The following is a 50897-nucleotide window of genomic DNA, read 5'->3' on the forward strand; positions in this document are numbered from 1 at the left end:
GAGGAAACTGTAAGTAACGATGCTGCTGCCTGCGCTGGTGTCTCCTCGGCTGCCGCTTTGGCGTCTGCCTGCCCGACCTCCCCTGGCACTTGTGACAGAAGCTGTAGGAGTCCGAGCTTGCCACTTAGGCAAAGAATGGATTTGCCCCTGTGACCTCAGTGCAGCTCCTGTATGCCTGTAAAACTATGATCCACCCCAGCCACGTCTTTCTTTGTAGAGTAAGGATTATATACTGCCCTTGGCTCTTACGATAGAAACATTACACTGAACTTGTTCCTCTTTACTGAAGGTATGCTCAAAAAATTGATGTCTTTTCTCCCCTTTGAGGATTTCTGCAAAGGGGTGGTAATATATTGTCGGTTTTATTTGAAATTTGTTTTTTGCAGAAGATAATTTGCTAAAGAGATTCTTTACTGGAAAGACAGGGAATCAGTTTTTTCCGTGTCACTAAATACTTTCCACAAGTGTTGCGTATTGCTCAAGATGGACTTAAACTGGCCCTTGAGGAATAACATGTTGAAATTAAAATGTTGGGATGATATTGTGAAATGTCCTGAACAGGAGATAGTCCCATGAGATTACTTGATTTGAATGTTTATCTGTCCTTACTGAAAGAAGAAAGAAGCTGCATCTGCTTTAAGCAACTCAGTGGTTTTAACTTGTTACTGGTTTGAAGTTTCCATTGTTGTTGTTTTTTTCTTTTGCAGATAACATTGTGATACAAGACATATTTATTGAAATATATTTTCTGGAATGAAGTAGACAAGCAACATAGAAAAGGTGCAACTATTTATAAGTAATGACAGTTCATTTATCTTTAGACGCGTATTTGTTTTTTGTGATTAACCCAAAAAGTCTTTGGTGGAAGCAAAGAAACAAATACCTTTATTTGTATAGACCTAAACTCTGCTGGAGGATAAATCATGCCGTTCACCTGAGAGTTTTTCATACAAGTGAGCCTCGGTGTAAATGGGCCAGAAGCAGAACATTTTGGTATAACAAATACATTTACAGCCATGACTTTTTATACTCCAGAGTTTCTAAACTTTTAACTTCTTCTTCCAAAGGACTTACAAAAGTGAACAATCGCATGTCACGAATTAAGAATACTATAGAATCTGTTTCAAAGGCAGTGTCTGGCACTCACAGTGAACTGATTTCTCGGATAGCTCGATTAAAGTCACACTCGGGTACTCTGGGAAAAGCAAATAAAAGTAGTGCAGATGCAAGTAGCATCAATGCAAATCTAGAAAATGATAAACAAGTCACAGATGCCAGAACTCAGGAGGATTGCAACACAGGCCCACCTGCAAAGAAATCCACTTGTGCAAGTGAAAGCCCGGAGTCTATGTTAGTAAGCTCAAGTGGTGCTGATCAGGATTCTCGGAAAGATTCAGCATTTACTGAAAACCAGCTTTTTCATATAAGCTACTTTTCTACAAATTTTGGAGAGACTTACAACTTTGTAGCTGATCATATCAACTCATACTTTAGTAAGAATTCTGTTATGGATCAAGAGAAAAAAAAGAATGCTTTATTACAGGACTCTAAAAGTGAACAGAGGAGTAAGCTTGATTCATCAGAAAATACTGCAGCAAGAGAAGAAAAGACAGTGGATTCAGCAGCTGCTTTTACTCCTCAAGCAGAGACTCTGGGTGCTGAAAAAGCAAATACTGCTCTTCCAGTTTCCACTAAAAAAAGTATTGCAAACTTTCTTTCGTATCCCAGTAACAGTGTACAAGCTTTTGTAGACAGTTACATTGGTGGGTTGGTTCCGAAATTGAGATCTGAAACAAAAGTTGTTTCACAAGAAAAGAGTAAACAGCCAGAACAAGAAGTGTCTGAGAAGGATGAGGAGGACAAAGCAAAAGAGGCTAAGACTGCTGAAGAGAAGGAAAAGCATCTGTCTCTTCAGAGAGAAAAGGTGAGTCTTTGTTCAGTGTTATTTCTTTATATATTTTTTCTATGTAGATGCGTATTTTATACAAGTGTATATATACTATATGTGTGTACATACCTATATGTAAACTTACATATACGTATATATACTTATGAACATAAATAAGTGTGTAACAATGTGCATATTTACATATATAAAAACTATTATAAACTTATATACACATACTTATGTAAGCTGTATGTAAACTTACATTATATATAATTGAGGACTTATATGTATGTATAGATGCATGGTAATGTGTATATACTTTTTATATAAGTACATATATGTATATTTTGGTTTTTATAAAAAGTGTTTATGTGTATGGTGTTTACATAACTTTGGTTCATATATATGTAGAGAGAGAGTGCATAAATATAGTTAGATTTAGTTGATTTTGTTGTTGTAGTTACAGTAATCTTACACTTCTTCATGGTCCAAATACTATGATTTCAGAGTTGCCCTGAAAATTTATCTGAGTATGTGCTGACATGTTTGTTTGATATATTGGTGCTGTGAATCACCTTTATTTATCTTGTAAATAAAGACTCAAAAAGTTATCTGTTTACATTTAAGCAATGTTTACTTGGAGCCTGTAGCAGATCTGTAGTACAACGTGCTGTCCCTTACTTCGGAGAAATCTTAAAATAACAGTTTAGAGTTAGTGTTGACAAATTTTACACATTTCTGAAAATAGGTTTATGTTATTTTTATAACTTTATCTTTTTTTAGATCATTGCAAGAGTGAGTATTGATAACAGGACTCGAGCTTTAGTTCAAGCCCTACGAAGATCCTCTAATCGAAGAGTCTGTATCAGCAGGGTTGAAGAACTGACCTATCATCTTCTAGAATTTCCAGAGAGCAGAGGAGTTGCGATTAAGGTGCAGATAGTCTTTATGCTTAGACAAAAAAAATAAATATCTGCCAGTTGGTTGACACAGAATAACATAAAACTTTCTTCTGTTCTTTTGTGGGCTAGTAATATTTTCTATTTGCAAAGATTGTAGTGTGAATGCCTCTTAGAGCTGTTTTTTTAGCTGGTTCAAGCAGATTTGTATGCAAACTATCCGTAGTTCAGCTACAGGCTTTTAAGATTGTAACTTTTAATTTAGAAGCCTACAGCATTGTCACGTGGGTAAATGTAGCTTATTCTAGTGGTGGATGAAGGTCGTACGCTGTGTCCTCTGTAGCAATTGACCAGATAGGAATGTACAGTACGGTCGATCTGCCTACGCACAGCAGTGTTTATGCTTGTTTGCATGCTTCCTTCGAAGAGACGTGACAAGAGTGAAGTATAACCATCAAATAAGTTCACGTACTCTAATCCTACTCGTTCTCTTTCCTGCAGTGAGGGGACAGGAGGTGGGTGGTAGGTTATTGTATCAGTAGGAGCCAAATCACAGCATTTGTCAGTCTCATGCTTTTTTCCGCAAGATATGCAGATGTGTGTCATAGATTGTAAAATTGCTGGAAAAGAGATCTTTGGGAATGGTGTGCAGGCCATTGAGCTCTTTAGCCTTTAGCTACACTTGATGTGCTGTGTGTTTGAATTTGTATTTGGCCAATGCGATGTTAAAGTCAATAAAACAAAACTGCTGTTAAATACAGGTTTTCTAGCTGTTTGAAAGATTTACATTTCACCTTGACTGTTCAATATTGATAGGTAGTTACTTTAGCAGTGAGGTGTGTATGACGTAATATTGGAGTAAGTTCTTACCCTTTGTACAGATGGGTAAATTTAAAGAAGTTTTCCTCTGAGTTTAACTAATATCATAATTTTTTGTTTAAATGCCAGACTTGAAAATTTAGGCCTGGCTTTTTTTGGTATGAACATGTAGTTAGAATGAAAAATCTTTGTATTTATCAATAGGAAAAATTAATCCCGTGCCTACTACGACTGAGACAGGCAAATGACGAAAGTCTTCAGGCTGCTGTTAGAGAGACTTTAGCGATAATTGGATATACAGACCCTGTGAAAGGCTGGGGAATTCGAGTCCTCACTATTGATGGAGGAGGAACAAGGTAAAAGCTCTGTTGTTTTCTTTATATGCTTGTAGCCTTTTTCATACTGTAACTGGAAATAAAATTTTAGTTACTCTTTAATAAGTTTGGGTCCAAAGATGCAATTTAGGATATACAGTTCTGTTGCAATTGACTATCCAATCTGAGTATTCAAGTGGTGAGTATTATTCTTGCATGCAATTGTGCTTAAATTTTCATGCATTAGTAGTCCTATGGCACTGAAATTACTTTTTTACCCATTTAAAGTTAGTTACACGTATAAGTGCTTGGATTGGCTCTTTCTTCTTTTGGAAGTAAATTGAGTAGTTATTTGAGTTAGTCCACTCAGAGGTTTTATCTCAGAAATACAAAATTAGTGTGGAATGCTAGAGTTAGTTTATATTCTTATTGTTGTGTTGTCTTGTACTTTTATGGAGAGTGGTCTGCGTTAGCAGGACTGGTCTCATACGAAGGAATGAATAGGCTAGTGGTGAAAGCTATTCCATCTGTGACATTGATTTATATTTCTACAACTAATGCTTTTTTCCCCTCTTTAATTTATGCACCACGTGTCCTTAGCTACATGTGCTCTAGTTCTGTGTGAATTTATGCACCTACAGTTTGTAAAGTGCAGTAGCAGAAGCCTGTTGATTAAAATCAAAGTCTGATATTTACTAGAAGCTGTGTTTTCAGGCATATTTCAAAATCTTGTTGGCAAATATTTACAGATTCACAAAGCTTTATGGGTACAAAGTGAAGTATGAAATCATTGCAGAAATACAGTTTCACGAACTATTTGTTTTCCCATGATATTTCTTTACTTGCATTTCAAAATCGGTTATCTTCAGTAAGGAGTGAGTGTATGTCACAACTTCAACATCTGTGTTTCCAAAAGTTTGTGGTGAACCATAAAGATTTTTCAAAGTAGAAAGAAAGATGCTTCACAGATAACTGCTTGATGTCTATATTTATAAATAAAGTGTGTTAATTTTTCTGTTAGATTTCTAGGGGAGTGACATTATAAGCCACCTTACATTTAGAAAGCAGCATCTACGTCTGCAAGACTAAGTGAAAAAAGTTCAGAGGATAAGCCTAAGTGCTAACTAGTGGCTTTTGTGCCACATAATTGGTAGTGTTCAGCTGATTATAGTTTTGGCCTGGATTGACTGCTGCTTTTCAGCACAATGCAGGGCAGATTAGGGGGCAGCATGCAGGAGATGCCATTCTTAGCAGAATGTGTTGAGATGGTCCTTGGTTTGATGCTGCTTTTGCTAGACACAGTTCTCCAGTTCTACAGCAGCAGAGTTAGCACCTCTGCGTGCCACATGCTTTGCTTCATGCTATAGAATTATGAGGCTTATGGTCTGGAATGCATCTCTCTCATCATTTCAGACACATTAAATTGAGGCAAGAAAACAAAAGATAGAAAAATATTATGCCCCAAGGGGCGTTATGTAGCCCTGTTAAGATCAAACTTTAAGCACTGTGTTCTGTGGATGCAGCTAAAATCTGTCCTTAGTCTACATATGCAGATGATCTTCCCTGAGCCTTTGCTACAAGTATGGCTGTTGCTGTTAAGTACTGGTTTAGTGTGCCTGGGTACATAATTTATATTTATTATTCATTGTTCTAATTGTTCTGTTACTTTTTAATTTCCTGAAATATTCAGGATTCTTACTGTTGTAGTTATTCAGCTGTAACTAGTTATAATTAAGCAAAGGTGGGCTTAGTTAGAGCTATGTAAGATAAAACTACCTTTATATGTGAAGGGGATTTTTGTGTTTCAGGGGTTTAGTTGCACTTCAGACTCTACGGAAACTAGAAGAACTAACTGGAAAACCGGTTCATCAACTTTTTGACTACATCTGTGGTGTAAGCACAGGTAATGGTTATGCTGTGAGTTGGAATTTTGCTATCAGTGTAGTATAAGAACATCGGAAAAAAAATTTAGATTTTGCAGAACTTGACAGTTTTGGACGTTGAGTGTAAGTTGGGAAAGTACCAACTCTTATTTCTAAGGTCTTTTTTCTTCCGAGTAAGAACTTTGAGTCATTCGTAATACACTTGTAACTTCAAGCTGATTTATAATTTTTTTCAATGAATGTGATACCTTCATTTTGCACACAGATACAAATATCTTGCATGTTTATGAGGCTTCACAGACAGCTAAGGTAATGTCCCTCAGGGCCTGGTACTTGGCCGGTAGTGTATTGTGTCTTTATAAATGCCTGGCACAGAAGGACAGAGTGTTCCTGTAGCAAGATCTTGGATGATCTAAATTAGAGGAAGTGGTCAGTTCGGGGATGCTCTCTGTTCAGATTGGCTTGTAGAGGCTTGAGAAATGGCCAGGAACCACCTCAGGTTCAACAAAGCCACATACAAAGCCATTCATCGAGGTGGGCTGAGTGGGTAGAAACCAGTTCTGCAGAAAAAGACTGGATCTTCTTGGAACAAGCTGAAAGTGAATCATCGGTGTACCCTTGCAGCAAAAGAAAGCTGGCCACATATTGGCTTCTATGCACAAGAACATATCCGATAGATTAAAGGTCTCTTTTTGACCGCTCTGTGTCTCGGGCTCCTTGGTAAACTCTTGATCTGTTGAGTATGTTCTTGTACCTAACGAGTCTGGCAGAGGGCTAGCTAGATGATCAGGAGACTGGAGGTCATGACATGTCAAGAGATTTCAATAACTGGGTTTGTTCAGCCTTAAGGAAAGAAAACCAAAGGAAGGCCTTATTGCTGTTTCAACTAATGGGAAAATATAGATAAGATGGAGCTAGGCTCTTCTTGAAGATTCACAGTGATAAGAGAAAAGCCAACAGACAAGCTGAAATATGGGAAGTTACAATTAAATATAAGGAAGGATGTTTTTCTTGCAAGGGTGGTCAGCCACTGGAAGGAGTTGCCTGCACAGGCTGTGGAATCTCCATCTGTGGAGATATTATAAACTGAGCTGAACAAGACCTGAGTAACCTGTTCTGATTGAACCTGTTTGAACAAGGAGGTTAGACTAGATGACCTCTAGAAGTTTCTCCCAGGTTTATTTACTCTTGTGACTCCATGGTAACTTACTCTTCCCTAGGAAATAGGGGTCCCCTAAATGGAATTTTATTTTTAAAAGACAGTGATCTCTTTTGGAAATTATGCTAGTAGCATGATCCTAGTATTTTGATGCTAGTAGCAGCATAATACTGATTTCTAGTCTAAGAGACATGCTGTAGTTCAATAGTTTCCTTTAGAAACCCATGTTCTTAGTTTTTTGCACTATACCTCCATACAGTTTAATTCAGAAATAACACTAAATGCAGTTCACTAGGAATATATATAATAGTTGTGTTTCCAGAGATTTACTTAATAGACTCAAAATAGTAGAAAATAGAATGTTTAGGTCTACTAGAAGGATTTTTTGGTAGGCACAGTATAGTTTCCTCCTTTTTTTTTAAAAAAGAAACCCAACTTTTGGTCTTTGAAAGACATCCTTTGTTAGTTAATTTATGGCATTTTCTTTGGAAGATAGTTTCACTACAAAATACTAATGTCTCCTTCAGTCATAATGAAGACACCTTTGAGAGAGAGGCCTGGTGTTCTTAATTTGATCCCACTGTTCTGACTAGAACTTTTTTCTTAATTCTTCACCAGATTTTGCATTTTGTAACTCCTAGTAAGTATTTAACTTCTGAGCTTTATGTTATCAAACTTTTGTCTGCAGCAGTCCACTTTGGAATTATAAGTGACAAGACATGACTGGGAGAGGTTGTACATACCTGTCAGCGTGTGCTGGCAGTGTTCTTCACCATTTCAGTTTGTGCTGATGGTACACAGGCCGATAGGATTTGCAGTTGCACGGATTGTGGTTTCCAAGAGGGATGTATTAAAGGATAGGAAGGATGCTGCTTGTGCGTCATAGTTCTGCTCTCTTAATGTGGTTTAGTTCTTTTGCCTTCAAGGTTTAGAAATAATTGGTTTGCTGTGAATTCCATGTCATCATACTTAGCTTCCTTGTACTTCCCTGGTCATCCTAGGGTGTGAATGCAGGCAGTCACAGAGCAGGATCACTGTAATGAGTCCTGCATAGTTCGGTCGGTTTCCTGTTGCTGGGCATGGAAGCACTGGAAAATCAGCAAGCACATGCAATGCAGTGATGGCCACTGAACTTTTTTTTACGGCCAACTAAATTGATGTAAATTCTGTACCGAGTTTGTACTCGTTCTGCACAAAAATAAGTGCCGTTGCCCCATGAACCCAACTGCTAGGAATTCTGTAAGTGAAGGTGATGATCACAGCTGTCTAGAGCATGACGTGCTTCCAGAGATGTACAGAGCACTCAGCCCACAGGGGACAATTTATCTGCAGGTATGCTGTGGATGTGGCTTCTGTGTTCTTTTCACTGCTCATTTAGTCTCCAGATATGAGTGCACCACTATTGAGAAGTATCTTTGATATAATTCAGTCACAGGAAGCAGTTTATAACACCAGGAGTATGTAATAAGGCAAAATGCATACAATCACTTTTTCAAATATGCTGGCCTGCTCAAAGAATTTTAAAACCATACTTTTTTTCCTAAATTTCTTTACTGAGCTAATAGTGGCACTCAGGTGCATCGTATGAGATATTTGATCACTGACATACTTTGATCAAAGTTTCTCTAAGCGTATTGTTTTCCAGTGCATTTTACTGCAAAGACATCTGAATTGTACTGGTATCTTTGATTGTCAGTTTGGATGTATATGAATTTCACATAACAACTTCATATAAAAATATTCTCCCAAAATATTCCTTCCAAGTTGTTAAGAACAGCACAGGGATAGTGCCCCAATGTATTCTTTCAACCTTCAGTGACTGCAGATCAGGAGCCTCCTTAAACAAAGCTGACATCTCTCTATGTTAATGATTTATTTTTTTTCCCCATGATGTCTTCCCAGTTTTGAAATGCGTTTTGGAAACCTTTCTGATGGAAGAAATATTTTCTTCAGGAGAATCATAGAATCATAGAATGGCCTAGGCCAGAAGGGACCTTAGAGATCATTTTAATCCAGCCTCCCTGTCATGGCCATGAATAAAAGTCAAATGATGGTATTATAAAGCTGGAAGCGTCCTTAGAAGGTTATCTCATTTCCCACGGGAAGAGTCAGCTGTGTGTGTTTCACTACTGACAATTTCCTGAGATTTTTAATCATATCAGACCTCTTCAGAAAAATCTGTGCTAGTGCTCTTCTGTCTTTAAAGCAAGAAAATTTCAAATGTATAGTGTGGATCTTCCCGTTTCAGTTCAAATTTGTTTCCTCTTGTCCTCACTCCACAGGAGCATGGATAACATTTATTCTTTTGTGTTTGCAGCAGCCTTCTGTGCATTTAAAGGCTTTTGTTGTAGCCTGTTTACTCAAGCTTTCACTACGGTCTGATTTCCTTGACCTGTGATTATTTTGGGTGAGACTTTTTTGTGTCTTTTTTTCAGTTGGTCCACATCTTTCTTTGAAGAATATCATTCAGATATAGCACCTCAGCTGAAGTCTTGCTCGTATTGAATAAGGAAGGAATACTTTTGTCTTTCACATTATATTCTTCCCTGTGTTGTGCCTTATTAGCCAACTCTTCTTTAAGAAATGCTTGTTAGCTTCTCAGGTTTATATTTAGGTATTTTTTTTTTCCCCTGAAGCACTGGCCATCAAGGCTGAGGTGGTGGCTAGAGTGTAGGAGTCAGTGATACAGGGCAGGATGTGATCAAAGTCTCAAACTTTTTTCACTAGACTATCTGATAGAGCCTGCCCTATCTTTGATTTTGACTTTTTTCTCCTGCGAGTGTCTTTTTACCATCCAGAAGATTTCAGCAAAGCCCTTTAATGTGTACCTTGGCTCTGATCCTACCTGCTGCCACTTGTGTGCCGATGTGTTTTTTGTGCTGTTACTTGGGAGGTGAAGTGAAAATAAATGGGTTTGTGTTTGTTAGGAATTTTGATTCTTCGTCTTTGAAACTGTTCACCAAAACGACAAATGCATAATAATGTAGAGTTGGGGCTGAAGAGCTAAAAGAAAAAGGAGGTAGCAGAGGATTTACAGGAAAATGACTCAGGAAAATGGTGTTTCTCTTAGTCTGTGTTGAATATGGGCATTTGGTGATGTGTTTCTCTTGATGAAACTTTGATGTGTCAAGTAGGCTCAGGTTATATTAAGCAAGTGTGCTGCATTTTTAAAAAGTGAGACCATCAATCACAGAATGTTTTAAGTTTGAAGGGACCTTTTAAAGGTCATCTAGTCCAACCGTCCTGCCATGAGCACGGACAACTGCATCAGGTTGCTCAGAGCCTCATCCAACCTGACCTTGAATGTTTTCAGGGGTGGGGATTCTGCCACCTCTCTGGGCAACCTGTCCCAGTGTTTAACCACCCTCATTGTAAAAAATTTCTTCCTTATATCTAGTCTAAATCTGCCATCTTTTAGTTTAAAACTATTACCCCTTGTCCTATTGCAACAGGCCTTGTGAAAAAGATTGTCCCGATCTTTCCTATAGGCCCCCTTTAAGTACTGGAAGGCTGCAATCCACTAGCAGTCAGCTCATGGCAGTGGGGTTTGTGAGATCAAAAGAAGCTTGGAAGTCATGTTTGCTTTAAAACTCATCTGCAACTTTCTTGATGTACTTCTTTCTGCATGTGTGTTTTATCCATACTCTTATTTCAACGATTTACTTCTGATTTAAATGAACTTTATTCAAACTTATTGCATTTGTTTCCAAATTGGAAAAATCACATGTCCTATTTATTCCCAGTGCTTAATTGTGTGTGCTTACAGTATAGCACAATTAGATTTAAAGGTTGTATATGTCCTTTTCAGTTTAGTTATATCTAAGAATTGTTGTGATGCCTTAATTGTATTTTTTGTCTTTTTAATCATATTCTGCAAGAATGCTTTTTGGATACTCTTCTTTTGTTCCTACAAGGTAGATGATATTTTTTTTTGGGCACACACTAGATGGCAGTATGTATGAATGACTAATCATAAATGATTGCAATGAAAGGTATCCTAGACTAGTCAAGACTCCCTTCTTTTTACAGAATATTCCTAGAATTTTTCTTAACTGAACCAGAGTCTGCCAGATGGCAAGTAATGCTCCAAATATATTTTTAATACCACAGCGTAGATTTCTCTTACTCATATCTCTTTCCAAACAAAGCAGTGGATTTAGTTTGCTTTCTGCCATATAATTGTTTGCAGGGATGAAAACTGCAAAATGAAATAATGCCGTTTTTCAACTTCTCATAGTTCTGTTTTTGGAAGAAGACTCTTTTTATGTTGTATATGACCTTTTAGAACATAGTGTGTGATCCTGAACATAAATTTAGTGATATAATTGTCAACTGTTCTTCTGTTTTCAAGATAGATATTCTGCTAACCTCTGAATTACATTAAATGGTTATCCATCTTTATAATCTTACTCCAGGCTATATTTTACATTACAAAATATTTCTTTTTCAGGAGCTATATTAGCTTTTATGTTGGGGTTGTTTCATATTCCTCTGGATGATTGTGAAGAACTGTATCGCAAATTAGGATCAGATGTTTTTAAGCAGAATGTCATTGTTGGAACAGTCAAAATGGGTTGGAGCCACGCCTTTTATGACAGTGATATATGGGAAAAAATGCTCAAGTAAGTAAAAATGATCAGGTAAAAAATAATTAGTATTATGTCTGAGAACCTTCAGTTTTGTTATTGTTTCGCTAGTAAGCAAGTTCTTTAAACAGCTAGAAAGGATTAGCATATACTCTCATTCTTTTGAAATAGCTCATTTCATATTTACCAAAACACTGAAAGCCTTTGATGTAATGAGTTGTGTTTCTGGGAAATAAAGTAAGCTCTAGTGCACTGATTTCTGATTATATTCCTGTATGCTTGCCAGCTCTGCTTGATTTGACTCATTATAGATCTGCTACAAATTTTACTAACCACCTGCTGTGCTTTTTTTTATAGGAGACATGGTGAGAAATGAAATTACGAGCTGTAGTAGTCATTTTTAATCTTAGCTGCTATATTGAGGGGGTTTGCCCATTGCCCCTTTGTTTGGGAAATGGGCTCGAAGGATTGCAATGAAACAGTATCTGCTTAGTCAGAGTTGCCAATGAAAAGGTATTTGTTCGTAGATATTTATCCAAGTGCATTAATGGCTATTAAGAAAGCATCAGTGGAAGAAATTAGTCTATTACAAGTTCTATTACTTAGTTTTATTCATCTATGTATTGATGGTTCCATTGTTTAAAACCTTTAGCAAACAGTGTAAGCTGGCATTGCTACTGAAAGAACTGAAACAACCTTCTTTGAGAGCAAACAAAAAATGGTTAAAACTGTCTTTGGTTAAGTGGTAAGTTCCTTTAGGAACATGATTAATGTGTTCTATGGGAATGGAAGGGGTTTTTTTTCTCAACTTTATAGTGGGAATATCTGTGGTGTCTGAGTTTTAAGCATCTCAGGTTTTTTTGCTGAAGTAGAGAGAGCAGCTTTCAGGCACTTCTTGTGCTTTTGCATATTTTTAGGAATAAATGTGTTTGTCAAATGAATGTCATGAGTGTTCTTTCTCAGATATCTGGAGTTCCTCTTTTTTTTTTTTTAGAAAAGAGGTCTGTTCTCTGCCTTCCCTCTTCTCATCCCCTGCCCAGCTAGAAGTCTTGTGAAAATCAGAATTACCTCATGTTACAGTATTTCACATGTCTAATTAAAATGCTGTTATTCATTGCAGCTACTTGTAACACATGAAGGAGGTAAAGCATGCCTGTCCAGTGGGCAGAAGCCAGGCAGTTATTTTATTATCCATAGATTAAATGAAAAATTAAATTTACTGATGAATTAATTTTTCTGGATTAAATTCTGCAATGCTGAAGGGAGATGCTGTGCCTACACAACATTTTATTGAAACAGTAGGGGTTTGGGCAGGCTCGCATGTGTTGTGGAAACCTAGAAGCAAGAAGGGAATTGAGAGATTCTGTAGTGTCTCTTTATCGTAGTAAGAAGGTCAGGTCTAAGTTTCAGTCATTGCATAGGAAAGCTGCTTGATTTTTTGTTTTAAATTTAAAAGCCTTGCTTGTGCTAGGTGCGTTTTTATCGTTTACATGATAGTAAACTTTGTCAGCCTTGATCAAAATAGGGAGTATCTGTTTTCACAATAATACAAGCATGCAACAGACTTAGCCCTACCACGATATTGATGATGTTATTTTCTGCCAGAAAGTATTCTTTCTGAAAATAATTAAGCTAATGCATTAGAGTAATAGCATGCATTCATGAGACGTATTATAAATTCAATTTCAGAAAATTACAACTGATTTTCGTTAACTACCTTTTTATTCTGGATGCTGTGAGGAATTGATTTCATGTCTTACATGTTTATTTTAACTCTTCTTATGTATTCCTTGAATTGCAATTTGAGGACTTGTTTTAATCGGTTACTTTTATCACTCTGTGCAGAAAATTATGCTTAGCATCAGTCAATTATACTATGTATCAGTCTATGTAATGCTATATTGAATTGCATTTGTAAGAAGAACCTGGCTTATAGTTCCAAGTTTTCGCTTTTCTCTCAAGTGTTGCTTACGTGTGCAATTTTCCTTTCATGCTGTTAAGAAACTACTGGAGAAACTTGATGAGCAGCTAGAGGTTCTTACAAGCTAAAATCCCAAACCAGGAATTTGTAATCCTGAGAAGCAATCGAGCACTCTATAGAGGGTAGGGTAAAAATTACCTGTGCTCTGCTGGCAGGAAAATGAGTAATGCATGTGTTCAGGATTACAAGTAATAATACTTCAAACCAGTATATGTTACGCAAACTGAAGTAGAAATTGAAGCAGCTCCCCAGTGGCTAGATGGCCAACGTGTTCTGTACTAGTTAGTCCAGAAATATGTGACGCATTTTGCAGCTTATCCGGCAGATGTTGTGTGTCCTTCTGGAACAGGCAAAGTGTCACCTGTAGGTGGAGTAAAGATGTTACAATATCCTGGTAATTTTGTTGTTGTTCCAAGGGGTAAAAGTTACAATTTTGCCTTGCTCCAGACTGTTTGATGTGGCTTTAGCCCTGTAGGATGTTTCTTTAAGCATATAGTTGGCAATATGTTCTTCATAGCATTATTGAAACAAGTGTTGCAATATTAGTGAGTTGAAGCAATGAAAGAGCAACATTTGTAAAGGAGACTCGTTTAAGTAGGTCATGTCTAGAGGACATCGCTCACAGACAGAAACAAAGCAGATAAATGCAAAAATAGGTTGGCAAACAAAATTATATGTAAAGTAATAACCCATGAGCGGAAAAATGTAAAATGCTCACAGGATTTAAACTGACTTTAATATCAAAAATGATTTGGGTGTTGTCGTGGACAGTTTAATGAAACATCTGTATGCTTGTGGTCAAACAAGATGATCAGTATGGGATGGTTGGGATGGAAAATACAGAAAATACTCTAATGCCGTTATATTAATCCATAATTCAGTTTTAAATTAAAATAGTATTTACAGTCTCACCCCATTTTAGGAATATTTCTGTTGCAAGGCAAAAAGTAACCAATGACTTAAGGACAACTCTGGCAAAGAAATTAGGATTCTATCATTTTTTAAAAAGCAAACAAGTTAAAGTGGTATTTTGGCAGAGTAAGATATTTTAAGAATTACCTTTCTCATCTCCAAGAACAAGGGACTATTCAGTAAAATCAAAATTAAGAGACTTTCTTTTCTGATATGGTGTGTGAATAAGTTGTGTAATTGTGTTGTGACTCTATATAACGTGCAATTACAGTGTTATTGCTAGCAACAAAAGTAGGATTAATTTGGCGGTGATATTAAACTTTTCTCTTTCAACTTTAATGTCCAAGTTGCATAGTAGTTTAAGGGATTTCTTGTACTCTGAATCATCAGTTCTTGGCCTTCAAAAGAAACAAGATGTGAGAAATATTCAGTTTGGTGGTTCCTGTAATTAAGCAGTGAATACTACTTAGGCAATTTTTTAATATTTGTGTTCAGATTTGGGAAAAAATTGACAAATTATGTGAAAGTGATGCAAATCAGTGGATGCCTTTCATGTCCCACCTCTGTCAATCTCCCCTTTTATTTCTGTATGTTCCTACTTCATGGTTCTGTGTGTCTTCGTCTACTTCTGTAATCAGTTAGTGAATGCAGATGGGACTGTACCCCTTCTCATTGGTGCCTGTGAGACTGGAATTAATGCTTTTACTGGGAAAACAAAACAAAACCAACAACAACCAAAAAAACCCACCAGTGCCAATGCTGTAAGAATTGTGAGCAACAGTCTTTGGTCATAGGACTAGAAAGTGTCTCCCTTCCTTCCTCCTTCTCAAGAGCATGTATAAAGCCATGCTTCAAGCATGGAGAGACACTAGTGGACCAGTAAATTGTCCCGCCTCTAAATACCGTTTACTGTCTACTCTGAGGACTGCTGCTATTGTAGCATTTAAAGCCTTTTATCTTCTGCTATGGCTAGACTGAGAAAGGTGGTGTTTTCTGCCATGGAAGTACTGCCACCTGCTGTCACAGTAGTGCGAGGTATAGGGGGGTGATCTCAACAACCACACATGGACTCACCTTGCTTAAAAAGTGTGGCAATACTGCAAACCATCTTTGCAGAGTAAGGTAGACACATCACCTCGGGGGTGGGAAAGGCCTGTGTTCACAGGGAGGAAGCAAACTTGCTGATTTAAATGAAAGCCTAGAAGGTTTGAAATACTGGTCTATTTAAGCCAGCTGTAGAAACCCAATTATTAAAGTAAAATCCAAGCATTGCAGCTTTTATAGTGCAAAGTTCTCAGAAGTAAGGATGATAAGAGTGTAGGCCTTTTGTTCATGCTATACTGATGGAGCCTTTTTTATGCTTTTTTGTAGAGAAAAAATGGGCTCAGATCTTATGATTGAAACTGCAAGAAATTCCAAATGTCCAAAGGTAAGTAAAATTTTCTAAGGTAAATACTAATTGTGTGTTCCACAAATACTTCTAATAGCTCTCCAAGCTTCTGTATGTCAGAACCCATGCTTTTAACGGATCAAAATTCATTAGATTCTTCAAGTTCTGCAGCAATTTCTCATGTTCTTATTTAATACTTTAATTTAGAATACATTTCAGAGATGTTAAAGGCTTATGAGCAGACAAGCACTAGGTCAACTTCTTGAGGTTGTACGGTGTTGTTTTTTCACGTATGAGAAATCTAGTCATTGGAGATCCTGTCCTTGTAGCTCTGATCTGTGCAGCAAAAGAACAAGATTTCTCCTCGCTTTTATATGGATTATCAGATTTTCTCCCATCACATTCATAGGTCCCAAGATCTCAACTCTTCCTGCTTGATATAAAGGGCATCAATTAATTGGAGGGATGTTATATACAGCAGCAGCACAAGAGTGAAAGATGATAAAGCACGGGTATTTTATTTTTGGTGAAGGGATAGGGTGTGAAGAAAGAAGGGAAATATAATAGCATGTATTTCAGAACAATCTGTAATTAACAGGTGTTTTGGTGTCAGAGCACTATATTCAATACTTTGCTGTTAAATGGAAGATATTCACATTTTTCTAAACATAGAAACATGTGCTTGACTGACTGCGTTCCTAGTCCATGTCTAAAACAAGGACATGAAAAGGCTGGAGTGGTATGTTGCTTTCTGAGAGAGCAGCTATCCTACATTGACTTGAAAGTTATCTTTGAACCGGGATCTTTGGCTTCCTTCCATGTTCTTCAGTAATAAAATGTGAATATAAATAGAGTTGAAACTAACTATTCCTAGTAATAGCTTTGTAGTGCTGGCAGTGGTGGCACTCTTTACAGGCACAGCAAAATCAAAATTCAATAGGCAGTTCTGTGCTGTGCTGCTGTTAAATTTGTGGTGAGATGGATTTTTCCAGAAGGTGCTCAGCGCTTTACAACTGCATCATGAAGTGTATATGGGTATATGGATATATACTCTATGAATTTTTTCAAAGTGTTTTTTTTTTCTTGCTGCTTCTAGTAGTGCTTAGAACCAAACCTTCCTTTTGACAAAAGCAGGAAACTTTTCCTCCATCAAATGATGAAGTATGAGTCACACACGTGTTTTGCTTCTGCATTGTCATACAGAAGTTACACTTTTCTTGTTTTCTATAAGGATGAACTTACTGTGAATTGAATGATTTAACTTGTGTAGTTTAAGAATGGAAATGAATACAGTGATATCACACTGCTGGTCAGCTGCTAGTGCTGTCGAGTAATGTTTCGCCAAAACACTGTGCTCTGTAAAACAGTGAACAAAATAGAATTGACCATCCACGTGGCTGCTGCAGAGTTTCATTCTGACAGCGCCAGCCAGGCTGGGTGCATCATCACTAAAAGATCTTGCACGCTCTAACACTGACCCGCAGTAACTACAGGTACTCTCACCTCATGTGACTTTAACTGCAAGTTGCAAATTTTTTTGCAGTCACGTGTTTTGTTTTCTGGAAATACCATTTTGGCTTTTCAGTGTCCTTACCAAAAACCTTGAAAGATTTAAGCTTGATGATTTTTTTTTTTCTTTGGGAAAGATTCTTCCTGCAGTCATTTAACTCAGGTTGCAATATTAAGGAATCATTTTCTTGGAGAAAGAAACTGAGTGGCATTTGTAACATTGATATTGCATTGTTGCATTGCTAGTTACAGGCTTTTGAGGACAAACTACTATTCATAAAGGTAAAATGTGTTAAAATCACATAGAGGACAGCAGTGTTTAGTTTAAATCTCAGTAGATAGATATTGGTAGAAAGACAATAGCCAGTGGAAACAATTAATTTCAGGTTAAAAATAGCATTTTCTTTAGGGAGATTGGGTGGTTTTTTGTTTGTTTGCTTGTTTTTTGCTTTCACTTTTTAAAATTTAGATAGGTATTACAAAAAAAGGTAAATAATAAACTTGGAAAGATTCCATAGACACGTTTAATGTGTAAATTGAATTTCATATTGTGAGAAGCTGTCATTCTCATTGTTATTATCATCGTATATAACTATTTTTATTCCTCCTAACTCACTAGGTAGCTGCAGTAAGCACCATTGTAAACAGAGGAACACCACTGAAAGCCTTTGTTTTTAGAAACTACAATCACTTTCCTGGTGTTAAGTCTCATTATATTGGAGGCTGTCAGTATAAACTGTGGCAGGCCATTAGAGCATCGTCTGCTGCACCTGGTTACTTTCAGGAATATGTTTTGGGCAATGATCTTCATCAGGTAAGTTGCAATCTTCTCCTTTAGTAAATATTTTTAAATATTATACCTGAGAAAAAAATTATCTGAGTTTCTGAATCAGTACTAAGCAAATAAGTTGGTAGCAGAAGGGAAATCTAGGATGGATAGGTGTAAGAAAGAAAATTTTTTAGCTTGTATAGCCCTTCTAGAACTAGAAGAGGTATAGTCTTAAAAATCTTAATCTTCTCAATACAGCTTAAGCTGTTCTGCTCTTCCTTTCTTCTCTGCCTGGAAGGAAACCTTATATGAGTTGTAAATTGCCTCCGACTTCCTGCTTACAGCTGGTATTTCACTGAGCATTATTTCACTAAACAGATGGTGTAACTTAAAATCTAACAATACCGTAAAGTTTGAAAAAAATCAAGTTATGCTTTTCGGTGTTCCTTTGATTAGCGCATTTCAGTTTACTGTCTACTTTCAGTTCTTTCAATTGATAGCTTATTAAGCTCTACCCTGGTTCTGAGCTAGTAAAACGAATTAAGAAATGCTACGGCAGTAAGATTAATCTCAGAGGACAACTGCAAAAGAAATTCCCTTGAGGATAAAGCAATGTCTCCTGTCAGCAGTGTGTGCTGTTGTATTATAGCTTCTGCTCATGACCCTGATTAGTCCATGCAGGACTAATTAATTTCTTTAGTAGTTTTTTAACTGTTGTGTTCTTGTCTGCCAGTGCCTCTTTAGTCTTCAGCAGGTCTGAGTTTTAAAAAAATCCTTTTTACAGTACACATTAACTAAAAACTGTTAGTATTTCTTTTTAAAAAGACCTAGTGCAAATCTGTGGCAGAAAACTCTACAAAGGGGGACTGAACCTGAGACTTTCCACAAAGACAGTATAGGGTTCTCTAACTTAAAGAAAGTATCTCTTATGTTTCCATCATATTATCTTATATGATGGCATTAGCCTTAACTACGAGAAAGCAAGAATAATGTATTTTGAGTAATATGATGTACCTGGATCACAAAGAGAATTTCCTATGGTGTGCGTTAAAAGGCTGTGTAATCTCATTACCATTGCAATGTGCAAACTGAAGTTTAAAAACTAACATAAATAAGGAGCGTAAGATGAAACAGTGAAGAAGGCATTAGGTAAAGCGATAATGAAGAGAAGCAGTGATACAGAGAAACAGCATTAAATCTGATAAACTAGCATGCTTCCAGTTTTGAATTAACTTTTTTTAAGGAGATGGAATAATTATATTCAACTATGTAAAAGCTCTTCTTGAGTTAGGGGGTGAAGGGAAGGCTTCCCATAGAGGACAGAATGGTGCTACTACATCAACCAGATTCTCAGAGGTCTTAATTTATTTTCTTTTTCACCTTTTTATTTAGGGTCTTTTTTTTTTCTTTTTTTTTTTCTTCACATTCCTTCCCCTTACACTCCCCAGCTTTCCCAGCATGGTACATCTTGTTATCCCCAAAACACTTTAATCAAGTACTACCTGAAAGAAGCAAGTAAGTTTCCAGGTTGTTTTTTTTTGTTGTGTTTTTTTTTTCTTTTTTAAAGCTAAAAATGGAGTGACACATCAGATATTCCAAGCCTAAGCACTGCTTGAAATCCTGAAACATGTTCATCTTCCATCTGGCCAAGCAAAACTGGAAAGGGAGCTGCTCAGCCTTTGGAGCTGTTCCAAGCTGCTCCTCAACTGCTTGAATGGGTCAGTGTGAAGCTATGTCAGGCACTTTTCTTCCTCTTCTCACCTTTCCACCCCCTCTTTCCTTGAATCGAGAGTACATCAAAATCTGTCCATGCTTATGTAGGAAGAATAGCTAAATAAACAACATGGCTTTAAACTTCTTCCCAGTGCTTAGGGAATTATTTGTCTTAACATAGTTTCTAAATTGCCAGACTTGTGTGAAATGCAGTTAAGATTGGTGTTCATTTCATCTATAATTGCTTTGAAGTCCAGTTTGCCAGGCTAAAGAACGTGCAATTAGTGTTAACAAAGATCAGATCCAGTATTTTCAGACACACAGAGCTAGAATGAAGTCTAGTTCATTTTGCCTTACTCCAGAGTCTTTGGACAAAGCCCTTCCATATGATCTCACCAACAGTGTTTCACAGACTTTCCATTCTTTTCTGTTTGGCGCATTTTAATTACTAGAAAGGAAGGGCTTAGGTGTGGTTCACCTTTGTGAGCTAAATATGTTTACAGTGGTAAAATTCTTTTTTGTAATAGAACTAGATTCTAAGTTTTCTGACTTACACTTTCCTATCATCTGGAAAGCTGTCTTCTGCGCAGACGTGATATTTAAACACTTTTGAATTCTTTTAGAAACCAAAGGTTACAATCTGTCATGCGTTTTTCCCCCAGATTATGCTTTTCTTACCATATCTCTCTTTCCATAATTATTTATTTTGTGCAGGGTGTGCTTGGTTTTTTAGAGAGCTGGCTAGCAAGGTGCTACAAGGCAAGTGCCACGTAACTATCTTCATGCAGATCTCTACCTTGGATTATAAATCCACCACTGTACACTGAAGCTGCCTTGAATTATCTTGTTTTAACACTGGGGTAAGAGCCTCTACGCATGTAGCAGACTGTTACCCTATGTTCTTGGGTGTAAGGGTACCTCAGTGGAACATGCAAGGTAATCAAGAGTTTGATCTCTACTGAAGTATCTAAGATTAATTGAAAAGAATACATATACGTAAATAAGTTTTTAAATAGAAACCTAAATGCGGTCATCTCACTGTTTAAAATAGCTTTATGGTTATTTTTGAAGTACGCTAATAACTCTTAGTCCTTAGTTTTTGTTAAGCATCTTTATTCTAGAAGTGCACTGCCATTGACGTGTTAAGTTGTTCAGCCAGGTCATGTGTGATAGTGACATTTGCAGTTGTGGAAACACTCGCTTTTCTTCTGGCTTATCACTTTAAGCCCGTACACTAAAAGATTGGGCTGCTTTTCAACTGCAGAAATAAATGAAGCATAATTTTGAAAAATGCATCAGCACAGTATGCATTAATTGTAAATAATAATCTATGCCAAAGGCTTCAGTTTTGTAGTACAGTATCAGAAAGATGATGGTCTTCTGAGGATTTTTTTTCAATGGATTGGAAGCTTCCAGTAATTAATCAGCATAATCTTTTCTGAACATAAACTGTGCTAGTTTCTTATTAATTTATATCTAATCTACTTCTGCACTGTTAATATTTCTAAATAATTCAAAAATAGATAAGGCCAAACTATAACAATGATTCTAAGTAGTCTGTGAAAATTCAGAATAGGAAATATAACAACATTTACTTGCTGGCTTTGAAGTTTGGAACTCTAAAGGATTATATACAGAGATGAGGTTTTGTATTCGCTAACTAGTCAGTTGTACATTTAAACCTGTGGCCGTTCATCTGATTCGGGAGTCTTCAAACACGTGAAAATACTTACATTGATAATGGAAATTTAGTGGATTTGTTTTATAATCGGCCGACATATTCTTGTTCTATGTTACCTAGCTTTCGTTGAAGTTGAAAGTCCCTTTGCAAACTGTATGCAGTATTTACACCTAGTAGTTATTTGAGATAAATTTTTAAAGATTTTGTGTATGACTGTAGATGTATATGCTGGAATCGTGCCTGAACTGATGTGTAGCTGTTTGCTTTAACCCTTTTCCATAATCTGTATATTTCTATGTTTATATAGGTGTCTGTACACACATGCATGCCCTCTCTCTGGGAACATCCCAGTCTGGCTCCCTGTGCTAGTCACTGTAAACATTCAAGGGGAGTGCAAAGTGTGTTGATTTTTTGAATAAGGTAACACATTATTTTTACAGTTCTTTTGATATAATTGCTTAGAAAGAGGTTTCTAGGTGTGTGAACACCTTTTATTTGTGCTGCAGATAAGATGATGTCAGGTTTGTTAAATTTCTACAAAAAGTAAATAGTTCAAAACCGAATAGCAAGATTTACATTCAGGTCAATCATGCCATGCTATCTGGTTCCACTCTGTTAAGTAGGAAAAAACAGTGCAGCTGTTGGTAGATGAGGGCAGGAGGATTAATATTCTTTGTGGTTCAAAAGAGGAACACATTAACATTCAAAGGGATTTAATCCCTGTAACATGCTTCTCCAAGGAACAGGGCAAGACAAGAGAGACCAAATCATGATGTTACAATACAGAAGCTGTATTGCTACATTTCAGCTTTTTTTATTTTAAAAGCTATTTATGAAGCACTGAGAACTCATAACCCTCTCCCCAGTCCTGTTACAACTAGTGTGTTTTTTTTTTTTCTCCCTGCTTCCCACAGGGAGTATTTGTTTTTATATCTATTCTCCTATTTCTCTCTTTTTTTTCCCTCTGTCGTGTGAAAAGTATCCCAAGTAAATTACAATTAATTAAAAAAGCATTTTGAGATCTAAGAGAATTATTATGCACACTTCATGTACTAGGTTTTACAGTAAAAACTAAATTTGTATCACAGGATTAATTAAAGGGGCAGCAGGGATTGGGAGGGCAGGGAGAGTGTGCGTATGTGATGGATGTAACAAAGTCACAGATTTTTTTTCCCCAAATATACTCACTTTAATACAAAGGACTTGATCACTTTTTTCTTGATAGCTTCTCATAATTTCATTGATGCATTGCAATTCCATGTATTAAACGTTGGTGTTGTCTTATAGTAATGTTCAAATAATCATATTTTCTTTAAGCAAGATCAGGCAGTAAAGCTGTTAAATTGGCAGCTAATGTGTTAGGGGAATTTTAATAAGAAGTGTAACAACGTGTGGTGAGAATACAACCTAGAAATAAAAAAAATAGGTGTGGTACAATAAAAAAACAGGTGTGGTACAATAAAATTTCAAGACTCACCTTCATTTAAAAAATATAATATACAGTTTCTTTGTATTTTTCAAACATTCCCCTTAGGGAAATCTGCAAAACCATTTCATCTTTGTAACATGTTACAGGAGAGGCCTTCAAAAGTGATTCGCTTAGTGGATCCTACCCTAATTGGTTTTACATGGTAGCTTTTAAAATTAGATTCAAGGGTGCTTCCCAGGCTCTAAGAAGACATAGAATATAGGTCACATTGAAGTTCTTTTCATTCTTAGGATATGCCACGGTGATCAGCGTGCACCAGAGCTTATACAGACTGCGGGTCAGTAGGTGTATCTTGTTCTCACAATGACAGAAACAAATATTTCTTTGTTTCTCTGTCTACTTGTTGCCACACACATTTTCCTGCAGCCTTCAAGGCAATGATACCTACTGTTTAAGGAAGAGGGAATTTACTGAAATGGGTTAGCTACATGGATATGCATTTATTGGTTTGTTTGTGGGTTTGGTTTTGGTTTTTTGTTGTTGTTCTGGTTTGGATTCTAGAGGTTTGGTTAGCAGCTCGTAAGGTAAAAGCACATGATGCAGGTGACCAGCCTTTGTGAAATTGCTGTGGTGGTTTGAAGAGCAGACTGCTCGTGAGATTCCCCACAGGGCCTTCTTAAGTGAGGGGTTATTGGAAGATTTGTTTAGTTAAATGAAATTGAGAGTATATTTCCTTTAGGCATTTAACTCGGAAGCATACTATTTTTTATCTCCAATGATTGGACTCGATCTTAATGGTCTTTTCCAACCTAAGCAATTCTATGATTCAGAGCAAGACTTTGCTAATGTAATTTTCAGAGTGTGTATTTAAAACAAATCTCACTCTCAGATGAGCTGTATTACATTTAGCTTTTTTTTTTTTTTTTGCTTAGACTTCTGAGTCCATATATCTTTAGTGACATTGTTTAGCAGCTGCTATTTACTATAAAACAAATTTGTAAAATCACAGGAGACTGGTAGAGTGAAAAATTGAGAACTGAATTAATTTAGTGATGTCTGTCCAGACAGTCTAGGTTGCTACTCTTGAGTTACCGGCCACCATTTCTAAGATCCAAAAGAACAATTTACTTGCCAGTTTTTGGTAGCTTGTAAGTTTTATTTTCCCAAGTTGTGTATGTGCCTAATACTGAATTGAATAGGGCCATATTTCCATCTGAAATTGCCTTGTGATTTTCACTGCAGATAAAGGCCTAAGACTATAGTTGGGACTATTGATAGACTTTTACCTCTGCCCTTAAGAAAAGCTTGGGTTTTTTATAGACAGTGGCCTGGCGCTTAATGCAAACAATCATTTCATACTTTGTCAGTTGCTAACCAGCCTCCAATTTACCTTCTATGTTGTAGTGTAGGAAACTGCCTCTTCTTGTCATGGATACGGGTCTTAGTACCATGACAGGAATAAATTTTGCTATGTATTCAAAATGTGCATAAAGTCAATTAATTGAATACCCTGTGCATTCCCATTAGACAAGTAAGGCACGATATCTAAGCCTCATTTCCTCTACTGAGCTTCTCAAGGATTAATCCGTAGTGTTAATTTTGCAAATCCCAAAATCAACTGGCAATCTCTTCAAAGATTCTTTCCCTTTTACTGGAGATATATTTAGACTGCTGTTTTTAACAGCAGATGTATTTTAGATCTCTGGCTACAGAATTTAGAATTTAGAATTATCTCGGGTACATTTCCTTAGGAAAAAACTAGGGGAGTATGAAATGAAACAATTTCCCTCAGGTCAAATTCAGTCCTTTGTCATGGTCGCCAACTGCATCATAGACCATAGTTCATAAACATGTAAATCTTTTTTTGCTCCTGCTACCCTTTAGAACATTATTTCAAGAAGATATTTCTTTATTTTTCTCATGGCCAGAAAATGTCTCGTTTTTCACTCTTAAGTCTATTCCTGGTTGATGGATACAAATTCTCCTTGTGCCAGTGCTGTTCTTTAGTTTAACTTTTCTTCTCATAATACTTATCCTTTCGATGTATAGATATAGAAAGCACTTGTGTCTTTTTTTTGTTAGTCTCAGTATGCCGGCCTGTCTAAATCTTGCAAAATAGACTCTGTATTCTCTTAATCATCCTAACAGTTCTTCATTGCACCTGCTGCAGTTTGAGTAACCTTTCTTCAGACTGACTATTTAGTGTATTTTGGTGTGACGCAAGACATATTGTGGAGAATTGAATGATATACCAGATTCAAATTAGCATTTCCGAAAGCCAAATTCAGAGGAGTTAATTTGATCAGACTGGAACACTGTATTCTAGATGACATCTTAACTGTGTAGTCTATTATTTTCAGAGGAAGGTACAGCTGAGAATTACAGCTGCTTTTTCAAGAAGTACTTCACATATAGGTTGTTTAAATTGTTCTGTGACAGTGTTCTATTCAGATCTTTCTCATGGTTGCTCTAATTCCAGCTTAGCTGAAGAGCTTAGCTTTGTGTTCATGAGCACTTTGCTTGGCTATACATCATCTCCATTGGGTTTCCTTCGAATCTTTCTATATTTACAGTAAAGTCTTAGTATTTGCAAAATCTCTAACTTTATAGTAACAGATTTCACTAGCAGATGCATGCTTTTGAGAAAATAATAACCAAGAGGATGAGCCCCAGACCAGCTGTTGAGTAGCTCTGATAGAAAGCAGTCCCAGCCAAAGTGCTCCTCGTTCAGTGGAGGTTGCTCTTCCATCTCATGAGCCAGTTCCTTCTCGTCTATAATCTCTTTTTTTGCTTCCAGTAGTCTGGCACGTCAGGTGCTTTATAGATCCAAATTTTCTTAATCTAAACATTTCCATTTCCATTTCTGTCTTTGATAAACCCATCTTGTATTTTGTCAACTAGGCATGTACTTAGTAATTTAGAGGACCCATGAAAATGCAGGACATTTCCTTCAGTTCCTTTTTCCCCTTCCCTTGCCCCCACTGTGGATACAAATACTAAGTAGTTTATATCTGAATCCTGAACCCTTCACAACAGTTACCTCCAATCTTTAGTTCACTTTGTGTCAGTAGCAATGAAATGAAATCTAATTTTCGAGTCAACAAATATAAAATTGTATTAAGAAATTTAAGTACCTTGCATTGTACCTGAGTGTACAGGGCACCGTACATTTTAGAGATTTGTTAGAAATATTGGCACCACCATCCAGTGCTTTTCGCCAAGACAAAGAGGAAGCAATTTTACTTCTGCGCTGTTTCATGTTTATAAAACATTTATCTGCTTTATGGGGTCAGAATAACTTCTGCAGGGACACAGATTTCCTGTACTTGCTGGGAGCTCTTCAGCAGTTTTGTCCTCAGTAGTACTGTGACCAGACTGACTGGTTACCTACAGGAGGAGGGCCATAATTAATGTGTATTTCAACAATATTTAAAAATATTTAACAAAACAGGATCATCACATAAGCTTTGTAATGAGGAGAGGGTATTTGTGCCTCCGCTATAGGGGCTCATTTGTTGTATGGTTAAATCTGTATAGATTCATTTACTATAATTTTTCTAAGTAGTCCCTTGGTATAGTGCAGCAACTCTTCAAAATCCTCATCTGAAGCAGTAAGACTTATCCTTAATTTATTGTATTTGTTGCCTGTAAACATAGAACTTGAAACATGCTTATCAAAAGTTCATTCAGAATCTTGTCCTAGCCTGTAATAGCTTTGTACTAATTCCGTCTCCACTTTTTTCCCAAAGACAATGCAAGTTAAAAACAAAGCAAGTCTGTAAAAGTGAACTAAAATGCAAAGCATGTCTGCCTGGGCGGTCAGGTGAAGTAGTTACTATGGAGCCAACAAACTCTGCTTCCAAATATCAGACTTGGTTTTCTTATATGTCCTTCATCCAGTGCTAGATTGTTTTCTTGAGAAGTTGAGCATCATGTAAGTGAAACTGTGCAGCACATGGGATGTTACACAGAACAATTACAAAGCACAACTTGAGCCTGACGGAACTAGGAAATGCAGTGACAGCCTTTGAATGTAGAGTATTCTGAACTTATTAGAAACAGCTACCCATGGTAAAGTATGGTTCAAACTGATTTTGTTTTTTAATTTTAATATCTTAATTTTAAATAACTGTTTCCAAAGTATTAATTTAAATGCATGAATAGTGACTTTATAGGTGTTCACCATCGTTATTTATATGAGACAAGATTTTCAGAAAGTCCTGTGCTACCAGGTTCCCAAGTGATCTGGAGCACTTTCCTTGAGACTTCCTGATGTATCTTCCATCCAATGGTAGCATTTGCCCCCCTCTGTTTCATAAGGTTTGACTGGGCCTTTCTTTATTCCTAGAACTGGTCAGTGCACTGACCTCAGCAGCCCAGAAGAATGTCAGAAGGGAAGGGGTGACTCATGTGTGTCTGGGAAGTGAAAAAGAGTTTGTAATTGGATTAGGAACCAGCTAAATGAGAAAAGATGGTGAAATGTCAGGAAGGCCAGACAATCTGAGAATGGAAGAACAGAGAGAATGAGGGGTCTGCTCTGGCTCTTTGCCCAACACTGCATCCTGAATCAGAACTCAGGACAACTGCACATTTTTGTGGATGTTGGTCAGCGTTTAGTCATTTGAAGAGTTCTTGTAAGTTACCCTTTCAGTTACAGATTCCAAGGTATGAATTGCAAATGAAAAATAAATGTTTGCAAGACTTAGACTGGACTGACAGAGTTCAGTTTCTAAGAAGAATGGCTTTTAAAATGCAATTTCATTTTGAAGCTAAACATTTTGCAGCTAAAAAAACATGAATCTATGATTCATATAGTATTTCTTTGAGTAGAACCTTAGGAGAATTGGAGGGGGACAAGACCTCAGGGGGTCGTCTGGCCCAGCCTCCTGTTCAAATCAGGATAAACCTTAAAGCTGGGTCACGCTGCTCATGGCCTTGCCAAGCTGAGTTTTGAAAATATCCAAGGATGGAGATTCCACAGCTTCTCTTGCTCTTACTCTGCACTTTTTGAAAGAGTCTGGCTGTGTTGTCTCCCCCTGTGGTGGATAACTGTCATTAAACTCTTCCTTGGCTTTCTTTTTCCAGGTTAAGCAAACTCATTTCCCTGCATCTCTTCTCATAGGTTATGTGATTCAGCCCCCAAACCATCTAAGTAGTTTTTTACTGTACGTATGCCTGTTTTTCAGTGCCTTGTAACTGGGTGTCTGAAGCTCTACACAGTATTCTCAGTTTGACCTCATGAATACTGAATAAAAGGGGATAATCACTTGACTTGACCTACTGGTTTTGCTTTTAACCCAAGTGTATGTTCACAATCTAGTAGTTCATGTACTATGCTGCTCACACTGTCTCACTTTTTCTTTGTTCACACAGACAGTACCATATGCTAGCAGTATATCTACTAATAGAGATGAAAGGAGGGACATTTGAAGACATTCTAGTCTATCGAAAAGGAACTGATAAATTTATTAGGAACTGAAAAGATTTAGGCCTGTGCATAAAATCAGCATTGCTTTGTAGAATTCAAATTACATCTGAACCTAATAGTATAATTTAAATATTATTTCACATCAACAACATTCCTACATCATTTTATGTGGTATAAAAGTCCTTTTTTGTTTGCCTTGTTTTGTTTATATGAAGGGTGCTATGCTAGTATGCTGTCCTTCTGGATTACTATTTTTAGTTTGTCATTCTTCCCTCCTGCAGAGACATGCTACCATCATACTAACAGAAAAATTTAAATTTAAGATTGAGAGATAGATGGATCAAAGACAAGAGATTGTACCAAGGAAACAGAGCATTTGAAATTGAATGGACTTATAAGATGAATGAGTTCCTCCTTTTGAAAATAGAGACAAACAAGAACTTGGATTTTGGCCAAGAGGCATCTCTATATCCATAGATCAGATAGATAAATAGAAATTAATATGAAAGAGGAAGCTCTTAGGTTAGTCACCAAGACATTCCACACTACCAACAGTCTTTTGTTTATGTTGCATTTTGGTTAATGTACTTTTATAAACATATTTTAAAAGCTGAGTGCTTACAATAAAATATTTTAATTGGTAAATTATAAATAATTTAGGTTATTTTGTATAATATATCCACAGAATAACTTCAACAGAATTAGACGGTAAAAAAAAAAAAGATACCAAATTTAGTAGTTCTTCTAAACAAATAGCAAAATTAAATACATAGAAATTCAGAGGGAGGATCAGTGAAGATTCTTATGATCTTAGTGTATTTTATGTACAAAACTAAAGAGTTGAGACACTGGAATACAATTCCAAGTGATCAAGAACAAGCATGAAGAATGATATGTCATGATTTCTAAAAATCACTTTTAAAAAATGTAGATAATTTCTCTGTTGCTAGTTTAGTATGTAACTTGGGAAGGATGTTTTGTCCAATTTTATGAAGATAGAGAAATTATTTAGAATAAGTAAGGTTAGTTGCTATTTTTTAATCTTGGAACTGGAGAATTCTTTGTTGTTTACAGTTTTCTTAGAATTCATGTACGTGTGAAATCATTGCAACTACTTTTAAAACTTGTGAAATATTTTTTTTCACAAGAATTTCAGCCTTTGATGTAATTAGCCCTAAGGTTTCTGAAGCTACAGAATTAGGTAAATTATTGCAGTTTTTTCTTCATCGAGTCCTTAATAGGCCAATTTAACAAAAAATATTATTTATTCTTTCAGTAGTTGATCACTGTAAGCACAAGAGCAATGTGATGAACATCTCTGTTGAACAGAGTGAGATATTCTTGAAAAACAGTATTGGTCGGGTTGTGGTCATTATCAACCATGATCTCTTCATAGGGGAAGAAAAAATCAGTTGCCTTCTTTACTGAGTCTTGCATCTCACTGTTTAAAAGTTAGAAGTATCTACATAAATGCTAGAAGTTATGTTAAAGGTGTCTACACTAAAATTCATTAGGAGTGGGTAATTACTCCCATTTCAATAAACCTAAATTGGAGAATGTTTAAATCTGAAAGTCGTTGCACAAAACAGTTAGTTATCATCATAATCCACATTTGGTATGTGTAGATGTGTGCACTTTAGCTTTCTTTGATATTTTGTTTGTCAGTGTTACAAATATATCAGAATATTTTGGTATTACTTTGGTAACACTAATTTTCCCATGGTGAAGCAATTATGTTTAGTTAAATTCTATCGACAAGATCAGTGGAAATTATTTGGTAAGCTTTTTTTTTAATCTAGGATTTAAAGAAAGAAGTAGGCACCACAAAGATAACTGTTAAGATTTTTAGATTAAGATTAATGGGGGATTATATCAAAGACAAAAACATCCTTGTATTTAGTTTTCTGTGTAGAAGCTAATTTAAGCATAAGCAAAGGATAATAGGAACTGAAGAGACCATTCATGTTAGCAGTGTTTTGAGCAAAGTGGACAGTATCCAGAAGGAGTTCAAAGAGCTTTCTGTAGGCTGAAATGAAAGCTTAATTAAAAAGAGGAAGGAAAAAAAAAAACAAAAACAAAAACAAACCACAAAAAACCCCACAACAAATCAACCTCAAAACCTCAGCTCAGTAATCCTGGTTTTACTTATTTATCTAGTCCAGCTGTAGTTAAAAGGAGTTTCTGTAATATGTTTATCAACTCCAAAATAATTTTTTATTCTAAGCTATTCCTGAGTAGAGTTGCTTTTTCTTTTTTTTTAATTGATCTTGTAATGTGATGGTCATGTATGGGGTACAGAGAGTTCAGGGAGCTTTAGGATACGTGGAGCTTTTGCATAATGATTGTTTAGTCAATACTCTGTTTCTTTTACATTTTACATGTTTTCTTTGTATAGATTTTATATGGCTATAAAGGTCTTTGTCTCTGCTATTAATAATGTTTTCAGCTTAAGTTTTGCCTCTATAACTGCCTTTTTTAAGGCATTCCCAGTATAAAAAGTTCTGTTGGATTCAAAGTTCAAAGTAATCATTTTCCTAATTGGAGTGAAGATGATTTAACTTCCAAAAAGTGCTGAACATACTTTTTGCGATCTGGATCAAAATCTCCTTGTCTGAATGCTTCTTGGACATATTGTCAGTCATACTGATTCTTATTAGTCCTAAAGTATTTTCTCCCAGCCTCATCACGTATGCTTTTGACATGTTGCTTGCAAAAGATGTCTCTCCTCACTTCCAGACTTGTGGAAGTAGCCTTTCTTCCTATTAGTCTTGGGCTGAATTCTGATCTTTGGACAACTTAAAGAATCCTCATGTTCCTAGGGCCTGGTCCTCAGCAGGGTTTGGAGCATAGGAGGTTCCACAAAAACATTAGAAAAAACTTTTTCTCTGTGAGGGTGACAGAGCACTGGCACAGGCTGCCCAGGGAGGTTGTGGAGTCTCCTTCTCTAGAGACATTCAAAACCCACCTGGACACGTTCCTGTGTGACCTACTGTAGGTGATCCTGCTCTGGCAGGGGGGCTGGACTAGATGATCTTTTGAGGTCCCTTCCAACCCCGAACATTCTCTGATTCTGTGTGATTCTTCCTGATGCCTGATGAAAGGACAGGACAGAAGAGCTCAAGCAACCTAGAAGTTTTCTCGGGTGCATTGATGACATCTTTCTGGCACAGTTGATGGAGAAGCCAGCAAAAAATGGTGCTTTGCTGGACCTGATGCTGGTCTAGTGCCTCGCCCAAGTTTAGCTCTTTATTACAGACTATATCCTTGTAATACCAGTAGTAAACATTTTGAGATGCAGACTTTTTCATTAAGAAATTGTCAATATATGTATCTGTCTTACCTGAAACGTCTTCAGAAGATGAAGTCATAATTTCTTCAGCTATTCCAGAAGGCTGCAGTTTCAGCCTACCTCTTCTGTACAATACTCACAACTGCAGAACTAATCACAGTCCTGGATGCTGCTCTGACGGTGTCCATAAGCCCAGGAAGCCAAGCTACTCATCTGCTGCCTAGCACAAACCGAAAACTCGCACAGAAGATAGAAATTAATGCTTGTTTGATTTAATTGGTTTTTGTGTATCCGTGCCTTTCTAGTTCTGTTTTTAGTTGTGGTTTCTTCTATGACCATGTTATGTATAGTACTAACATTTGTATTTATTCTTAATTTACAGGATGGAGGTCTGCTTCTAAATAATCCATCTGCACTGGCAGTTCATGAGTGCAAGTGTCTTTGGCCGAGTGTTCCGTTGCAGTGTTTAATATCACTGGGCACTGGTCGATATGAAAGCGAGGGAAAGACCAATCTCACGTACACCAGTTTGAAAGCCAAACTCACAAATGTTATCAGCAGTGCAACTGATACAGAAGGTTGGTGTCTTAAGATACATTTGTATTGTGGCTAGGTTCAGGATTTTTACGTTTCTTAGAATTACAGTTCCAATTCAGAGAGCAATCTCTCTTTTCCCTTCTTCTCTCTACCCACCCTACTAAAGCTACTTGAAACATGTCTCTAATTTACTATTTAGTGCCAATATCACAGGTTGTCTGGAGATGATAATATGAATGCCGTTCATAGCCTTATCTCCGTGAATTTTCATCTTAACTATGTTTTTGCTAAGCTCTTTGAGTTCTCAACTGTTAACATGAAGTTGATGACATAGATATACTAAAGATGAAAGATACCTTGAAATTTACCAAATGACAGTGATAATCCAACAGGATTTATACAAAGCAATATAGTTTTACTTGTGCTTCAGGATAAAAGGCATACTCAGAAATTAATTTCAATAGACAAATCATATTTAGGTTATTTCTCCCATAAACAGAAATGCCGAAGAGTTAATGCAGACATCGGTAGTTTTCAACAGCTTCAGAAAAACTATTACTTCTGTTCTCATCTATATGTGCTTCTAAACATGTGCTTTTCCAAGGACTAGACTGTGCCTGCCAATGGTCATAAATTCCAAGGCTGTCAGGAGGAGTCATTTAGTTTTTCAAAAATAAATGCTGTTCCTAGGATGGAAATAGACTAGAACTCTGCCACTAGCTTTTACAACCAGGAAATAGTGCTATGGAGGTGCCCCCCCTGCCCTGCATTGAAGGAAACTGATACAGTAAAAAGCTAGGGACCAGGAAATATGGTCTAGATCCCTTGCTGCACGATCTCTGTCAACTGACTGTCATTAGTAAGGAAAAGCTCAATTTCAGGCCATCTTCGTGTTTTGCATAATCGTGAAAAGGCAGTGGGAATTGTGGGGAGGGGAGACGTGCTGTCCACTTTCTATCAAAGGAAGAAAAAGTTTTGCTGCGCCTGAAAAATCAGGCAAGAGATTTGACAGGGAAAAGGAGGGGAAAGGAAAGATTATTTTGGAGACCAAAGGGAGAGGAAACAGAAAGAGGGGAGAGTAGATTTGGGAAAATACATTATGAAGGAAAAATAGGAGGTTATTAACTAGGGCAAGAAAGAGTGGATGTGGTGAGACAAGAACAATGACACAGCTGAGCTGAGTAATTTTCAGGAGGAGGGACCAAGCGGAGAAGATTTCAGGTTAATAAGAATCTTATGCTGTAGTCTTTCCCATGATACTTCTTTGACTTTAAAATTTTTATATAATAGTAGATGTTTAAAAGATTGGAGGAGTGTGATAAGAATGCAAAGAAGATGGAAATAAAAGAGAATGAAATATGAAGGATGTTACGGAAACGGAATTTTAAGGGAGCGAATGAAGAGAAGAGAGATCTAAAAGAAGAGAGAAAATAGGTTCTAAAAGCGAGGAAAAAAGGAAGATAGGAACATACAAATATATTATGCAGCCAGTTCATTATTGTCCTAGTTAACAGAAATGTTATAATTTAACTTGTACATTTTAAATTATGTTTAAATTATAAGTACAGATAAATGAAAGTTAAATTCAAACCCCAAATATGTAGTAATTTACACAAAATGAATTAATTGCAAAAAAAAGAAAGCTTTTAAACCTGCATATTTTTACTGCAGTCTGTGAGACTAGAGAAGAATATATAACTGTAATTTTCATAATACCTACTTCTGTCACTACCAAGTTTAATGAATCATGGATATCCTGAATGAGAGTATGCAAGAATGCTCTTCAGAATGCACTCTCAGCTCTAAAGGAATGTAATGTACATGTAATTTAAAATCTGGATAGCTGCAAAGCCTTCTTAATCGTCATACTAGGGAAGTTGCCCTAGAATAAAAGATGAGGCTTTTCCAGAGTAAACAGTGCAAACCACCCTATAGCTGATCTTGTAATGAGAAAGGGGTTTGGATGAGGCAATGGCAGCAAAACGTTTACTCAGCAGAGCAGCCCATGTTTACATTTACCGTCTCATTCTAGAGCACTTGTTCAGAGGCTGTAGGACAGTTTGTCTCCTGTAAATATAACTGTTTCTTTTGCTTGTTTCCAATGCAGAAGTTCACACCATGCTGGATGCACTGTTACCTCCAGACACTTATTTCAGGTTTAACCCTCTTATGAATGAAGACATAGCTCTGGATGAAAGTCGTAAAGAGAAACTCAATCAGCTGCAGACAGATGGAATCCGTTACTTAGAACGAAATGAGGAAAAACTGAGAAAAGCTGCAGAAGTATTAACAGAAGAAAAAACAACTTTGCAGAGACTTCAGGACTGGATAAGATTAAAGGCTGACATGTACGAAGGCCTTCCGTTTCTTTCCAAGTTGTGAATATGTAATGCATGAATGATCGTAAATGTAAATCTTGTTCTGGAAAATCCATTCAGTACTGTAAAGGAAGAATGTTTACTGGGGGTAAACAACATCTTCGGAAAGCTATGGGAATTCTGGAGAAAACAGTTCAGGATGCCTGTTTTGTGCACACTTACTTGATATAAGTTTTTCTGGTGTTAATTATTTTTTGAACTTTACAGATCTTACTGTTGCTCTACTTAAGTTTCTGGAAGTTGATAAAACTAAAAATCAGGAAAACAATTGTGCTACGCATTTTTGGATGTACGTGCCATAATTATGGTGTCAGTAAAACTATCAAGTACAAGGCTTATTCAGAATTAACAGAAACTAAAATCATTATTCACTTTAGCGTAGGCAATATACATGTTAGGCTCTTATGTAGCCAGTGAATTTAACAGGAATGTATTGTTCTTACAAAAACTTTGCCTGTGTTAATTGCACTTTTACATTTGAAAGATAACATTTAATTTTTTTTTATTTTCAGTGGGTTTTGTATATAACAGTATTGAGTAAGATGTTTAGATGACTATAAATGGCATATTAAATTATCAAAATTAACTGGTATTTTTAGTACTTGCCAGTTACTGTTTTTATTGGAATAACTTCAGATTGGTGTATTCATTATTTGAAAATAATTCCAATCCCCAAAACTTCACTTAAGCAGCTAAAATGAATGGAAATGTTAGTAAATAAATGTTTTCCAGGCTGGTGAGTGCAGCTATTTTTGAGATTCTGTATATAATAAGTTATGATATACTTGCTAGACATCTGCATTGTCTCAGTGTTACTCAACATGGCCTTTCCCAGTGGATTTACATAAAGGCATTTAATCAGCTCACAGGAGTGAAGACAAGTATAGCTTTGCCTTCAAAAGACTGCTTGTGAAATGGTACTTAGAGATGATGCCTTTCTCTCTGCAAAATCGCAGTGTGTGTAGCTTCAGCCCACAAACAAGGACATGAGAAGTGCATGGGCTTCATGTCAGATCTCTGTAAAGCTTGATTTTAATCTTTGGTTTGTATGAAAGGAAGAGGGTAAAAATATGTGTTTTAAACTGATGGGATGAGGTCAAGACTACATGTAAAGAGCAAGAAGAAAAGGCTGCATTTAAATTCAGTTTATTCTATGAAAATATTTCAAATCATAGAATCACAGAATGGCCTAAGCTGGAAGGGACCTTAGAGATCATTTCAATCCAGCCTCCCTGCCGCCAGGGACGCCACCTCTCAACTAGATCAGGCAACACATGGGGACCGAACGGGAATCAAACCTGCGACCTTGGTGTTGTTAGTGCTGCCCTCAACTGACTGAGCTAACTGGCCCCTTAATGAATAGCTAATTTTTTACATTGCTGTCTTGAGAGGGAGGGAGAAGTTTATTTCAGTTAGGGCAAGACCTGGATTTGTGATTACCCTGTTTGTGCCAGAAGCTGTGATCTTCATTCACCCTTTTTCCTCCTTTATTGCTGCAACCATATTTTTTCTTAGGTGGGGCTTTTAAAATGTATTGAATTCTTTCAAACTGAACTCTTTAATCCTTAGTGATGCCAGTGCTGCACTATCAGGCACCGAGTAGGATTTTGCTGCCCCCTCTAAACTACTTTAAAGTGTACAGGTGCAACAGTTTTAACACTCTGGGTGTAGTTAGATTTGAGTTACTTCAGAAAAATATTAGCATTTTGCAAGCAATCTTAACTATTTTGGATGTGTTCCTACAGCAGTGCACATAAACTAAAACTGTTTTCAGAAAGTTTATTGAGGATGTGGAATGTTTAGTGATGCTAAACATGATACTTTAATAGAAGAAAATGGAATAAGGGGAGCCATAGAGGAGTCAGGACTGGCTAAATAAGGAAAAATAATTTCAAACTAAGGAGGTTTATTGATAGGGAGGAGAGGGATTAGTGCTGGGTTGAATAGTAGCATGTTTTAACTAATCATTTGGATGGATTGGAGAACATGATAATTCTCTTCACAGGTTAATCTAGGAGGGATCATGAATACTGTGAACAATAGGATTTCAGTGCAGCATGGAATTGAAAGGAAAACAGGCTAGAGTGAAAAAAAGTGCCACTGAAGAATAAAAATGTAAAATTAACAATGGAAGAAGGCATACTCTAATGCAGAACATGACATTAAAGGAATTCTGCTTTGAAGAAGTACCCTTGGGAATGCTGTGCAGTTATCCAGTTAACAAACTGAAATTGAGTCAGCAGTCACAGCTACAAAAATAACTGTGCATCAGTAAACTCCTTGGCCAGGAAAATGTGAACAAACCTGAAAAAGGAGATACCAATGTGAATTTGGAATCTAGAATAAGAAATCACAAGCAGATAGTAGATAAGCATTCCAGGTTACTCATGAATTCAGAGAAGACAAGATTCATCTGCCCAGATGAGTGTTGCCAGTTGAAATTGTGCCAAGTTTGCACCTTGGAAATTGAGTTCCTGCTTTAGTTTAGAAAGTGATAATACTGAATCTTTGCAGAATTGACATAATGTCCTTGTTCTGATTCTGAAAAGCAGGAAGGAGTCCAGACCAGGAAATTAAAAGATATAGACATAAAAAAAATCTCCCTTTGGTTTCATTACCAAAGGACAGCAAACGAAACTTAAATGTTGAAGCGTGATCACTGATTTTAGGGTATTTCCTGTCAGTGTCCATTCCAGCAGTGATATGAAGATACTGATTCTATTGCATGAGGCGCAGGCAACAGCAGTTGAATATAATTATAGTTTTAGTCACTGCTATTGGAGATATTCAGACTAAAACAGATGCAAAGAAGGGCTGCCAAAGGGAAGATTAAGAGAGCAGGGTTTGTCTATTCTGACAAAACAAGAGCTGAAAGGAGGGTACATGCTGCTGTTTAAAAATACTTCAAGAAGGAAAAGTTAGCAAGCTAAAGGACAACACTTGCATAAAACCAAAGGTGCTCAAACTGACCAGAAATAAACTTAGTATGAAAGTAAAAAGGTGCTAAAGACCCAAGGAGCAAAATTACAGAATAGCTATCCAGAGAATTAACAGAGCAAGAGAGACTGATTTAGGGTAAGTTTTAAAAACTGAGCTCATGAACAGGATTCTGTAATGCACTATGAGAATGGCTGCCAGTTTCCATGGCCAACTGAATCCCTTCCAACCTATGTGGCAGGTGAGAACTTGTTAACCCTTTATATATAACAGAATCCACAAGCTTACAGAAACTTGTAATGGCTCTTTCTCATGAGGCCTAATAGATAAGGAACTTATCTTGTCTTTGATCTGTCACAGAGCATTTGATTTATTTTGCTTTCCTTGTCTAACTGTTAAAGGGAGCTGAGAGAGATTGAAATAACACAAGACACATGACAGGTGAAGGAAGAGTGTGGTGTGTGCTTACTACTCATTGGCACCATTAATTTTTCATCAGAGATTAAAATACTTCTGTGTTTCTGGGTCAACAAATTATGCTGACTGTCTTCCACTAGAAGACTGTTCTCAGAATTACAAGTGTTAAATACAAACATAATCTGTTGCAGCAGAGCTCTTGCTGCTTAAGAACTGCACTTCCAAGCATGGCTTTGATACAAACCTGTTGTTTTTTACATTGAACTGTGTAAGGCAAGAGGGCAAAACCACTTTTTTTTTTTTTTTTGCACCATTGCCTGAAATGTGAGTCAAATTTTCAGACCCTGCAGAACTGTTCTGCAACTGAACTGTTGAGAGACAGTTCGTTGCTAGAAGTAAGGTATGTTCTTAGTGTAATCATATACATTTGCAAAGAAAAGGGAGCACACAAAATGCCTCTTCCTCCTTCCTTGCTCCAGCTACACGTCACTGAGTTGGGAACTCAAGGGGCCCCTGCCCTGATTCCCCTGTTGGCTGCTCAGCTGCCTCCTGCCCAGCCTCCTCGTTCCCCTTCCTGCAGTCACACGTGCCCCAGCCAGTACCAGTTAATTCCAGTGTGCCACCTGAAGGCTGGTGGCCTTTGCTGTTTGCAGCTACTTACATAAGAAGAATGATTTCTTAAAAAATTGTTCTTTCTTCAAGATTTAACAAGGACAATTCTATTATTTTTTTTAATAAAATTGGAAGACTTCAGCAATTTTCAGCATATTATAAAAACTAAACAAGCACTGAAACATGCCAGTACTTATATCCTTGGAAATACATGTAACAGTGCAGTTTTTCTTTTTATTTATTATTTCATCAGCTGTATTTCACCATGTAGTAGCAATAGCATAAAATTTGCCGAGCATTTTGAAATCTTTACATTTCAGGAAGAAGATAACAGTATAACATTTTCATGTAAAACCAGAGACAACTTGGTCAGATTACTAATACCATTAAAGTGTAATGCCAAGTTCAGCAAACATAAGGATTTTAGCATTTAAAAGCTCTTTTTTTTCATTTTCAAAACCTTGTAAACTGAAAAAAAGAACAGCTTTTGGGGCTCGCACCATTATTTTATAATTGAATAAGCTAAGAATCATTAAAATAACATTACAGGTAAACAGTCTTCCAGAATGCCTCAGAATTTTGATAGTAAGCCCCCAAAAGTAATTTATTAAAAACCTGATCTGTGTCCACTCTTGGGCATAATTTCAGCAAAGCTGCTATTCTCTGTTTTCTCGCTGGCTGCTCTGGAGAAATCAGAAATACGATCCTGTCCTGTCCTTTTGTACACCTCATCTGAGTATGTTTTCAGGCAGGCAAGTCAGGCAGTCTTAGAACACTTTGAACAATAAAACAACAAGACCTATATTGTAAACTAAAAATCAGAAATGTTGGAGAGTTTAAAAGCCATGAATGGAATATTTCTGTCCTCCCACAAGTGAAGGCAGGTATCTCAGGTACTGCTTAAAACGTGGAGTCAAAGGACAAAACCACTGGCACTACTAAGTCTGACTTCAAAGCATTATTTTACAGAGTTTACTGAAACATTTAAGTGTGTCACAACTTCAAAACTTGAGCATTGTGTCCATTCTAGGTGGTTTATTTCTTGCTAAATATTACATTTAAAACCATTGTCAAGCAGGTCTGAACAATACTCATATCTGGGTATGAACAGAGCAGTAGAGACAATAATATTTCTTTAGCAGACTGAGTTTTAAATAATTTGCACTAGATATGTCATAAATCCTTGGGAAGAACTAGAGATGAATAAGGAAAGTTTAGATGAGATTGTCAGGAAGCAAGTATGCTCTGGACAGCTGTTTATTGTGTGGGTTTATATATATATGTAAATGGTTGTGTATATTAGAGATAGTAAAGAAAAACACAAGACAAAATAGTTCCAGCATGATGCTGTCCCTATATATTTTATGTCTGGCCTGCAGAGTGCATTTTCTTCAGATTTTCTTTGAGAAAAGGAAAGCTTTCCTCATCTATTATGCAGGGCTCAGCACACTGCAGCCTCTCAGGTAAACATAATCTCTTTTCAAACCAATACATTTACAGCATGCACATTACAACTTAAATACTGTTAAAAAAGAAGTCAGTTTCCAGAACCGAATATATCCAGCATGTGTGTCATGGTTTAACCCAGGCTAGCAACTCAGCCCCATGCAGCTGCTCACTCACTCCCCACGGTGGGACAGGGGAGAGAATCAGAAGAGTAAAAGTGAGAAAACTCGTGGGTTGAGATAAAGACAATTTAACAGGTAAAGCAAAAACCTCACACACAGGCAAAGCAGAAAAAGGAATTCATTCACCACTTCCCATTGAATAGGCAGGTGCCCACCCATCTCCAGGAAAGCAGAGCTCCATCACATTTGACAGTGACTTTGGAAGACAAACATCACTCTGAATATGCACGTATCTCCTTCTTCTTCCCCCAGCTTTATATTTTGAGCATGATGCTGTATGGCCTGGAATATCCCTTTGGTCAGTTGGGGTCAGCTGTCCCAGCTGTGTTGCCTCCCAACTTCTTGTGCAGCCCCAGCCTGCTCACTGGTGGGGTGGCGTGAGGAGCAGAAAAGGCCTTGACTCTGTGTAAGCACTGCTCAACAACAGCTAAAACATCCCTGTGTTTCGAGCACAAATCCAAAGCAGAGCCCCGTACCAGCTATTATGAAGAAAAGTAACAACATCCAAGCCAAAACCAGCACAATGTGTTAGAACAAACCTCAGGGGTTGCTACCATCTTTTGTCAGTAACTGGTATGAGTTGGTCGGAAGGTACTGTCGCTGTGGCAGCATTATGTCCACGCAGTTTCTGCTGCACAGCCACTCGGCCACTCTGCAAATAGTCCCTGCTGGCATGGGAGGCTGTGGCAGCCATATATAGGCAACAGTCACTCAGCCAATACTCTCTTCCTCCACATTAGAGTTGTAGCCACTTCATATTAGTAGTCAGGCCTTCACAAAATCAAACCATGTGGAGAAAGATACTTGCCTTTCCTTCTGGAGATAATGAGAAAGAAGACTTAGATCATTATTACTGTCCAGGACACAATGCCTTTGCTTTCCTCCTTCACAATAGCTACTTGTAAAAAAGATGCTCTTGCAGCCAGGCCTCAGAAAACAATACTCCATGGTCACAATAGCCCACAGTCAGCTCCAAGTCACTAAAAGCACTGGAAAGGACTATTTCTCAGGTCCCCTAAATACTTCAAAATGTCTGATTTCCAGCTGGGCTGAGACTGCCAAACCCTAAAGATGTTGTGAAAGACTTGCAATGTCAAGAGGCCTCTCTGCAGAAGGTCCCCATGTTAAGTTCCCCATTGCAAACGCGCTTCAGAGGTGCAGAGTCCTCAGAACAAATAAACTCCAGCTGACAGGAGGTACCTTGTTCTGGTAATTTTTTCTATCAAGAGCATCCCTGACAGAGCTGGTATCAAGTGCCCAGCTGACATATAGGGATGTTTGTGGAATGGGCAGAGAGTTATTCTTGGCAGCGAGCTGGTGCCAAGTCTTGTCCTCGAAAGAAGACTCCCACACCAACCTTTCGTCCTGGAGAAATCTACTGAACGATGAGATAACGCAGTTCCCAACCTAAATTCAGTGTTGGTCTGAGGGGTGTCAGAGCAGGTTTTCAGGTGTGTGAGGAAGGCAGCATACTTCCCGAGCAAACCTGCAAGCCACTTGTGTGACTTCTGGGATGACGCGGGGATAAACAGGCTGCTATTCCAAATGTCAAGTTTTCTATTGTGCGAGAGGGCACTCTCCTGTTGCTGGTGGAAAGACATAACTGGTCCCAGTACATGCCCGTGCTGTCAGGCTTTTTGCAGAGGTGTGCTATTGATGTGGGAAAAGCATGCCGCATGGAGGTAGCAGGGAGGATGTGCTGGCAGTCTCAAATCACTGCAGACAACGTGAGGAGGAGATCTGAACAGTAGTGTGAAAGTTCTGTTCCTTGAGGACCGTGTCTCCCAGACATCACCTGGGTCTTTCTTCAGAGCTCCAAAGCATTATGGGTGCTGCCAGAGGCATGCTAAGGGACAACAACCAAGGAATCTCAAACTGCAAACCAGACCCAAAGCCTGTACAAAGTAGCAAACAGAGCTTCTAATTAGGTGCTCAGAAGTATGTACTTTGTCTATCATGACAGTTCCTGGACAGCTTTTCTTCCCTAGTTACCTGAAAAGAAACAAGGATAAAGAGCTTCTTCAGAAGGCAAGTCACCCTGTCAGACTGTATTTGTAAAAAACAAACACATTGCATCTTATAAACCCCTTCTCTACAACAGTAAACAGCAGATTAGAAAATGCTTGAATGCAGTTGATTTTCTAATCTGATGCAGACATGCTCAAATAGCTTTATAGATACCTCACTGCAGCCTTCATTTAGCTTGAACTAAACAATACCTGCTTCATCTAGCCTGTATTTTAGTGTTAGCCTCTTGTCTGCAGTCACCGACTGTGAAGGCCAACAAATTAGATCACAGAAGGTGCAATGTTACTATCTTACATCTTGGAGCTTTTATTCAGGTGTCTGTGTCAGAGCTGTGTATCTCTAATATCTACGCACATGTCTATTGTTACCAAAACAGGATGCCACAGTAGATGGTGGCAAGTAGTCAGCTGTACACTCAGCTCCATCTACTCTTCCACGTCTCTGCGAAGATGTCTAGGAATTTATAATTTTGCTCAAACAAGTCATCTTGCCTTATTCTCATCTTGCTTGGTCTAGAACAATAGCTGTTGTGAATAAAACTCTAGATTTACTTCCCTAGGGATAAAAGGTATGATAGCCCTTCTATATAAATTCCTAACCGAATACTGCTTCAAGATCTTCCCTTTTCCCTTCCCAGAAAAAAAGAGATTTTTTCTATGTCATTTTTCCACATTCTGAAGAACTCATTTTTTTAGCTCTGCCCTGTGGACTTTTGTATGCCTGGTTTGATTTCTGATGCCTCTGTACCTCTAATGCTCTGTTTTAAAGTCCTGTCTTTAATGTTCACAACCCTGATTTTGAAACCTTATGCTGCTGTTACAGACGATTGTTAAATGGCTTGTAGAACAGCCTTTGTGCTCATCTATTTCTCTGTTTATTTCTGGACAAGAGTGTACTTGCCTAAGATAGCTCTCTTCATGTTACTTCTTGAATTTGTGCCATAGAACAAAGAAGGATAAAAGTGTTAGAGCAGAAAAAGCGATAGCCTTCTTTCTCCTGACTGTCAATGTTACAGCATTTCTAAACATTTGAGCAAACCACAGATGTTTCTCAGAACAATAGATGATTAGAGAAATGTGAAAATCATTATTACATGGCTAAAATAACTGAAGTTCATAGATGCTGACAAGGGTTTGATTTTGAGTTTGGTACAAGGTTCCTCCCTAATTCCTACAAGAAAAAAAAACACTTCTGAACATAAGTGGAGGTTAGAAGAAAAACAAACTTTGATGTCAAAGCTAATATAGGAGAAATCTAAATGACGTGATTTTTTTGGCTTGAAAGAACAGTAAGCCGCAACTTAATTTGTGTATTGATTACAGATATTCATATATCAAATATGGAAATTACTATTGAATGTGATGAATAAAATGGTTATTAAAGCTGTTTCTTTGATCCATAGTAGTGGAAAAGAGTGAACAGATACATGCACACATACAGACATACACACATCCTGGATGTATCCATCCCCAGTTAAAAGTTCCCTTCTCTTCCCTCCATTATAGGGACCATATTAGACTAAAAATTCAGGAAATCAGTCCCATAGATCCAGAGGTTTCCAGCACCTCTCCTAAAGCTCGTTGACACACCTTGCCTCCAGCTGTGGGCATCAGGGTCCACCTGTAAGGGCTCGTGCCAGCCTATGGACCACATTGCTCATCAGCAGTTGGGATTTGCAGCCCCAAGAAGCAACAAAAGTCCATGCTCTGCCTTTCTAGGCTCATTTCCACTCTGCCTTTATTTTTAAAGAAATGAAAAATTCAGTTGGTATTAGTCACTTTGAGTAAACCAGGAAAATGTCTTTGCGCCACCGTTGGTGACAAAATATCGCATAGTCTGTGCTTTGTCACTTCAGCCATGTGATCTGAGGGCATACAGCTGGTTAACTATCCTAATCTGCTTCTGCAAGTTCTCAAAATATTCAGGGGAACTCTGATCTGAGGAAACTGCTGGACTCTCACAGCAGACAGCATCACAGCAAGCAGGGAAGTGGGTTCCAGCACCGCAGGAGGGGAGTGATTATCCTATAAACGTGAGCCCAGCATTTTGGAAGGAGTGAGTGTAGTTAGGAATGAGAGGCTGACAATCTTAGGAACACTAACTGGAAAAAGGCTCGCTTCCAGTGAGAGGAAAGTGTGAATACCAGGGACCATACATCATTAACTAAGTTTTTTCATCTATTTGAGTGACATGCAGCACATAGATGGAAGATAACCAAATTTCATGATAATTGCTGTATGCGATACCAGCTCTTCCAGCAAGGTGTAAATAGTGAGACAGAGAAGACTCATTTCCAAGTATTCTTCTCAGAAATTGTGTCACTTCCCTTCAGTTTGTGAAAGGAAAATTACATGCTCTTGACAGAAGAGAATGGAAAAATAATGAAGTTCAGGGACTACACAGCAAAGGGCAGGGGGCTAGGGGAGATCAAGCAGAAGAGGATAGACTGAAGCATTCAGTTGCTTTACTGAGAAGTGCTGTGCCACTACGCCATGCATTGAAAATGATCAAGCAAAATATAAAAACACAAGCAGAAGCTCATCTCCTAGACACAGAATGGTGAAACAAAATAGGTCTTCTTGCTGTTTATGCCTCAGTGCGATTTTGTATTAGGAGTGACAGGATAAAAGAAAAGTATTCCTTCTGCTTCCTTCTGTTTATGCTGAGGCTCTCACCTGCACAGGCAATGGCGCCTTTATGAATTTGCCGCACCTCGATTTTATCTCAAAAGCAAAAATGACTTCCAGTGGAATGTCACCTGACAGTATTTGGAACTTCTCAGCATCCTTTCAGTTTAAAATTCCTTTCTTTTGTTTAATATGTATATATTACATTTCTTGTGATGCATGAATGCGTTTTTTTTAATTCCTTTTTTTGTGTTCCACCTTAAACATTTTCAGGTGGTTTCTTTTTTTTCTGAGTCCTTCAAAGTATTTGATTCATTTGGGGCAGATCTCTAAATTCCCAGTTCTTACCTAAAGGTCATCAGAACTAGAACATTCCCAAGGGATCTCAGCTCCTCTTCCAGGCTTCCCAAAGGGCTGGCGATTAGCTGTTGTGGTGATCATCAATCACATCTTCTAAACACCATTTGGTGCTTGGACTATACAGACCTTATGAATTATTAACTAACTTCACTGCAGTTAAAGCTGAGAATACTCACACACCACATTAGGGTAGGCACTGTTATGGAAGCGATGGCTGCGCAAGTATTGCTTTTCCTCCTATCCAGGGTGTTTTGCCTGCGCGAATTGTACATTTTCAGGGTCAGAAATCAGGGGTTTTTTTTGTATTTTAGACTAACATAAATAAAAGCATGAAGTGCAAAAACTTTCATTTTAAGTAATTACAGTTTTCTGGACCTTTCCTGGACCAAATACATAATTATCAACACATGGTGACCAATACAAAAGAATCTTGAAAACATGTTTGGTTATGCAGAAAAAAATAAAGCTGATTGTTCACTGTCACCTGCTTCAGAAGCTACAAGGATCACGAACTGATGTCTCTCCTCTGGGAACCCAGTAGAGCTAATCAATTTATCCAGAGATTTTCTCACTTAAACTGCTTCAAGAGTTCCAAACAGAAGCCATTAGGGCAATGGTGTGTTTGTAATTTAAAATTAATCTCATCCTTAGAAGGTCAGACTTAGAAAAGGTGTATCTAATGCAAGCAGACTAGAAAAGCCCTTTGGGCATTTTTCTAGTTCAAGACTAAAGGATAACTTCAAAAGGACTTAAGTGATGTAATTTTTCACCACAGTTTTCCTCTTCTTCCTCTCAGTTTCCCAGGTAAAACCTTTGCTTCATTCTAAGCCTTACTGCACGTGATCAAAATTCATATTCATGTGTGGGACTTACTCTTTCACCAACTTTGCTCTTTTTCTCTGTCATCCAAACCCACTTATGTACATGCTTAATTTTTTTATTGTATGAATCATTAAGTTCATTCGCATTATGTATAAGCATGATAAACGAGTGCATGAACATTTGGTGGATTGGAATAGTTTCACTAAAGATAGATTTAAAACTCTAACAGCTCTTCTTGGGCATTTTCCAGAATCTTGGGGTTGTTTCCTAGCTCATTTACATAATGGGAAACTCTCCACTGAAGACAAATTCTCTGAACCTGTGAGACACTTACCTGAAAGATGTAACAGGTTAAATCATAAGGTCAAGCTTGACTTTAAGCTCCTGTTTTGAAAATGAAGCTGCTTAGCATTCAGCACTTTAGAAGTCCCTTTGATAAACCGCCTGGTGTCTGTAGACTTTTGATCTTTGCGAAGCAGTTTTTCAAGAACCTTGAAACATAAATTAAGCTTGTAAGAGATTTTTAACTGTCTCAGCCAATCTCTCCTAATAGAAAAATGTGAACTCTAATCAAGTGCACAAAACGTGTTTGGTGTTTGCAGACAGTTCAATCCGCTGTGTGTGAAGGACTTCCTTCCTTTATTTACACACCAGATAAAACACTGGTCCTGTTGAAATCAATATCAAATTTCCATTGACTCAAGCCATTTCACCACGCTGAATACAGCTGTCAAAAATAACTGTAGTTTCCATAATACGCCACAGACCACATTAAATACGTATTTTATATAATCCTTTCTCTCTCAAGTTTCTGAAAAGTTCCAGCGGTCCTTTATGTTCCTTGAGATCACTTTCTGAGCATGGTCAAATGTACTGTAGTCTGCATACTTTGGTATCTGTGGATATTTTAAAGTGTTCACCTCTCTCTGACAAACTTGATCTCTTAAGCATTCTCAGAGCACATCCATCTGATTGATTAAACTTGATGCAAAACCCAGCCGATGGTAATTATCTTCCCACGATTAGAATTGTCCAGGGTGTGTGAGACCTACGATTAACTCAGTTTTTGGCTTTTGCTAACTAGCAGCTAAGAAACAGAGTATTTCAAAATACAATGGTGTTGTCATCTCTCCTTCCGAAGGTATTTCACTTTGCATGGAATTAGTAAATACTTATAAGCACAAGAGAGAATGCTCATTAGTCTAGACAATGAAATTATTGGGGAGAAGAAAGGCTGGTTGCAAATCTAACCTGAGGGAAAAAAAAAGATAGAAGAAAGAAATATGTGTAGACATCAGGTTAGAACTCCAGTTTCCCCATACATGGGCAAATATATCAATTACAGAGTTTCTGTGTGTTTGTGTGAGACATATTTTATGCGTAGTGTTACTTTCTCTTGATGTTTAACTATCCTGTAACAAGCTGGAAGAGTGTTGATAGGGTGGATTAAAAACTATCCTCAGTTTCTCCTAGACGTTGTTGTAAGGCTTGTGCCCTGAGAAGTTGAAGTTCACTAAGCACAGGAAACAACTGGGCCCAGACCTCCTGCTTCCTTTCTCAGCATTCTAGTGATCAACTTAATGGAAATTGGGACAAGTGAAAGCACTCGCAGCTCCTCCTCTCCGTCTGCTCCTTGAAGAACAGGATCTTCTCCTTCCATTTTGCACTCAAGCATCCAAATCGTGAAGGAAGTTTCAGCCCTGTGAATCTCTGGCGGCGTCTCCCAGCAGTTTGGAATATCTGAAGTCCTAAAAAGGCAAGACTAAAACCACAGCACGTCTGTGTGGATGTCCCTGCCTGGGTCTTTGCTTAGCCTGCTAGCCTTACTAGGTGCTAGAACTCTGATTCGTTGTACGGGAAGCCTAGGTGATAGATTATATGCCAGGCACAGCAGTACCTAACTCTAGTCACAAACTGTCTTTTGAGAAAATAGTTCTGAAGCCTTAAATTAAGTCTTATTTTTCACTTCTTGACAGCACATCAGAACATTTCTGCACAGAGTCTTTCCTGTACGATTCCCCTGCTAGCCTAGTTCTCAACATAGTTTACATCAAAACCCATCCTCTGCCTGGTACTCTGTGAAAGCTGATTTTTTACCATATACCAAGCAGTGCATCTTTTAAAGTTAGACATTATCACTTAAGCTTTTTATCTTGCCATTGGTCTCTTTTCTGCTTAGAATTATTCAATTTTTATGCTGCTATAGTAAATAAACAATAGCTTCGAAAAAGCATTAATCCAGCAGTAAATGCACTTACTTTACAATTATGGTATTAGAAGATCCTCCAAAAGAAATCTGAAATGCTCATAAATAAATTAGATTAAAATGAATCTCAAAAGTTGCTCAGTTTTTGATAGGGAGGGCCCCATAATCTACTGAGTATGATTAGTTTAAATTTTATTGACTTTCATATATTCAGTAGGGCATTCCTCACTGTTTTACTTTACTGCATAAAGTACTTTGTGTGCCACACTGTGCTCCATTCACCACTGTAAGACTCCAAAACAAGGGGAACAGCGGGAGAGTGGGGTAATTCGTGTTCAGATCACACGGGCAGCATTCAGTTGAGTAAATGCAGACTCTTATGATGTAGACATTTACAGCTGAACAAGACACCCGCTGGTCCTGTTACAGTCAATGGAGAGAAACTGGCATTGCTAGGATGCAACTCACCCTGATGTAGATATCTAAAATAGGTTAGATGAATCATACGCTAAAAGTGCCTATTTCTGGTTCCCTTTTCTCTCAGTGGAGAGAATGACTAGCTCAGATGCAGACGTTCACATAGTAGACATCTAAAGTTAGGTGAGATGAACAACCCAAGATGTCTTTCCATATCCTCTAAAAACGTCTGGTCTAGGACAAAAAGTCCAAGAATTTCTCTCAACCAACACTAGCCTCTTCCAATGTATCAGCCCTCCAAATATTTCATTTGGTAACCTCTTCCTAAAAAGCACTTTGCAAATGTCCAGATCATGACCGATACCCATCACAGATAAGGTTTTGGTAGCTTTCTCCATGTCACAATACTGTGATCATGTGTATGTGTATCAATCAAATGAATGTGTTGTGTACATCATCAACGCTTCCCTAAAGGCTACAAAAACCCTCTAACAGATTAATATAGAAGAAGGCGGTAGATAGATAAGTGAATCAAGTTTGATATTAAAGCAACATGAAGACTGAACCACTATGTTTGGAACTGCCCATTTGCAGCAGCCAAACTGAGGAGAAATGCTACAAAAAGTAGTATGATGGCTATGGAAAAGGTGCAAAGCAGAAGAGAACCCTGGAAGCTAATATTCCTTCAGCCATGCAATTTCTGCTAATCGTAATGACAGTTGCTGTTTACGCCAGCATGTCCACCTGTTTCTTTACGCTTGCTGCCACCATCCTACTGCCAGTATAGATGGCACTCACCCACAGTAGTGGATGCCTTTACCAGCAGAAGTAGCTCCTAGCTCCGTAACAGGCTGTATAAACCTTTGAATTTACTTGTTTACTGATAACGATATGCATGCCACCAAGTGTGGAAAGTTCTGCTTTGTGCTACTGCATGGGTCTGTATTTTTATCTGAGTAACATAAAAAATACAGACCTTAAATTCTGGGGGGAATCATAAGGGTATAATCACATCAGCTGCAAATTCCAGCCTAGTCATACATCAATATAGAGTTATTACACCCTTCCTGTAACAGTGAAATCTCTTAAATTATTTGGTTCCTGTGGTCTAAAATTCACCAGGTGGACTGCCAGTGACCCACTGGTTTATACTAACAAAATTTGGTATATTTGCCATCCAAATGCTCACCAGATCTTCGCTCCTACATTTTAAAAAAGTTAAACCTTTCAGCTCAAGTCTTTCCCTTGAAGTGTCCTGCAGTTCTTCAGTCCACCTCCTGAAGGTTTGGCTCACCATGTTCCCCTGGGAATATGTGGCAAAGATGCAAAAAGATAGCTGTCGGAGAAATCATCTTTCTCTCAGCATTTTATATTTTTTTAATATTTTCTCCATATTTTTTCCAAGCCAGGGGTGGCTAAATATTCTTGTTATGGAACACAGTACCTTGGAAGCAAGGTCAAGCACTGTCCTAATGTTGCAGGCCCCCTGTTTACACATTGCTGATTGTTTACCCCGACTGCAATGGTTTTGTATTTAAGATTAGATAAATTATTTGGGAGTTGTATAGCCAAACAAAAAAAAAAGGAAGCAAACCAACAAAAGCAAAGAACATTTGGGGGTACACAATAAATTCAAGCACTTACTTCCCTCTCTTCATAAAAAGGATTTTGTCCACATCTGTCTAATCTTCTTTGCACGTTCAGGTGTCAAACAATAACATCCTGGCCTCAGACTAAGAGAAGCTTGAATATCTCTGAAGTCTGAAGCAGCAGTGTCTGGCTTATTGTTTAACCCCTGGATATTCATACACATGTGCTATATCATTTATAGAATGTTATTGACCTAGAATGTTGTTTTTCAGTAGGTTAGGTGTTCAGCTTTAACTTGCCAGAGTTGTAAGGGGGTTTCTATAGATGCATGGTAAGGGCTTTTTGCTCATCTTGGACATTGCGTTTTGCGCTCTTAGGTTATCACCGTAGAGTTCACCTTGAAAGCTGTTTCCTGCAATATATAATAAAGTGTTAACCACTCCAAAAGTTGCCACCTTGCAATATACAAAAGGCTATCTACAAAATGGCTGATCCAAAAGCAAGTTCAGCAGCGGCAGATAATCACATTTACTACATGCTAAACTTAGACTTGGATTAATTTTGAGCAATACTACACAGAGCCCACAGAAGTATCAAAATGATATCAAAAAACTTTCTGACATTGTGAAATAAATGAACCGTAAGATGTGAAAGGGAAGATGAGTGCTTCTTGACTGAGAAGCGGGTTC

The 50897-nt window shown here is 37.6% G+C and overlaps 1 protein-coding gene across 1 annotated transcript; it reads left to right on the forward strand.

Annotated features, from left to right (window-relative positions):
• The first annotated feature begins 709 nt into the window (after positions 1–709).
• On the forward strand, positions 710–34568 carry PNPLA8 (patatin-like phospholipase domain containing 8). The gene is made up of 9 exons (XM_009878467.1): positions 710–1924; positions 2672–2821; positions 3811–3962; positions 5729–5823; positions 11413–11584; positions 15813–15870; positions 17960–18154; positions 32032–32227; positions 34294–34568. The coding sequence occupies exons 1-9, from the start codon at positions 800–802 to the stop codon at positions 34566–34568; spliced, it is 2418 nt and encodes an 805-aa protein (XP_009876769.1). The 5' UTR covers positions 710–799.
• The last annotated feature ends 16329 nt before the right edge of the window (positions 34569–50897 follow it).

Source organism: Apaloderma vittatum, unplaced genomic scaffold, assembly GCF_000703405.1.
Source record: "Apaloderma vittatum isolate BGI_N311 unplaced genomic scaffold, ASM70340v1 scaffold11121, whole genome shotgun sequence".
NCBI classification, from domain to species: Eukaryota; Metazoa; Chordata; class Aves; order Trogoniformes; family Trogonidae; genus Apaloderma; species Apaloderma vittatum.

Coding starts and splice junctions, on each gene's coding strand:
- PNPLA8 (XM_009878467.1), top strand. CDS start 800: ATGACAGTTCATTTATCTTTAGACGCGTATTTGTTTTTTGTGATTAAC. Junction 1,925..2,671: donor TGTCTCTTCAGAGAGAAAAG/GTGAGTCTTTGT, acceptor ATCTTTTTTTAG/ATCATTGCAAGAGTGAGTAT. Junction 11,585..15,812: donor ATATGGGAAAAAATGCTCAA/GTAAGTAAAAAT, acceptor GCTTTTTTGTAG/AGAAAAAATGGGCTCAGATC.